The sequence below is a fragment of the Euleptes europaea genome, chromosome 18 (assembly GCF_029931775.1).
Source record: "Euleptes europaea isolate rEulEur1 chromosome 18, rEulEur1.hap1, whole genome shotgun sequence".
Classification (NCBI taxonomy): domain Eukaryota; kingdom Metazoa; phylum Chordata; class Lepidosauria; order Squamata; family Sphaerodactylidae; genus Euleptes; species Euleptes europaea.
Window position 1 is genome coordinate 26,478,985 of NC_079329.1, and position 70,718 is coordinate 26,549,702.

Below are 70,718 nucleotides of genomic sequence, written 5' to 3' on the forward strand. Positions count from 1 at the left end.
GAACGGTTCCCAGAAGCCAGAGAAGCAGGCCAAGCCAGGATTCGAGCGCGATGACCCAATTGTGTGGGGCAGAGAAGGGTGTGTTGAACCCACTTTCCAGCCTAAGTCTTCCTTTTCTTCCCCTCCAACTGGATGGCGAAACCCAATCTCCAGCGTTGTATACTCCAGCTGGTATTTTGGGTGTGTGGGTTTAACTGAAAACTCAGATTATATTTGTGACAGAATTCTTCAACCTTGCTTAGGAAAATTATCTTGAAATGTCCTAAAATCTCCTCGCAGTCTTTTAGCAGAGTGTCTGTTGCAAAGGAAACAAGGGGCTTTCTTGTTTTCCTTCTCCCCCTCCACCCCAACTAAATGTTCGATTCAAATAGCTTGCATTTTCTGGTCCCACCTTCGCACAATCATCAGTAAAGCCCCTGAGCAAATAACAAAGGCTGGATTTCCTCCAGCTGCAATGCAATAAAGTTAAAAGGAAGGAATTTAGGGGAGGAAATAAATATCACGCAATCAGGGTAAATATCAAGTAAGCAGGTTATACATCTTAGATTGAATTTTTAAAATCTAAAAAAAAACAAAAACCCTAGGTATCTGAGCACATGTGCGGGCTGACTGCCCAGTATCTTCAGCTTCCTTGAACAGCTTAACCAGGTTTCTAGCCCTCAGTAATGATCCACTTAGCTGCGGCTGCCTTGACAGAGTAGCACAGCTGCACCTTTCCTAAGTCTCCCTTCTGGCGAATGACAAGAAAAACCAGCTACAACAGTGCAATAATATGTCCCTCATCCAAGCGCTTAATTTCAAATGAGACATCCAGCCTGCCTGCCCTACCAACCCTTTTTTTTAATCCCAATGTATGTGAGGGCAGGTTGTGGTTTCTCAGGCACGCTGCATATGCTCAAGGGCTCTTTTCTGATCATAGGCTCATAGAGCTGGAAGGGACCACCAGGGTCATCTAGTCCAACCCTCTGCACAAGGCAGGAATTTCACAACTACCTCCCCCCACACCCCCAGTGACCCCTACTCCATGCCCATAAGATGGCCAAGATGCCCTCCCTCTCATGGTCTGCCTAAATTCATAGAATCAGCATTGCTGACAGATGGCCATCTAGCCTCTTCTTAAAAACCTCCAGGGAAGGAGCACTTACCACCTCCCGAGGAAGCCTGTTCCACTGAGGAACCGCTCTAACTGTTAGAAAATTCTTCCTAATGTCTAGATGGAAACTCTTTTGATGTAATTTCAACCCGTTGGTTCCAGTCCGACCTTCTGGAGCAACAGAAAACAACTCGGCACCATCCTCTATATGACAGCCCTTCAGGTACTTCAAGATGGTTATCATATCCCCTCTCAGTTCTCCTCTTCAGGCTAAACATACCCAGCTCCTTTCTAGGTTGGACCCTGTATTGAAAGCAGATTTGGGGGCTTAGCCTTGTTTGTACCCCAGGTGACACACACACCCCTGCCCTGCCAACCCAAATCCCACTTGCAGACTTGGCTTCATCACTTCACAGATTTTACCTCTCAGACCAAACACAGTACAAAAGTTCAGTGCTCTTTCCCCTGCTTGGCCATTTGGGAATGGAAGGAAAGAGAACAAATCTCTTTTCGGAGTCTGTGGGCCTCCGAAAATTTGCCCTCTGCTTCCTGCCTCTCACAGGTTACTCAGAGCACGATGTAAAGGTAAGTTGTCTGGACCGCCGTGCTGTTAAAAAAAAGACTGTTCTGTGACAAGAAAGTGCAGCCGTTGAAAAAAGATGCTTTGAAATGAGACAAAATGTGCTTGTTTTGAAATACGGCTCGTGTTATAGGATTTGCAGGATGCTCTGAGAAATAGCATATACCGGGGTCCCCAATATGGTGCCTGTGGGTGCCATGGTGCCTGCCGAAACCTTTTCTGGTGCCTGCCAAAAAAATTTAGAAAGTGGATAGGGCCAGGTAGGGCTTTTGCCCAGTAAGTCTTCTGATTGACTAGTGGTAGGGTTGCCAACCTTCAGGTACTAGCTGGAGATCTCCTGGTATTACAACTGATCTCCAGCTGATAGAGATCACTTCACCTGGAGAAAATGGTCGCTTTGGCAATTGGACTCCATGGCATTGAAGTCCCTCCCCTCCCCAAACCCCACCCTCCTCAGGCTCCGCCCCAAAAACCTCCCGCTGGTGGCCAAGAGGGACCTGGCAATCCTAAATAGAGGAGATTTGACTGGCTGTACAGATTTTTACTTTATTATAGGAACTAGGGGGGAGAGGTGGGGATGCGCTCATAGGAGAAGCCATGGAGGTATGAGTCGCAAGGGATGGCAACATAAGAATAAATCTTACCTTAGTTGCTTTCTGTTGGTCTCTAAGGCCTGAAGTAGACATTGCGTTGAACATGTGCCTGCTATGGGGACTTGAACTCAGACGGCAGCGGCAAGTTCCTCCTAGGAATTACATTCTCAGGCGCTGCAGGGGCCCCAGTCTGATCAGGACCATGGCGTGGAGGGAGGAGATGCTTCCCCCCTGCACCATTTTTAGGGTTGCCAGGTCCCTCTTTGCCACCGGTGGGAGGTTTTTGGGGCGGAGCCTGAGGAAGGAGGATTTGGGGAGGGGAGGGACTTCAATGCCATAGAGTCTAATTGCCAAAGCTGCCATTTTCTCCAGGTGAACCGATCTCTATCGGCTGGAGATCAGTTGTAACAGCAGGAGATCTCCAGCTAGTCAATGGAGGTTGGCAACCCTAACCATTTTCCTGACCCTAACAGTACCCTAACAGGGCAAATGACACCCCCAGGGCCATTTTGCATTGGGGGAAAAGGCATAAGGGGAAGGCTGAAGCCCTTTCTCCATGGTGCCACGGTCCTGATCCGAATTGGGCCTTTGTAGCGCTAGGGAATTGAGTTCCCATGGGAAGCTTGCAGGTGTTTTCTGACTACAAATCCACATAGAGCCCAACCTCCGAAGCAGCCATTTTCTCCAGGGGAACTGATCTCTGTAGTCTCAGATCTGATCTCAGTTGCAATTCTTGGAGATCTCCAGCCTGGAGGTTGGCAACTCTACCTTTAGGATCAATAGTGGAGCAGATTGTGTTGTAGGACACGATCCCATTCTTTCTCTGGCAGTCCTAAAGATTTAGAAAAGATGGAGTGTAATCAACTAGAAGATTTTTTTAAAAAAATCTTAGAAGTCATTTTTGAGGGTTTAGAGCATTTTTGAGTGAAACGGGATTCAGCTGTGTTACAGCGGTTGCCGTAACAACCACGAACTTCTCCCTGACCTCTTCCAGCCCTTCCTTTGGGAAGATGTCGTGATCTGATTTGGCGAGGAGGCAGCAGACAGCACGGAGGGAGGGGGGCTCAATACAAAAGTATGCAGCATCGGGTAATCAAGCTGTGCCATTAAGTTATAATTAGAGGATTTGTTTTAATGAGAGCTAGAAATTGCCTTTTAGGAAACACACACCTTGTAGCTTTTCTCTCCCGGGAGTCATAGCTCCGGGACGGTAGCCATGGCAACCACGAATTCCTCCCTGACCTCTTGTGTGTGTCTTGGTGCGACCCAGCTAGAAAGCAGGAAGGGGTCTTCATCAAAAGAACATCGCACAAATAAACTGTCCCTAGGCAAAGTTGGGGTCCTGTTCATTGGGAAAACATGAATAGGAGCTGCACAGCAGCTTCCTGTCCTGTTTACGGAGAGCAGGATCCTTGGTGCTAGTAACTGGGTCCAGGAGGTTTCCAGGTAGGGTTTCCAGGTCCCTCCTGGCCCCCAGCAGGGGATGGTGTAGAACCTCCTGGAGATTTGGGGAAGGAGCCTGGAGAGGACAGGGACCTCAGTGGGGTACAATGCCATAAGAGTCCACCCTCCAAAGCATCCATTTTCTCCAGGGGAAGTTATCTCTGTAGTCTGGAGATGAGCTGCAATTCCCGGAAATCCCCAGGTTCTACCTGGAGGCTGGCATCCCTAGTGAGGGGGTAACCGCGTGCCGTTCTGGGAACTGGGGACTGCTTTCTCAGGGCTTGGGGCTGTCCCCCAGGCATTCCTGCCTTGTCGAAGTGGATTCCGTCTGCTGCTGTTGGTAGGGTTGCCAACCTCCAGGTACTAGCTGGAGATCTCCTGCTATTACAACTGATCTCCAGCCGATAGAGATCAGTTCCCCTGGAGAAAATGGCCTCGTTGGCAATTGGACTCTATGGCAATTGAAGTCCCTGCCCAAACCCCGCCCTCCTCAGGCTCCGCCCCAAAAACCTCCCGCCAGTAGCGGGGAGAGACCTGGCAACCCTAGTTGTTGGGGACCCTATATAAAATCTGTCACATTTGTAAATGCATACCACTTTTTGCACTCTGCCCCACTTTAACAGATGCCCCAGGTTTCCTTTGGCACCTGTGTTACTACCAGTGCATTCCACTGCTGATGGTCTTTGCAGATGGTACCTTAACGTACCTAGGTTATGTCCGGAGGTGAAAGGAAGCAGGAATGTGGAAAGGAAGTGGCTGTACCGGTACCTCCCATCTTCTGCTGTGAGTCCCTTGAAAGAGACAACATCAGTGTGAAATTTAAGTTACTTTCCCCCTAGGTATGTCTGTCATTTAATAGAAACTCAGTACAGGAATAATGAGGGCAATGAGCCACAGGAGTGAGGGAGGTTTAGAAGACCTCGTCCCTCCCATGTATAGCTTGTAATTCAGCCATGGCTAGCTTTTGGCCTGTGTGTTCTGCAAATGTGGGTGGAGGCTGTAGGGGAGCCGTTTTCTTCTGTTCCCCCGCCCGCCCATCCATCTGAACCTGTTGGGCCTGATTTGTGGGACAGGTATTTTGGGAAGGGTTTTGCGGAGTTATTTTCCGGAAACAACTTTCTGGTTAGAGCAGTTCCAAAACCTTGCAGATCCCTCTGCTGAGGCTGGGGGAGGCTGGCCTGGCAGAGCAGAGAGGCAAAACACGCTCCATGCAAACAAAGAAGGCCAAGAGGAGCAAAGCTCACAGCCACAAGAACATAAGAAGATAGAGTTGCCAGGTCCCTCTTCGCCACCGGAGGGAGGTTTTTGGGGTAGAGCTAGGGTTGCCAACCTCTAGTTACTAGCTGGGGATCTCCTAGTATTACAACTGATCTCCAGCCGAGAGAGACCAGTTCACCTGGAGAAAATGGCCACTTTGGCAATTGGACTCTATGGCATTGAAGTCCCTCACCTCCCCAAACCTTGCCCTCCTCAGGCTCTACCCCAAAAACCTCCCTCCGGTGACAAAGAGGGACTTGGCAACCCTACGCGGCTGGAACCTAAGGAAGGTGGGGTCTGGGGTGGGTAGAGGAGGGACTGAAGCATCAGTAAGTGATAGAAAATTGGGAACATGAGTCTATAGGGTGGTTAATTACTTAGACTTTTATCCAATGCCTCTATATATGAGTGGAAAGGGTACCCATACAAATAAGACCTGGCATAGTGATCTGGGTGGCAGTGCTACTTAGTGGTTAGAGCAATAGAGTTGGAAACAGAGAGGTTGGCTGTTAGCTTATCTTGAGGCAGGATGAGGTGGCTGTCACAGGTGGCATTAAAATGGGCAAAGAGGTGTCTCCCATTCATTTCTATGAGGTTTGCGCATAAGAACTTCTTGGTGGATTGGGCCCCCTCTATGTTAGCAGGAAGGGAATTCCCCTTTGGAGTATCTGCCTCAGGCACCCAGATGTAGCTTGGCCCTGCCAAATACAATGTCTTTTCCCCTCTCCAAAAGCAACAGATAGAAGCAGAACTGAAATGAAACCCCATGCCTGTTCAGCAGCTTTTCTAAATTCAAAGTTTTATTTCTTGCATGGGGATTCCGGAGGTTCACAATGATGAGAATCAGAATGGAAATTTGGACCCTGTCCAGAATTATTTGAGAGAGTTCTGCCATTGTTCAGCAAGTCATCCCCTAAGGGGAAAGACTCACGATGTTACAAATTTGAAACGAGGCATGCTCCTCGAATGGTTTGCCATTTGAGGGCTGAGGGGGGGAAATTATAGTTGAGTTTCAAACCCCCCACTTCCTTTCGGTGCAATTGTGTGTGTGTGTGTGTTAAGTGCTGTCAAGTTGCTTCCGACTTATGGCAACCTTATGAATTAATGTCCTCCAGAACGTTCTATTGTTAACAGCCTTGCTCAGGTCTTGCAAACTGAGGGCCGTGGCTTCCTGTATTGAATCAATCCATCTCATGATGGGTCATCCTCTTTTCCACACTGCCTTCAACTTTTCCTGGCATTATTGTCTTTTCCAGTGACTCTTGCCTTCTCATAATGTTACCAAAGTACAATATGTGCATATGTAGGGTTGCCAGCTCTGGACTGGGAAATATCTGGAGATTTTGGGGGTAGAGCCTGAGGAGAGTGGGCTTTGGAGAGGGGAGGGACTTCAATGCCATAGAGTCCAATTGCCAAAGCGGCCATTTTCTCCAGGGGAACTGATCTCTATCGCCTGGAGATCAGTTGTAATAGCGGGAGATCTTCAGACAGCCACCACCTGGAGGTTAAACCAATAGAAACCAATTCCACTATACAAATATGAGCCTATTTTATATACATTCATTAATGTTAACTCCATTGCATATATAAGCTTTTATACAGGTACAGACCTTTGCGAGAGAGAGAAGTGTGGAGCCCAAAACAGCGTGGTCTGTCAGATTTAACTGAATATTTGTTTGAAGAATCAGTAAGACTTCAAAAGCAGATAAGATTCTCCTGTGAAATTTCAAGCAACAGACTTCTGAGGAAGCAAAAGTGAAGCAAGGAAAAAATTGCGAAACCTTGTCAAAAGCTTATGAATTTATGTTATAATATCTGCATAAAAGCTTATATATGTAATGGAGTTAACCATTAATGAGTGTATATAAAATAGGCTCATATTTGTATAGTGGTATTGTTTTATATTGGTTTATATTCAGGTACCACCTCCTGGAGGTTGGTAACCCTATGAATATGTGAGTGCTGGTATGTTTAAGACACACTCGTTGGACGGATACTGAGAGCAGTTTACAAAATGGTAACTAATTCAAGCATGGGCATTGCTAGTTGGGAGGCTGGTCATCTGAGGATTCATCAGATATAGGGTTGCCAGGTCCCTCTTTGCCACCGGCGGGAGATTTTTGGAGTAGTGGGTGGGGTTTGGAGAGGGGAGGGACTTCAGTGCCATAGAGTCCAGTTGCCCAAACGGCCATTTTCTCCAGGTGAACTGATCTCTATTGGCTGGAGATCAGTTGTAACAGCAGGAGATCTCCAGATACTACCTGGAGGTTGGCAACCTTAACCAGATAGATGGTGAGGAGACACCACACACTTAGGCAAGGGCCTCAGTAGGGCACAATGCCACGGAGTCCACCCTCCATCTCTGTAGTCTGGAAATCAGCTATAATTCCAGGGGATCCCCAGGTCCCACCTGGAGGCTGGCATCCCTACACATTCTTCACACCCAATCAGAAATCTGAACAGAAAGGGGAGGGATTTCCCAAGATGTCATGTGCTCACTGCAGTAACTTTTCCCACAGACTTTCTGAAAACTGACATTTATGTGCCTTCCTTCGGTAAAGTTCATCCATCTGATTTCCAAACTTTCAAACATGCATTTTTCCAAATCTGAGTTTCAATAACTAATATTGCAAAATAATGATCTGGAATAATGATGTGGGGACAATTTTTTCTGCTCAATTTGTTTCCGCTCTGAAGGATGGAGGACATCATGACCTCTCTGTCCATATTCTTGAGGTTTGATCCTTCAACATAGCAAAAAGCAGGTTTCCTGTCCTTAATGGTGAAAAGTGACTGGTTTTCGTATGGACGTCTCACAATTGTCTTGTGAGCATTGGATGCCCATTCGTAAAGCCCATAGTGATGGGATCCAATGGAAAACTTGAAGAGGGTTTTTTTTATTATTACCACTATTATTATTCTTTTAGACGTTGTCTGTGCCTAGTGGTACAAACGCACACTTTGTGTCAGCTGGAAAAACCATTTCCTTAAGAATAACCCAAATGTAACAAATCTCCTGTCCCCCTGATGGATTCCTGTATCCCCTTTCTGGCCTCCCCCCCCCCCACCGCACTCTTTCTTGTACATCCCAGTAGGGGTTATGCTGTGGGTTTTTTTATCTAGTTGTGAAGTAAAGCGGGGTGAAGACTTGTGGTTTTGCATTTTGTATCCTAATAAAACTGTGTTTTTCACACTGCTTCTGCTTATGTCTTTCTGATTTGGGACTAGGCTCAAGAAACATGAAAGTGTGGATACAGAGGATGAAGGAAAAGGGGGACTTAGTTTCTCGAGGACAATGTGCACTTTTCAAAACAAGCCTCAATATCATTTTATCAGGAATGGAATTGCCAGGGTTTGGGGGGGGGCTGTCCAGGGTTACTCAGGTCACATAGGGTTGCCAGGTGCCCAGTGGTGGTGGGCAAAGTCCCCCCAATCCAACCGGCTGCCCGCCAACCAGCTGGGGGTCGGCAGGCAACGCATGCAAGCGTGGCCGCACGCCACACCCACCTCACTTCTGGGATTACCCGGAATTGACGCGGACCCTCTAGCAACCTCCTCAGAAAACCATAGAGTTTTGGCGGAGATTGCTAGAGCATTCACGTTACTTCTGGGTAAACCCAGAAGTGACGTAGGCATGGCATGCGAAGCATGTGTGCCCCAGGCACGCCTCCCAAAAGCTCCCACCGGTGGAGCTAAGGGACCTGGCAACCCTACTCAGGTGTGAGGTATGGTTACCAGCTGTGGGTTAGGAATTACCTGCAGATTTTGGGGGTGGAGCCTGGAGAGGGTGGGGTTTGGGGAGAGGAGGGACTTCAATGCCATAGAGTCCAATTGCAAAAGCGGCCATTTTCTCCAGGTGAACTGACCTCTGCCGCCTGGCTATCAGTTGTAATAGCGGGAGATCTCCAGCCACCACTTGGAGCCTGAAGGGATACAATAATGTGCTGATAAAGGGGAGTAAGCAAAAAGAACAGCAACGTAGATCACAAAGTTCTAATATGCGTATTAGATGTTCAAATCAAAATATACATCAAATGAGAGAATCGCATGCAGAACAATTACATCAATAGAAAAAGACATACAGTGTTCCGCATAAATTATAATAAGTTCATGTAAAATCAAGTCTCATTGAAAAGGACCAAGTCTGGTTCTGTGGAAGTAAGCAGTTCAGTAGTAGACTGAAGCAAGACGACAAGACCGGAGGAAAACCTTGCGATTATAATGCAGCTGTGAAATAGGTTGAACAGTGGGAGCCAGCGAGGAACCTCGTGCCATCAGTCCAAGCAAGGAATAAATTTGCTAAGAATAGACAATAAGGCTGTGAGAGGCACATGGACTTCTGAAGCCGGCAGAGCTTCGCTGCCAAACCATGCAAGAAGGCTGGGGCCAGCAAGAGCTTCGCAGCAAAGTAAGGTATCAGCAGCAGCAAAAGCTTTGTAGCATCCTTCCAACAAGAAATTGACAAGAATCTGGTATATATCTTGTTTTGGCTATTCTTCTTCAGATATCCAGTATTTTAATAATACATTGGACCTTAATCTCACTGGTTCCTGGGTTAATGGACATATCAGTCTACTACTGCTTACTTCCATGGAACCAGACTTGGTCCTTTTCAATGAGATTTGATTTTACATGAACTTATTATAATTTATGTGGAACACTGTAAGTCTTTTTCTATTGACCACTTGGAGCTTGGCAACCTAAGGCCATTTTTGCATGGTCAATTTTGATGCTCGCTCAAAGCTCTTTTTTAAAATGCGGCTTTAAAAATGCCTATTCATGGTCTCAACGCAAAAGGGGAAATTTCACCTCCCCCACTTGCCTGCTCCTTTGTTCCTGTTTGCATAGCCATTAGCATTTGTATAGCTCACGCGCCTCTGTTGATTTGCATGGTTCCTTGAGGGGGATTCTTCGAGGCAAACACCAAAGGTTGAGTTAAATGGGCCCTTTAGTAATGCGAAGCAGGTATGCGCCGGCTTCGCAGTCACTTCCGGAATGACGGTTCAGCGTGCAAAATTTAAAAAAATATGCAAGGCAATTCAGCCTGGAACGCGCTAATTACCATGCAAAAATGGCCTTAGTGTGAGGGGAAAGGCAGAATGCACTCTTGTCCAGACAACAAATAATTTTCAATATCTGGAGCTGAGAGTAGCACAGAAACCAGAATGCAAGCCCAAATCCTGGTGGACACTGGCTCAAACTAGGCATCGTGCAGGACTGTAAGCTGGCTATTCAGTACCTCACACCGTCAGCAAAAATGCACCTCTATATGAAATGTAACATGTGAAGCCAATTTTTTTTTAAGCAACCCACTAAAATCCAGCATTCTCACAACCCCTCGAAAAAGCCCAAGGTCCCCATATTTCCTTCTTTAGGCGAGCAAACACACTGAGTCTGTTAATTGACAGGCAGAGGAGCTCCTGAAAGGTCTGCTTGGGACTTTGCAGCTGGGTGTTTACAATGCAGGGCCTTTAATTTATTTATTTTCATTCGTTTTATATCCCGCTCTTCCCTCATCAGAGTGGCTATGAACAAGCTAAACTATACATGATACATACAAATCAAATCAAATAAATAAATAAATACACAACTGAATGTAGAATAGTATAAAAAGTGGGGGAATTGATGGTTTTTTTCTTAGCTTCTTGGTACAGTCCTTTCATTTTCAGGGTAAATGTTTTGGGTGAAAAATATACATCATCTCTGGTCCATCCCCGCAAAGGCAGATTTAAACACAGTATAAATATCCATTTCTTAATCTTCAATGATCTCCAGCTCGTCATCCTCCTCTTCATCTGCTTGAAGTTTGCACTTTTTTGCTTGGAAATGGTGTTTTGAAGGAGACCCTTTGCGCCCCCCCTTCCTCTTTTTGGGGTGCAGTTTTCCATTTCTTCACATATCCCGATGGCTTAATTACCTCCTTTAATCAACCCCAATGAAGACACAACATTTTCTTGTATAATACAGTGGACAAAATGTAATTTGCAAAGGCTAATTACCAGGTACAGGGCAATAGTTGAGCAGGGCTTAATTCTGTAAAAAGAGAGTTGCCAGGCTTTGGAAGATACATCCTGAACCTTCTCACCAAATCCCAGATTTGGGAGGTAGGAAAAGGCCAGGAAAAGGAAATCGGCACAGGCTGAGAAGTACTCCTTGCTGAAATGGATTCAGCAGAAGAAGGGAAGGGGTCTCCTCCCAAAGTTTCTGGCAACGCCTCCTCTGCTGTCGAGATCCTGTTAGCTGCGGGGTATTCCAAAGCCTTCCGCCTGTATCCTGGTGCAAGAGCAGGCATGGCGGAACCGCTCCCAGCCATTTTCCCGTGGCCACCTTGCCTAATTTATCATCCACGTTGACAGGAGGAGAGAATCGCTCAGCAATGCCAAACTGGTCTGGTTTCATACCACCATGAAAGCGTGCATCAAGAAAGAGCTTCTGATGCATGTGATGCTCTGGGTTTTTTTTTTAAATTAAAAGCAAGAAAAACATAATTGATCCAGAAGAAAACTCCGTCGTAGCTGGGAGGAGAAGCAGTGCTGGGAAAACAGAATCTAGCGCAGAGCCCCAGGGGCTCAGGAGGATAAAATGAAGGTGTTATTTTTGTTTCCCCACCCCCCATTGAGAGTTTCCAGGGCTTTTAAATCTGCCACTGAAGTGGAAGCCTTTCTTTCTAATCTGTATGAGGGGAGGGGGCATGGGTACTCAAGGAAAGGCACTCTGTACATGGGTAGAGGTACATACCTAGAACCATAGAGTTGGAAGGGGCCATCCAGTCCAACCCCCTCTAAACCCCCTCTCAATCGCCCAGCTGCTGCTTGAAGACTGCCAGTGAGGGGGAGCTTACCACTTGCCTAGGCAGCCAATTCAATTGCTGAAATACTCTTACTATTAAAAAAAAAATTACTTAATATCCAGCCGGTACCTTTCTGCCCTGTGGCGCAGAGTGGTAATCTGCAGTACTGCAGTCCAAGCTCTGCTCACAACCTGAGTTCGATCCCGACGGAAGTTGGTTTCAGGTAGCCGGCTCAAGGTTGCCTCAGCCTTCCATCCTTCCGAGGTCGGTAAAATGAGGACCCAGCTTGCTGGGGGTAAAGGGAAGATGACTGGGGAAGGCACTGGCAAACCACCCTGCAAATAATAGTCTGCCTAGTAAACGTCGGGATGTGACATCACCCCATGGGTCAGGAATGACCAGGTGCTTGCACAGGGGACCTTTACCTTTTACCCAGGCAAAACCTCTGGTAGATAGTGTCCTCGCACCACCAGCCCCTTAATACCATCCAAAATCTGCCAGCCGAGGTGAGTGCCTTTGTCTATCTCAGATAGAACTACCTCTGCCACACAGAAAGGGTACCCGTAAGTTGTTTGGGGGGCTTTTATGCCTGGCTGTTTCCCTCGAGATCACCCCTCTGACAGCTTTGGGTCTTTGTTGTGATTGTGCATGCCCTTTCCAACCATCAGCGGTCGCTTCGCTCTCCCCCTGCGTTTCCCCGCATTTCGCCTGTGTGTTCTGGGACCTGATTTATCTCGAATTTGAAAACACAGGCAAAACATGGGGAAATGCAGGGGGAGAGCGAGGCGACCTCTGATGCATAATCACAACCAAGACCCCAAGTCATTGGAGGGGTGACCACGAGGGAAACAGCCATGCGTAAAAGGCCTGTGGTGCTTTTTTCCACTGACATCCCCAACTGCCCCTCAAGGTCCAAAATCAAGCTTTTCTTAACAAGGCTTGATAATTTTGTGCCCTTTTTCTGATGAGGTTAATCACCAGATACATACTATGTACTATACTACAACAGAATTCTAACCCTTATTTTGACAAGCATGCATTGTCAATGCAGGAATTAAACCAATCTCAGTTTTCTCTTTCAACCCAAGCATTCGTGGCAGAGTTAGCCCCAGACAAGCAGATATGTAGGTCTGTTGAGAAGATAGCCCAGCCCCAACGAACCATGGGGCCACCAGAAATTTGTACATGGTTGGGGCATATGATTATCATCCCTACTGGGTTAATGCATAGGATACTTGGACTTTTATCAGCTGTTGGTGTGATGGAAAATCCTTCCAGGTAATGACTAGTCCCAGGAAACCCATCAAGGCACCACCCCTAAGGATTTTTCATCACAACTGGTTTTCAAGCTTTTGTTCTTCTTCCAGCTGCAGGCCTTTGCATACCTGGCGCAGCAGGTATATTTTTGATTGCTGATAGCATCTATTTTTTTGGACCTTTTCCTAATTCTATTGCAAGCTTCTGTTTAAAATATATAGTGGAGGCGTGTACTTTTCCTCCTCTAAGGTATGTATCTTGTTAACATTTTTAAAAAAATCTTTCCTTGCTCCAAAGTGCTCAGGGCAACATACAATATATTCCTACCCCCCCTTTTTTTGTCCTCAAAACAACCCTTTGAGGTAGGTTATGTTGAAAGACAGTAACTGGCTCAAGATTACCTACTGAGCCCCACTCCTAGAATGGCACTTTAACCACTACACAACACTTCCTTTTTATGCCCCTTAATATTGGGATTTATCCATATGATGCTATAAATAGGGCTGCCAGGTCCGTCTTCGCCACCAGCGGGAGGTTTTTGGGGTGGAGCCTGAGGAGGGCGGGGTTTGGGGATGGGAGGGACTTCAATGCCATAGAGTCCAATTGCCAAAGCGGCCATTTTCTCCAGGCAAACTGATCTCTCTCGGCTGGAGATCAGTTGTAATACTAGGAGATCCCCAGCTAGTAACTGGAGGTTGGCAACCCTAGCTATAAAGAAAACCATAGTTGCATTTTGCCTTGAGCAGGGCTTTGTAATATTCTCTCCTGTCCCCATGAAACAGAGTCTTAGGGGTGCGACTGGAAGGGTTTCTTAAGTGTGCCAATTCCACTTGTATTGTTAAAATGGCAAGGAGACTGACAATATTTTAAAAAGAAGTCCTCTATAAAATATATGTTAGAGATGTATAATGCATGCAGGACTAGCTGTAGGATGAGACCATGTTTGTGTCGGCAGCCTCAGGATCTTCACAAGCCAGACATGAAGGTCGTAGCCTGCCCCCGTTTTGCCCCGCACTAAACAAAACTGCCTTGCAGTTTTCTTAAGGTGGGCAAGCTCCTACCAGCTTCTAGAAGGCTATTCCAGAGGGACTGTAGCTGATAAATCCTGAAAATAAATGTCTTCCAGCTCCATGAGATGGCACAGCAGGAAAGAGTCACCGTGAAGAATTTAGCTGCCTCACAGGTTCATACAGGGAGAGATGGGCCTTTGGGTTCGGGGGTCCCATGTTATGAAGGGCTTTTAAAAAAAGAGCCAGCAATTTCCATTGAGCCCAGAAAAAAAAAACTGGCAGCCAAGGAAGATGTTTTGAAACAGGTGTAATATGTTCATCTCCACTCCCTGGAACAAAAAAGCAATTAGCACATTTTGCCCTAATTGAAGTTCTGTCTTGTCTTCTGGGGCAGCCTGCACAGAGTCATATTACAGTAGTCTAGCCCCAAGGTTAGCATGGATCAGCATAGCCAGCTGAGTAGAAAGGAGGACCATTTCTGCACCATATGTAGCTTGTAAAAAAACACTCTCGGCAACCACACCAACTAGGGTTGCCAGGTCCCCCCCTGGCCACCAGTGGGGGTTGGGGGGTAGGGAAATTCCAGGAGATTTGGGGGTGGAGCCTGGGGAGGACAGGGACCTCAGTGGGGAACCTTGCCATGAAGTCTACCCTTCAAAGCATCCGTTTTCTCCAGGGAGACTGATCTCTGTAGTCTGGAGATAAGCTATAATTCTGGGGATCCCCAGGTCCCACCTGGAGGCCGGCATCCCTAGGACCTTCCCATTTAAATCTCTGGGTCCCATTCCTAACACCAACCTGCTTCTCTAACAGCAAAGCTGTCCCAAATTCTTCCCAAGTAAGCAAGGGGACAGACTAATCCCAGCCAGGGTAAGCGATGCAGTCCTCTGTGGAGCATCACCCTTTCCAAAAAGAATCACCTCTGTCAGGCCATGGCTCATCTGCTTGGCATGCAGAAGGTCCCAGGTTCAATCCCCGGCATCTCCAGTTAAAGGGACTAGGCAAGTAGGTGATGTGAAAGACCCCTGCCTGAGACCCTGGAGAGCTGCTGCTGGTCAGAGTAGACAATACTGACTTTGATGGACCCAGGGTCTGATTCAGCAGAAGGCAGCTTTATGTGTTCATGTGTCTAGATTCAGTTTTAGCTTGTTCTCTTTTAAGCCTTCCATCCTTAAAAATCTAAAAATTTAAAAAGGAAGAGAAGGCTCTTGATACATTGGGTTGTCAGAGGAGGGAAGAAACAGCATCATTTGGGTAAGTGCCTTATTTGTTTGCTAGGTAGATGAGCACCTGGGAGTGCGTGTCAGAGGTAGGACGTGTGTTCCCTTTCGCTGATGATAACACAGTGACTGGCCAATAAGGGCTTGCCACGCAAACCACATTAATTGATCCTTATCAGGATTGCAATTCGTATGCATTCTCTTGAGTGGGCAAGAGCGGGCATCGCATTTTCCCAACAACTCGATGCTGCTGTTTATAGTAGGGGAAATGCAATCTCCCGACAAACAGGGAAGACCTCTGCGATACCGATAGTGTGGCAAGAACATCTCTGAGTTTGGGAATCCTCCACCAACTCCCTTATCCTGAGCTCTGCGCAACACCATTCAAAGAGTAGCTGGAGATAGAATCTCTATTGCCCAACATATTTGTGGAAGATATTCCCCCCCCTCTAGCTTATTATTTCAAAACTTAAGTGGGGTGGGATGGGAGTAACTCCCTTGAACAGCCGGTCGGGCAGGACTCAAAGCATTTCCGACCAGAACCCATGCTGTTCTGTTGGGCTGCATTCTTCCTCTTTCTGTAGCCTTCTAGGGGGTGGGGGAAGGGACGCACATGTATTGGTTCTAAATTTAAACTGCAAGGATCTCCCATCCCCACCCCAAATTCTTCTCCTTTCCCCTCCCAAATCAAATTTCTCCCTCAGAAAAAAAATTTTTGATGCAGTTTTGCAAACTTAAAATTGGAAAAGGACTTTGGACCGCATGTAAAATGTGGGATCGTATATGCACTATTCCTTGGTTTGTGTGTGTATGTGTTCATAGTTCACGGCTCATGAGTGTTCTCCAGTTTGAATTATTGATCTGAAGGGGAGACTTTGAGCTTACAATTTTAATGTCTGTGAACAATTTGTGTAATATGCATTTTTATGCTTTCAAAATTCAATTCCTTTTTTCCACATTGCTCATCATTGTAGTAAATTAAATCAGAAAAATGTAAGTCCAGTTAAAAGAATAACATGAAGAAAAATGCTAAGCAAAAAAAACATCTATTTATTTAGAAAAGTATTCATTGATCTAGGAAATGTCTAAGCCGCCCCTCCAGAGAAACTGCTTACAAAATAAAACACAATTAAAACATTAAACGGCATAAAAAAACATTCAAGATTAACAAGCTATTAACAACCCAGAAGTAAAAACCCAACCAGGGCATAAAAAGAGCACAAAACATCTTGCAGCTTAAATTTAGTCTATTCAAATTATCCTCAGGCTAGAAGCAGACTGTAAAACAATTTTAAAAGACTAACCGCTTAATTAAAAGCCATGTTAAAAGGGATGGTTTGGCCTGGCGCCTAAAAGACAGTAGAGTAGGTACCAGGTAAGCCTCAAGTGGAAGAGCATCCCACAGGCAAAGTGCCCCACCTGGTTCCCATGCCAGCACATTTTATTTAGTTATTACATTTTTATTCCCCAGAGCCCAAAGCACAGTGCTGCCCTCTGCCATTCTGTCCTCACAACAACCTTGTGAGGTAGATTGGACTAAGCGTGAGTAACTGACCCAAGGTCAACCCATGAGCTGCAAGGCAGACCAGGGATTTAAATTTGGGTTTCCTAGGTCCTTTCGTTAACAAATATAGTCCGTTTTTGCATGGTAATTAGCAGCGCGTTCCAGGCTGAATTGCCCCGCATATTTTTTTAAAAAAGTTGCACGCTGAACCGTCATTTTGGAAGTGACTGCGAAGCCAGCGCAGACCTGCTTCGCATTACAAAAGAGCCCATTTAACGCGACCTTTTGTCTTTGCTCCACCACTGCTGCGAAGAATAACCAGAGGGAACCATACAAAACAACAGCAGAGCGTTAGCTATGCACATGCTAATGGCCATGCAAACGAACGAAGGAGCAGGAGAGTGGGGTGGTGGTGGTGGGATTTCTCCTTTTGCGTCGGGACCGTGAATAGGCATTTTTAAAATCGCATTTTTAAAAAGAGCTTTGAGCGAGCATCAAAACTGACCATGCATAAATGGCCATAGATTCAGAGGGTAGCCATGTTGTTCCGCAGTAGAACAGTTAGGTTTGAGTCTAGTAGCACCGTAGACACAGCAAGAGTTGCAGGGTAAAAGCTTTCGAGAGTCAAAGCCCTGCTGTGACTCTCGAAAGCTTACACACCCTGCATCTCTTGTGGTCTCTAAGATACTGCTGGACTCAGATCTAACCGTCTTAACAAATGGGCTTTCACAATGTAGTGGCTAAGAAACAGAGATATTAAGTTAATTTTGCTTCTGCCACAAATTCACTAGGTGGCCTTAACTGCTCCGTCTCTTATACCAGTGGTTCTCAACCTTTTTCCGACTGTGGCCCCCTTCCGACCTTGTTTCCTTCGTGTCGCCCCCCCCCCCCGTTCTACCTGTAGAAAGGTAGCCATTTAAATGTTTTCTTTGTAAATAGCCAAGGAACAAAGAAGCATAAACAGCCGCACAAAATGCACACATGCAGGTCTTATTGGGAAACTGAAATTTACAAAAAATACCCCACAAAAAGGGAATACAACATACTAATAAACAACAATGTTCACATACAAGGGAGAACAAAGCCTCTACCACCATTGCACAAGATTACCGCGATACAAACATCCACAGTTGCAAACGATGCATAGAAGTGCAATGAAGAAAGTCATGGGTTAGGTTTTCACTTGTCTCTGTTTTCTTCACTTCTCACTTCCCTCTGTGGCCCCCTAGTCTCATGCCGCGGCCCCCCATTTACACAATTTTCACCTGTTGCCCCCTTGGAATATCCTGCCCCCCCCCCCGGGGCCATATGGCCCCAGGTTGAGAACCACTGTCTTATACCACCTTGCAATATGGGGAGGTGGAGGGAATAATACCAAACCACCCTCCAAGGTTGTGGCAATATTACAACCAGGGGTGGACTGGGAAATAAAACCCCTTCATCACATCCTACTTGTGTTTATGGTTGCCAGCGGCAACTTGGCTGGCAGACTCCCAGGAGCTTTGGGAGTGGAGTCACAGGAAATTGGCATTGAGCAATGCCACAGCATCACATCTGGGTACATTAGGGTTGCCAGCTCTGGGTTGGGAAATACCTGGAGATTTTTTTTTTTGGGGGGGGGGCTGAGGAGAGGGGAGTTTGGAGAGGGGAGGGGCTTCAAATGGGGTATAATGCCACAGAGTTCACCTTCCAAAGCAGCCATTTTCTCCAGGTGAGCTGAACTGTCACCTGGAGATCAGTTGCAATAGAGGGAAATCTTCAGCCACCACCTGGAAGTTGGCAACAGGGTGGAATTACAGGTGCTTTCACACTTGCTGAATAATGCGCTTTCAATCCGCTTTCAATGCACTTTGCAGATGGATTTTACTGTGTGAAACGGCAAAATCCACTTGCAAACAGTCGTTGAAGTGCATTGAAAGTTGTAATAGCAGGAGATCTCCAGCTGGTGCCTGGAGGCTGGCAACCCTATCTATGGCACTGTAGTCCCTCCCCTCACCAAACCCAACCCTCCTCAGGCTCCGCCCCAAAACTCTCCAGGTATTTCCCAACCCAGAGCTGGCAACCCTAGCTGTAGTATCGTTTCTCCCAACCAAGACCTGAAAAGACTAGTGTCAGGATTGTAACAACTCGCAAGAGTAGGGGAAGGCCCTTCCAAAGCCTTAGACATCATGGAATTCAACACGAGGGACAGAACTTTCTCAAAGGGTGTGGCTTCATCTCCCAGAGGAGCATGAGGCGCGGTTTCCGGAGCATGTCCCAGAAAGCTTCAGCTGTCATGAGTATGTGCCTGAACCAACCGGTTAGAGAGGAGGGAAACCTATGGGTGAAGCAACAGGGTGTAGCAGCACCCATATAAATAATGCCTTGGGTACAAACCGGAGGGAGGACATTACTGCACCAGCAACTCCAACTCTGTAGGGAGTGTTCCTTTCTGCATTTGACTTTCTCCACCCTCGTCCTCTATTTTTTTTTTTTTAATCAAGTGGGCACTTTCTCTCGTTCCTCAGGACTTGTTCTGGCCTGATTCAAGCGGGCGCAGTCCTCTGTCCGGTCTCCAAGGCAAGGCAAAGGGTGTCAATTACAGGCCAGTTGGGAAATGGGTGTGTGCCGAGCAGGAGAATCGCACCCACCTGGCAGGGCTCAGTGGGCGTGAGGCATGAACATCCAGCAGGGAGGCCGGCCTCAGAACTACAAACCTGTTTGCTCCTGTTATCCCGAAGTGACAAATCCTTGATGCGCAGGGAGAGAGTGCTTCCTCACTAGATGATTAATCAGGAATGATCATCATTGGTCATTTACTCAGTTCGAACAGAGAAACCAGATGATGTCATGAGCGACCCGTTTCATTCCAGTGTTTTCCTCGTTGTCTTCTCAGCTTTTTGTCAGACCTGATCTGTGGCGATTTTTGTAACTGAATCACAGTACAAGGTTGTCCAAGGTGGGAAGTCAAAGTGCTACTGAGGGTATTTCCCCCCATAGTTATTGGCCCTTTAGCTTTATCTCCTTTCCTTCTACTTCCATTAGTTACTCTTTGTTCTCCTCGCTACCCATGAATGAATTCTTATTTATCAATTCTTGGGGGGAGGTTTGGGGGGGAGTGCCAAGCACTGCTTTTCACATTGCATTTTTCACATTCTACTCTCATTTTTAAAAATGTGTTCATGCAATTCCATTATGAAATTACAGCAATAAAAATAATAATAACGGGCAGTTGCTTTGCCTACAAAGTGAAAAGCAGTATTTAATTTGCCCGTCCCCTAGTAATAAGTAGTAGTTGAATGACAAATGAGAATAAAAAGTAATTGATTAGTTTGCAAAACAAAGGAGGAGGAGAAGGATTTTTCTTCTGCGCAAAAAGTGAGATCCTGCCCGGTTAGAGAGGAGGGAAATCTATGGATTTTCTCTTGCTGGGTTTTTACTTGACTCTATGAGTAAGGCTGTTAACGATAGGACATTTTGGAGGATGTTAATTCATAGGGTCACCTAAGTTGGAAGCGACCTGACGGCTCTTAGTACACACAAAGTGCTGTACAAATGGAAGACCTGTGTGGACTCCCATACGAGGGAAAATATCCTTTCCCAAAATGCCCCACATTTCCTCCCCTCTAGAGCCCCTTTCACTTCCTTTCCTGTTCCCCCCAGTTTTCCCCAACTCACTTACTTGCTTGGTCCCCCCCCCCCCCAGAAAGGGTGTAATATAGGGTTGCCAGGTCCCTCTTCACTACCAGCGGGAGGTTTTACTTTACAATTGGGTGGTTATCCTTTTTTGTGGGGATGATCCTTAAGATTGCCAGGTCCCTCTTCGCCACTGGTAGGAGGTTTTTGAGGGCGGAGCCTGAGGAGGGTGAGGTTTGGGGAGGGGAGGGACTTCAATGCCATACAGTCCAATAGCCAAGGCGGCCATTTTCTCCAGGTAAACTGATCTCTGTTGGCATCCATTGTACTACATGAGATTAGTCTGTGGAAGAACAATTTGTACCCTGCTTTTGGGACATTTAAAAATATGAATGTCTATGAATGACTTTTTGTAGGTCTTTTTGTGTACATAATGTCTCATATTGTATGTAATTGCACGTAGCTATTTATAAATCTGTCATATTTTGGTCACGTCATGAGACGACAAGAGTCACTGGAAAAGACAGTCATGCTAGGAAAAGTGGAGGGCAGCAGGAAAAGAGGAAGACCCAATAAGAGATGGATGGACTCTACAAAGGAAGCCACAGCCTTCAATTTGCAGGATCTGAGCAGGGCTGTCAAAGATAGGACATTTTGGAGGACTTTCATTCATAGGGTCGCCATGAGTCGGAAGTGACTTGACGTCACTTAACACACACACACATTTATAAATCTATTTTGCACTTTGTTTAAGTAGTGTTTCGCTCCTGTACTAAGTACCTGGAAGGATGCCAACCCTAACGTAATATTCATTTATTACAACATTTGTAGCCCATGTTTCCTCTTGGTTCAAGGCAGTAATAGATTGGTATTTTGGTTCTTGTAGGTTATCCGGGCTGTGTAACCGTGGTCTTGGTATTTTCTTTCCTGACGTTTCGCCAGCAGCTGTGGCAGGCATCTTCAGAGGAGTAACACTGAAGGACAGTGTCTCTCAGCGTCAAGTGTGTAGGAAGAGTAATATATAGTCAGAAAGGGGTTGGGTGTGAGCTGAACCATCGTCCTGCAAAAAGTAACAAAGGTAATGTGCGAACCATTGGTATTTGATTGGTATTTTTGGTATTTGATCATGTTGCCCACCCCATTTTGTTTAACCAATGAGGTTTCCCTGCAAATTGGAGGTTTCCTTGGGTGGGTGGGGGAGAATAACTGCCCCCCCTAGGGAATTCTTAACCAGGGAATTTCCCATCGCTTCCTACTGGGGGGAAGGCTTCTGCGGACGGTCCGAGGGCGCCCTCTAGTGCTCGTCTCCGCGAATGTCGTCTTCTTTTTTTGCACCCTCCGGTCACGGGGCGCCGCAGCACCAATCCGGATTTTCGCTGTGCAAAATCGGCTCGATTGCCCAGGCTTCAGCCGACCCGGAAAGTGCGGGGAAGAGATCTTGGAGCGCCCCTCTCTTTCCAGCATTGGAGGTCTGTGCACGGGAAGGGCGTGGGAACAGTTGCAAAGAGCGTGCAAGAGGAGGCTACAGTTGCAAAACTGCATTGTGGGAGGGTGTGTGCCTGTGCATGCGTTGGAAGGGGGGGTTACAAAAAAAAAGAGTTTAACGTGGCAAAGCACGCTATGGGATCCGGGAGCCCCCCCCCCCTTGTTGGGTCTTAGGTAGCGAGTTTCATTGTATTTCAGACAGTCAAGGGTTCAATTGTTTGTAACCAAGCTGACCAGATCAAGGGGGAAGTAACCTACAGTATGTGTCAACCAGCTGTTGGTTAAACAGGACAGTTGTAAAAGTGTTTGCATATTAGGAGCTTCTTTGTTTTAGCAAGAAGAAGCCACCGCCATTGAATTGTAGATCTTGCCATGTGAAGATGTGGCTACACGTAATATCAAATCAGCCACGTGCTTCTTAAGCTGTAGTAACGCCCAGATGAATCTGGGAAGTGATCAGAAATTTAGGATGTAGTAAGGAATTTGTTGTTTTAAATCCAAGTTACCTTTCCCTGATGTTAGTTAAGTAAAGTTGATTTTTGCTAAGAGAACAGACTGCGAGTCTTTATTGTGTGCGTGCAGCATTAATTAGCTTCTACCGCCAATACCATTAATATTCAACGATCCATTTCCTCTGACAAGGGTTTTTAATTCCCATCAACCCAAACCCAGAGAGCCCGGGTATTGCAGAAGACAGTGAAATAAGGGGGTTGGTGAAGTAGGGGAGCGGGATGTATACAAAATATACAATCCATGTTTGATGCAGTCTATAAGTAGTGCAACCTTCTAAATATATATTTGTAGGAAAAGTCATTAGAAAAGTCCATAAGTTGCATGTATAGATGATCACAAAGTCTTCATTAAGCAAGGGTAGATGGGGGACGGCCATTTCAAGGATATTTCTTCAGCCCCAATTCCAATCAAGTTTCCAATTAAATCTTGTACACCATAAAGTCAATTCACCAGTTCCCGTAGGATACTCCAAAGTGAAGCCAGCAGCTAAGCTTGTTCAAGCTTAGCAGCTAAGCTTGTATGGCATTAAAGTCCCTCCCCAAATAGGGCTGCCAGGTCCCTCTTTGCTATCCTGGGAAGTTTTGGGGGCAGAGCCTGAGGAGGGCGGGGTTTGGGGAGGGGAGGGACTTCAGTGCCATCGAGTCCAATGGCCAAAGCGGCCATTCTCCAGCGGAACTGATCTCTGTGGGCTGGAGATCAGTTGTAATAGCAGGAGGTCTCTAGCTAGTACCTGGAGGCTGGCAACCCTATCCCCAAACCCCGCCCTCCTCAGGCTCCGCCCCCAAAACCTCCTGCCGATGGCGAAGAGGGACGTGGCAACCCCAGCGGGACCAGGATAACTGATCTCCATGCTGCAGAGGTCAGTTTCCCTGGAGAAAATGGCAGCTTTTGAGATCAGACACTATGCTGTACAATAAGGTCGAAGAGAAAGAAGTTCTAGATGCCGCATCCCTGCTGAGCTCACTCCCCTCTTCAAAGTCCAACCTTCCTAGGCACCACCCTTAAATCTCCTGGAATTTCCCAAGCTAGAGTTGGCAACCCCTACCTACACCCTTGTCCGTAACTCAAAACTGCTGCCCTGTATTGGAAACCAGTGTGCAAATGCGACTGGCTTGGATTTCCCTCCAGGCCAGATTGGCCAGGGATCCTGGAGGTTTTTTGCCTTCCTCTGGGCATAGAGCAGGGGTCACTGGGGGAGTGGAAGGTGGCTGTTAATTTCCTGTGTTGTGCTGGGGGTTGGACTAGATGACCCTTGAGGTGCCTTCCAGCTCTATATTTCAATGAATTTGGGAGCCTAAGAGCACAACCCCCCCACCCCCCGCCCCCCCGTAACAAAGCAGAGATCCTTCCTCGGGGCTTGGAAGGAAGCGAAGATCTCAACCTTCACGTATCTTCTTGTTCTACCTCTAGGTAGCATGGGTGACCCTTGCCCCTTGGCACCCTCCTCCTGCGACTGCTTTGTTTCCCTCCCCCCAGCCTCTGCTGCCAGAGAGGTCATCTTCGGCAAGAATTCCGACCGGCCGAAGGACGAAGTCCAGGAAGTGGTCTATTTCCCAGCTGCCACTCACGCCAAGGGGGCCAAAGTCCAGGTGAGCCAAATACCAGCAGAGAGGAAAGGAGGATTGGGCAGATGTGGGTGGAGAAGGACAGTATTACAAGGGGGTCCAGAAGAATCCAGAAATCCCGAATGCAGTAGAATGCTGTGGGTCCCAAAACCACCGCCACCTCACCTTTGGATACACAGTCTGCCAAATCAGCCACAAGTACCATTTTTGGTGCTGTACCTGACCAGAGAGCCAGCATGGTGTAGTGGTTAAGCTGTCGGACTATAATCTGGGAAACCCAGGTTCAAACCCAGGTTTTCTCTGCCTTTTAAGGAGTCTCAAAGTGGCTCACAATCATCTTCCTCTCCCCACAACAGACACCTTGCGAGGTAGGTGGGGATGAGAGAGTTCAAAGAGAACTGTGACTAGCCCAAGGTCACCCAGCTGGCTTCATGTGTAGGAGTGGGGAAACCAACCCGGTTCACCCGATTAGAGGCTGCCGCTCATGTGGAGGAGTGGAGAATCAATACCAGTTTTCCAGATTAGAGTCCACCGCTCCAAACCACTACACCACGCTGGCTGTCTAGGATATTTGTAACCTCCCAAATGTTTCACTGTTGGGGGTGGTCAAGAATTCAAGGCTAACAAGCCTGTGCCTCTTCCGACCCATTATGTTTTCCCTAGGGGTGGAGAGACCTGTTCTGAAGCTGCGGAAATGTGGTTTGTACATCTCACCAGTACATCTGCAGCCCCGCAAAAGAGATGTAGCAGCTCCCCAAGAATGACCCCAAGTCAGATAGTGTTCTGAACTTCCATGGTTTCTGGGCCTGATTCAGGCTGGAGAACCAGCATGGTGTAGTGGTTAAGAGTGGTGGTTTGGAGCAGTGGACTCTGATCTGGAGAACCAGGTGTGATTCCCCGCTCCTCCACATGAGTGGCAGAGGCTAATCTGGTGAACTGGATTTGTTCCCTCACTCCTACACTTGAAGCCAGCTGGGTGACCTTGGGCTAGTCACACACTCTCAGCCCCACCTACCTCACAGGGTGTCTGTTGAGAGGGAGGGAAGGTGATGGTAAGCTGCTTTGATCCTTCCTTAAGTGGTAGAGAAAGTCAGCATATAAAAACCAACTCTTCTTCAGGTTGGGACCACACAGCGTGCAGAAAGGAGGGACTTCTACCTTCTCCCTGCACCGTGTGCCTGAATTGAAACAGCGCTTTAAAATTATCTGTAGTTTGGCTCTTTTCCTAACCCATCTCCAAGTGTTCAAGGCAACACATCCCACGTTTGTAAAAGATGGATTTTCATTCCAGTGCACGTACATCGAAGTAGATCAGATAGAGAAGACCCACGCTGTCGTCCTGAGCCGACCAGCCTGGCTATGGGGAGCGGAGATGGGCGCCAACGAACACGGCGTCTGCGTCGGCAACGAAGGAGTGTGGACTAAGGAGCCGGTGGGGGAGGAGGAAGCATTGCTAGGCATGGATCTGGTCCGGTAAATGCCAGTCTGATGGGTGACACAAATGCATGCATCCACATCCAACCCATTTTTTTCTTCTGCCTCTGTGTCAATAATCTGCAGTGAGGCTGTGGAATTGTGTATGCCTCAGGCTTCAATCCATGTAAATAACAGTTGGAAGAGTTGAGGAGAGGGACTGTGGCTCAGTGGTATAGCATCTGCTTGGCATGCAGAAGGTCCCAGGTTCAATCCCCAGCATCTCCAGTTAAAGGGGTGATGTGAAAGACCCCTGCCTGAGACCCTGGAGAGCCGCTGCCGGTCTGAGTAGACAATACTGACTTTGATGGACCAAGGGTCTGGTTCAGTATAAGGCAGCTTCATGTGTTCATGTGTTCAAGATAGTTCCATTGACTAAAGGGAACCTCCATATCCAGAGGCAGTAAGCCTCTGAAACCCAGTGCTGGGAGGTGACTTCAGGGGAAGGGCTTGGCCTCTCTGCCCTGTTTGTTGGCCCTTCAGGATAACTGGTTGGCCACTGTCTGAGACAGGAAGCTGGACTAGATGGACCACTGGTCTGATACCCCGTACCTTTTAAAAAACATCCAGCCTCCGAAAACCTGCACGATTAATCAATGATGTAATAAACAACAGCACACACCCCTATGTACTGTGTACTATAGTCACAAATATAAATCACTTGCATCAGCCCAAAGCATGAAATAATGTACACAATCGTGATTCAAAAATGCAAACGTATAAATATAATACCTACACAAGCGTTAACAATACAAGCGATCAAATACACATCTCACATACGATGAATCCACAACGTATCACTTATTTCCACATTCTGTCAGCTCAGTTCCAACTGTAGTGACTAGATTAAAACCAAAGCTAGTCCTACGCAAAAAAAACTCAGTTCCCAGTGAACGCACAGTTCCAAGCAAAACCGTTCCAAGCGAAAAACGGCCCTCTAGAGACAATATAGCCGTTTCGTAGTTGTACTTCGTCAGTTTCCTTTCCCTTCTGACAGTTTCTTCTGCCTTCTGACAAGTATATATTCACTCCTATCGCAATGTACCCCGCAGCTTACGTAGCGAGAATAATGTGTTACCACGTTCCAACCGGATACCAATGAAGCAGCTGGAAAAGTAGCTGTGCCATCTTGACCACAGTTTAAACGGTGTGTTTTCAGGCTGGGCTTGGAAAGGGGCAGCAACGCGCATGAAGCGCTTCGGGTCATAACCGCTCTCCTGGAACGTTATGGGCAAGGGGGCCCGTGCAAGGAGGAGCCAGCCCCGTTTGTTTACCATAACACCTTCCTCCTGGCGGACCGTACCGAAGCCTGGGTGTTGGAGACGGCTGGAAGGTTTTGGGCCGCTCAAAGGATTCGAGGTGAGCGTTTGCAAGAAGGAGGCTCAGTGCAGTGTTAGCAGAGACTTATTTATTTATTTCTCGAATTTATTTCCTCCCCAGCAAGCCGGCTCGGGGCGGGTAAGTAGGTAAAGGTAGTCCCCCTTTGCAAGCACCGGGTCATTCCTGACCCATGGGGTGACGTCACATCCCGACGTTTACTAGGCAGACTTTGTTTACAGTGTGGTTTGCCATGGCCTTCCCCAGTCGTCTACCCTTTACCCCCAGTAAGCTGGGTACTCATTTGACCGACCTCGGAAGGATGGAAGGCTGAGCCAACCTTGAGGTGGCTCCCTGAAACCGACTTCCGTCGGGATCGAACTCAGGTCGTGAACAGAGCTTTTGACTGCAGTACTGCAGCTTACTACTCTGCGCCACGGGCGGGTAGCATCATTTAAAATAATACAATAATATTTGGTACAATAAAATACCTAAAAAAAAAAACCAAACAACCAGATGGCGCTCAAAATACAATTATACTATGAGAGCCATAGAAGAGGTTCTAGTGACATTGGGCCAATCACACAAAATCAGCCTAACCTACCTCACAGGGCAGTAGTTGTGAGGATAAAATGGAGGAGGGGGAACAATGCTGTAAGCCACTTAGTGTCCCTATTGGGGAGGAAAGTGGCATGAAAGCATCTTAAATACATAAAAATCACCCAATGTGCCAATAAAGCCCTTTCTTTTGTCTGTCCTGTGTGTCAATTTCATTGGGTGACTCTGAATTCTAGTATTTTGGGAGAACGATTCTAGTATTTTGGCCGCCCATGTCCTCCCCATTCTCTCCTGGTTTCCCATTGGTTTAACAGGAGACATTATATTTCCCTCCCTCCACAGAAGGTGCCCGGAACATCTCCAACCAGTTGAGCATTGATACAGACATTACCGCCGAACACCCGGATTTAAGGCCACATGCCCGGAGACAGGGATGGTGGGACGGCGAAGAGGAGTTCAGCTTCGCAAAAGCGTTCTCGCTCGTTCATCAGCCGGTCCGCATGGAGGCAGCCAAAGCGCGGTATTGCGCTGGCCGGCAGCTGCTACACCAGCATTCAGGTACATTTTCAGAAACCGCACAGCAAAGGGCGTTGCCGGCAGGAACGGAATGGTATCTGGGGAAATGGGCCTAAAAATAGGCCTCTCTTGGACCCACCTGCCCTGACCTGGATGGTCTAGGCTAGCCTGATCTCATCAGATCTCAGAAGCTAAGTAGGGTCAGCCATGGTTAGTATTTGGACGGCAGACCAGGAAGGAATGCCAGGGTTGTTGTGCAGAGGAAGGCACTGGCAAACCTTCTCTGTAAGGCTCTTGCCTTGAAAACCCTACGGGGTCGCCATAAGTCGGCTGTGACTGACAGCACTTTACACACACACTTGGATCCACCTGGGATGATTTGGATATTCAGAATTGCTCTGCGGGGTGTGCTTCAGCTGGTCAGGATTACACAGAAGCAATTGTGGCATTTGAATAGTGCTGCCCAGGAACTTAGCAAGTGCTGCTCAAGAGGGAATAGTGTTGCATAGTGGTTAGCGTGCTGGACGAGGAACTGTGAGACCCAGGTTCAGATCCTTACTCCACCGTGGAAACTCGCTGGGTGACCTTGGCTCAAGCACTGTCTTGCAGCCCCAATATATCACAGAGTTGGAGTGAGGAAAAAATAGGGAATTTGCATAGGGCCCCAAACTTCTTGGACGCAGGGCAAGGTAAAAATGTGCTGGGTAGAAAGAAAACATGGGCTCTGTTTATACATGTGCTAGTGGCTGAACGGATGGAAAGCGGTGGGGGAAGCTCTTGCGTAGAAAGTGCTCTAGGCTAGCCACATCATAAACAAATCCATACGTGACTAGTGCAAACAGCTTTGGCTGGCAACCCCACCACACAAAGGTCACCCATCAATTTGATCACAAATTCGACAAATGCTGATCTCTGCCATACATAGAACTGATCTCTGTAACCTTTACAACAGGGGTGTCAAACATAAGGCCCGTGGGCTGTCTCCAGCTCCTTGGAAACTCTTATCTGGCTCACGAGGCAGCCACCCCAGCCCAACCAAGTGACATTTATGTCACATCTGGCCCTCATAACAGTTGAGCTCAACACCCCTGCTTTATAAAGTTATCAGGTAGTAGGTGATATGAAAAACCTCTGACAGAGGAGACCATTAGAACTGCTGTCGGTCAGCTTAGACAATACTGGCCTTGATAAACCAAGGGGCTGGCTCTGTGTTTCCCCTGAGCGCGTAGAAGAAGAGTTGGTTTTTATATGCTGACTTTCTCTACCACTTAAGGGAGACTCAAACTGGCTTACAATCATCTTCCCCTCCCCACAACAGACACCCTGTGAGGTAGGTGGGGCTGAGAGAGCTCTTAACAGAGCTGTAACTTGCCCAAGGTCTCCCAGCTGGCTTCGTGTGTAGGAGGAAACAAATCCAGTTCACCAGATTAGCCTCCGCCACTCACGTGGAGGAGAGGGGAATCAAATCTGGTTCTCCCGATCAGAGTCCACTGCTCCAAACCACCACTCTTAACCACTACGCCACGCTGGCGTACAAAGTATTTCTTTTCATTCATCACCATGGGTAGGACCTCTGCCTTTGGGATTAGGCAGAGAAAATGTCAGAAGTCATGGCTTTCAGGGATGCAGTAGCTGGCCCAACATGGTGTGGAAATCCTCAAAAGGGTCATTCCTGTCTGCTAAATCCAGGGGAACGTATATGGGTCCCTCTCTGCCATCCTCAGCTGTTCTCAGGAGCGGTCGCTTTGCCTCCTTGCGGAGTCTCCTTTCAGAAGTCCATCACCGTTTTCGGTATTTAATCAGACAAACGTCGCCAGTCGGTGGGGGCCTCCAGCGGCTGTCCCTTCTGGTCTTCACGCCTCCTTCCTTGTGGCTGCAGGGCAGATCTCCGCGGGCACCATCATGGCCATCTTGAGAGACAAAGCCAGTGGGATCTGCGTGGATTCGGCAGGGTTCGCCACTACAGGAAGCATGGTGTCTGTCCTTCCACAGGACGCCCACCTGCCGTGCATTCATTTCTTCACGGCCACCCCAGACCCTTCCAGGTGAGCCGTCACCCCCTGCTTATTTAAAAATGTCAAGCACACCCCATGAAGCCTCCTTCCACCAGCTGCTACCAGCCTCAGGTTTAGTGTCAGGTCTACAGAAATTTCACTGTGGCGGTGGGGGGGGCAGGGGGAGAGGGAGGTGACCTCTGACTTGGAAAATGCATGCATAATAAAAAAAAAGCCATAGTAGTCCCGGGGTGGGGGCAGTGACAGCAAGGGAAATAGCCACACATAAAGGTCTTTGACTCTGGGAGGGAAGGCGGCATCGTATTTCCTGATTTCCTCAGATCTCGAAAGTTAAGCAGGGTCAGTACTTGGACAGGAGACCACCAAGGAAGGCTCTACAGGGGAAGGCAATAGCCAGCCACCCCTGCTTCCTCAGATCTCGAAAGCTAAGCAGGGTCAGTACTTGGACAGGAGACCACCAAGGAAGGCTCTACAGGGGAAGGCAATGGCCAGCCACCCCTGCTTCCTCAGATCTCGAAAGCTAAGCAGGGTCAGTACTTGGACAGGAGACCACCAAGGAAGGCTCTACAGGGGAAGGCAATGGCCAGCCACCCCTGCTTCCTCAGATCTCGAAAGCTAAGCAGGGTCAGTACTTGGACAGGAGACCACCAAGGAAGGCTCTACAGGGGAAGGCAATGGCCAGCCACCCCTGCTTCTCACTTGCTTTGAAAGCTGAGGTTGTGACTCGACAGCTGTGTTTCGACGGCACTTTACACACATTTGATTCCGATTGACTTATCCCATTGTCCCGTTTGCCGTTTTGTCTCTTTTCCCCCGCCCAGCTGCCATTTAGAAATGGAGCAAGTGAGAATCTCTTTTCAGATGGCCAGGCTGCGGGCGAAACTACCCGCCTGACCCGCTGTCTCTTTGGCTTGGCAGGTCTGTCTTTAAACCCTTCGTCTTTGTTCCTGGCATCACTCCCTTCCACCAAGTGGAGGCGCCAAGGTTTGGCGACAAAGACCCCATCAGGGAGAGCCCTCGGTTTCAGAGCCGGGTTGACCGGCGACACGAACTCTACAGGAGGCATCAGCTAACCCTGGAAACTGTGGATTCTCATCAGGTGACCCCTTGCGTTTGTGTGTGACTCTTCTGAGTTTTTTGTATTTAAAGTTTTGAGCTAACTGGGTACACTGTCGTGGCTGCCATGCATGGCTGTCATAGAGAGGATGGTGCTGAGTTATTTTCTGTTGCTCCAGAAGGTCGGACCAGAACCAACGGGTTGAAATTAAAAGAGTTTACATCTAGACATCAGGAGGAATTTTCTAACAGAGCGGTTCCTCAGTGGAACAGGCTTCATCGGGAGGTGGTGAGCTCTCCTTCCCTGGAGGTTTTTAAGAAGAGGCTAGATGGCCATCTGTCAGCAATGCTGATTCTATGACCTTAGGCAGATCATGAGAGGCAGGGCGTCTTGGCCATCTTGTGGGCATGGAGTATGGGTCACTGGGGGTGTGGGGGGGAGGTAGTTTGGAATTTCCTGCATTGCGCAGGGGGTTAGACTAGATCAGTGGTTCCCAAAGTGGGCAGTACCACCTCCTGGGGGGAAGTGGGATTACCTAGGGGGGGCACTAATATGCAAGGGGGCAGCAGGGGGGCACTAGAGGTGGGCCCCTTCAACTGTGTTGTTGGATAGGGTAGGGGGCGCTGGGTTTGAGTTTGTGGAACCAAGCGGGGGGTGGCCTGAAAGTTTGGGAACCACAGGACTAGATGATCCTAGTGGTCCCTTCCAACTCTATGAATCTATGATGGAATGTTAGAATTGTAACGACGCAAGTGTGTTGAGACTCGTTAGGATATTCATAGCTCTTGCCTTGAAGAAGTACAGTTTCCTAGTTCCCCAACGCAGAAGCCATAATACTTAAATGACCCTTTTTAGTTTTGTATTAGAGTGATGGCCTTCTGCTTGGACCACCGTTGCAGCGTGTTCTTTGCCAAGCTTTTGCATGAAGATTTTTGGTTATCCTGCATGGACTCTGCCCATTTTTATACCCTTTCTCCATAGTCTGTAGTAGCATGTGAGCCGCTAAACACTGGCAAAGTAGACTCTAGTCCACAAAAGCTGCTACAGGTTGAGTATCCCTTATCCGGACATCTGATATCCAGACTGATCCGAAAACCGGACCTTTTGAGCTGGCATGCAGGCATTACTCGCTGGCCCTCAGCAGTGCCACTGATGGTTCAGTGTACACAAAATTATTGAAAATATTGTTTAAATATGTGTGTAAAGTATGTGCGTAAAGTATATATATAAAACTAGGTGTCTAAAAGTATATATAACAGTGTATAAAGTATTTATAAAACATAAATGAATTTCATGTTTAGACTTGGGTCCCATCCCCAAGATGATGTATTAAAAAGGTAAAGGTCCCCTGTGCCCAGGCTAGCCTGATCTCGTCAGATCTCAGAAGCTAAGCAGGGTCAGCCCTGGTTAGTATTTGGATGGGAGACCACCAAGGAATACCAGGGTTGCTGCGCAGAGGAAGGCACTGGCAAACCACCTCTGTTAGTCTCTTGCCATGAAAACCCCATAAGGGGTCGCCATAGGTCGGCTGCGACTTGAAGGCACTTTACACACACACACCCCTGTGCAAGCACCGGGTCATTCCTGACCCATGAGGTGACGTCACATGCTGACGTTTACTAGGCAGACTTTTGTTTACGGGGTGGTTTGCCAGTGCCTTCCCCAGTCATCTTCCCTTTACCCCCAGCAAGCTGGGTACTCATTTGACCGACCTCAGGAGGATGGAAGGCTGAGTCAACCTTGAGCCGGCTGCCTGAAACCAACTTCCGTCAGGATCGAACTCAGGTTGTGAGCAGAGCTTGGACTGCAGTACTGCAGCTTAATACTCTGCGCCATGGGACTCCTAGATTATGTATATGCAAAAATTCCAGAATATTCCAAAATACAGAAAGATCTGACATACGGACCATTTCTGGTCCCAAGCAGTCTGGATAAGGAATACTCAACCTGTATTGGAATAAATACTTGTTGGTCTTTAAGCTGCCTCTAGGAATCCTTTTTTTTTTTTTCCCACGGCTACCTCCCTTCTGAATCTTGAGAGTAAGACACAACCTTACGGCCAAAATTATCTCAGCGCAGGAGAGCGGCATTGGGCCTCTCGTGAGTCCGCAACAGCGTCTCATCCTTCCTTTCCAACTTCCAGGGTGAGCGTCAGAAAATGCAGGAATGTCTGCAAGGACTTGAACAGCGGGCCCTCAAGGCGATGCAGAACTTGCTAGCGGGCTCCTTCGCGCCGAGACCCCAGGAGCTGGCTGACCTGTTCTTTGACTGTGTGAATGCAGAGCTCCAGTTCTATCAATGAAGGATCCCCCTCTGTTGTTCTTGCCTGCTGACGGCAGGTGGGTTAAAGAGCCCTCTTAGTATTGCTGAGAGTTTCATGTGTGAACCTTACCATCCGTGATGATGATAGCGTTGTAGTTTGAGGGGGGGGATTAATAGAATCTCAGAGTTATCATATGTAGCCTCTGGAACTCATTGTCACTGGGCGTCTTCTTTACATTGGAATAGGTTGTGGCTTTGAAGAAAGAGTGGGTAAACGCACGAAGCCTAGGACTTATTGGTGGTTGTCAGGTGTGATACGCTAACAGTGGAACCTCCCTATTTCAAGGTCTGGAGATAGATAAGAAGGAGGAAGTGACTCTTCCCTATTTGGGGCTTCTCTAGGATCTTTAGTGGCCAATGTTGGAGCAAGAAGTGAGCTATATGAATCTCTGGTCAGAATCTAGCATGGGAGTCATATTGAGGTCCATTACAGAGATAACTAAGGGTCTCACCAGACACAGCATTTTGCACATGTACATTTCCCCCCACAAAAAGACAACCCTCTGCCAATGCGTTTGGCGGCTGCCAATATGTTCCAGCTGCTACCATCCCAACTTCCTACCTCACGCCCACCCTGCTGCCAGGATGATTTGGAACGAAAGTGCCTTTTAAACAGAGGCGTGAAATCCTGTCCAGTACCTTTTGGCGCCTTAAAGCTGAGAATCATCAGTTCTTTTTCCTTTCCCCATATGAAAACTTTTGCCTGCACGCACACTCATGGGGCCTTGCTCAGAAAACACAAATTGCTGCCTCTCTTCATGAGCCACTACCTGCACTGTCCTAAGGATATATAGAAGCGACCATTTGCAGACTGGCTTTAACTATGGCCTTTTATGCAGGGATGTTTTCCCGCTGTCACTCCCGCTGACTTCTTCGTGGCTTCCTTTTGATTATGTATGCCTTTTCTGCCCGTCAGAGGTCACCTTGCTCTCCCCGCGCGTTTTGCCCATGTTTTCCAGATGCTCTTTTAGCCAGAATTTGGAAAATGCAGGCAAAATGCGCGGGGAGAGCGAGGCGACCTCTGACAGGCAGAAGAGGCATGCGTAATCAAAAGGAAGCCCCGAAGCAGTTGGCGGGGGAAACGTTCCTGCTTAAAAGGCCTATCATACCTCCTTTAACTGTGATACTTCTGGCAGGACCTTTACAATTCTCCAACAAACATATCTGTCCCATATATTTCCCAGTGTGCTTGGAGGTGGGGGGGGGGAAGCAATGACAGGTAAGCCAGCTTTGCTCCAGTTTATATTTGTAGCGCAGACGTATCCCAATTTTAGTTGGCACAGCAAACCACGAGGGTTGACAGTTCACTAGAAGGAAGCAACTGCAACCCTAGTGAGGCTAGTAACTCGGCTGTCGGTTTTGACGTCCCCCACCCTTTTCTGAGTGGCTTGCAGTTACAACGCAGGTCATCTGCTAGGCTTCTATTTCAGACCGTCAGGTTTCCTTCCTTCCCTCCCCCTCCACTGGCAGCCCTTGGTAAATAAATATGGACAGTACCCTATCTGCTTGTCAAAAATGCTGCGTGTACCCCACTGACTGACTGAATAAAGACAGTTTATGAGGGTTGAGTGGTGTTTTTTTCATGGCGCAAAGGTCATTTAGTTGCTTTTCTCACACATTTAGCTGTACCAGATACCTCTCCTTTTGAAGTTTTCACCTGGATCTGGCTTCTGACTTTGGCCTTCCCCTTTGGCGTACTCAGTCCATCGTGAAATGTGGAACTTGCTGTTTTTAAAGATGGGCCAGGTACACTGCGGTGCTCAGTTTGGAATGAAGGCAGCTCCGGGGTTGGGGCATTGGGGTCTGGTGGACTTGGGGCCCGGGGGCTTGTATTAAGCAGCAGGTGTCTCAAATTCTGGCGCTCCTTCAGCTCCTCTAGACGGGCTTCATGCTCACTGACGGCCTCCCTTCTTCTCCTTTCTGAGCGACTGGTAAGTTCATTATGGAGATCAACAAAGAAGTCTACCAAAGAGAGAGGGAAAGAGAGCAATGGAAATAAGAGGTATGATGGCTACAAGAGAGCCAGGGTAATGTAGTGGTTAAGGTGGTGGACTGGGATCTGGGAAACCCAAGTTCAAATCCTCACTGTGCCATGGAAACTTGCTGGGTGACCTTGGGCCAGTCATACACTCTCAGCCCTGACCCTGGCTAGTATTTGGATGGGAGACCTCCAAGGAATACCAGCGGAGGCAGGAAATGGCAAACCACCTCTGAAGGTCTCTTGCCTTGAAAACCCTATGAGGGGTCACCCTACGTTGGCTACAACTTGATGGGACTTTCCACCACTACAAGATGCAGTTATGTAAAATTACATGCAGTTATGTAAAATTCAGCCCTAATTAGGAAACATGAGCGCCAGCATGATGTAGCGGTTAAGGACCTGTGTCGGACTAGGACCTGGGAAATCCAGGTTCGGCTCCCCGTTCTGCCGTGGAAGCTTGCTGGGTGACCTTGGGCCAGTCACACGCTCTCAGCCTCAACCCTGGCAAGTATTTGGGAGACCTCCAAGGAACACTTGGGGTGTGATGCAATGGCAAACCACCTCTGAACATCTTTTGCCTTGAAAACCCGATGGGGTCGCCATAAGTCAGCTGTGACTTTCTGGCAAAAATAAATAAATTAGGAAACAAAGACTCTTAACTTGTAATGCTAAGAATGTCTAGGTCAGGATCACATTACTGGCTGCACTTTTCTGCATATTTGCAAATTCCTGATACAATCATTGAAGGGAGGGGTCTGAGCAGGGCTTCTAGGAGTATGCGGGAAGGGTTTCAGTGCCCTGTATAGCTCTTCGCCCCTACTTAAGCCTAGCAGGAACAAAAATGCACAATAAGGAAAGCATTCTGTTGGCAAATTGGTGCTGGCCAATGGCCGTAACAATAAAATGTAATGGTGTGTGTGTGTGTGACGGGAAATGTTAGGAAGAGCAGAGGATTGCCTCAACCGGCCTCTATCAGCATTCAAGCTGCAGTACTGCAGTCAAAAGCTCTGCTCACAACCTGAATTCAATGCCAATGGAAGTTGGTTTCAGGTAGCCGGCTCAAAGTTGACTCAGCCTTCCATCCTTCCGAGGTCGGGAAAATGAGTACCCAGCTCGTGGGAGTAAATCGTAGACAACTGGGGAAGGCAATGACAATACCACTCCCCCCACCCCCATAAACACAGCCTAGTAAGCATCAGGACGTGATGTCACCCCATGGGTCAGTAATGACCTTTGGTGCTTGCACAGAGGACTACCTTTACCTTTAGAAGCAGCTATAGAACCTGCAGACCTTTTCTCGTCTTTCTGACACGCAAAATGTGCCTGCCAGCGAGCCCTTTGGGTACCTTTTTCCGTGCTCAGAGGCTGAGTGAGCTCTGGGATGTCCTCATCGCTGTCTTCTGAACTTTCTTCTGCTTTTTCCCTGTCTCGGACAGAGGTCTTTCGGTTGGGGACACGCTGGGCGTCCAGTTCTACCAGTTGAGGCAGGGCTGCCAAAATAGATTCCCTTGGAAGGACGAGAAAAATGCAAAAACAATGAACGGGTCCGCATGGGGCAGTGGGAGGGGGTTGAGCAGGATGCAGCCTCCATTCAGCCGCACAGGTATAATTTCTTTTTTAAAAAGGTGTTGAACTTTTTCATGGTGTTTGCATCATCAGCTTCGCACTCATCCCAGTGTAATGTCCAATTTACGGACAACAGGCAGGGCCCGGGTGTGCCCTGAAGCAGGGTGGGCAGGGGCTCTCAAGAATCCCTCCCCCGGCCATATAGGTCCTACAACGGTACAGCCACATGACAAGGTTGGAAGAGGGGAGAAGGGGTAGAAGAAGAAGAGTTGGTTTTTATATGCTGACTTTCTCTCCAATTTAAGAAACAATCCAGCTTACAGTCACCTTCCCCTCCCCATAACAGGCACTCTGTGAGGTAGGAGAGGCTGAGAGAGCTCTAAGAGAACTGTGACTAGCCCAAGGTCATCCAGCTGGCTTCATGTGGAGGAGTGGGGAAACAAACCCGGTTCACCAGATTAGCTTCTGCCACACATGTGGAGGCATGGGGAACCCAACATGGTTCTCCAGATCAGAGTCCACCGCTCTTAACCACTACACCACGCTGGCTCTGGTAAGGGAGAGTGGGGTCTCTTCCTGGCCTTACCTGTAGCTGTTCTGATTGGTGCACTTATTTCCTGTCAAATCAAGAACCAGGAGGCTCTGGGGCAACTCATCTGCACGGATTAGAAGGCAGAAAGAAAATGAGGAAAGAAGTCGAGAAGTGGAAATAAAACTTGCTGAGACTTGAGGGGGAAGGGGTGTATTCCTGGTACTCTGGCATTTGACGTGAACAGACTGGACAAGCGCTCATTACCCCGCCCCCCAACTGACGGGTGCGTGTGCGTATTTTGGGACAAAATGGGAGAAAGACCTAAGCTATGAGGCACAACTCATCAGGAAGTTTGCCTGTTGTGAGCTCCTTTGGAAATGAATGGGGGCTGTACGAATAATGACAAACTCACCCATTCCGTTCATTGAGGCTCGCGTAGGAGAAAATACTGCTGGGTACCTACTTAATTTGTCATCTTTGTCAAAAGTCAGAAATGAACAGGAATAAAATAGCTAAAAATAACCACAACTCATACTAAATTTGGCACAGAAAGAACTAGTGTGGGAGGCAGCAAAGGTCACATCTGTCTGTCTCCCTCCTGAGTATTCCTAATGGCAAGATCTTGAACAGTGCTAAACAGTAGAAAGGAGCAAGAGTCCAGTAGCCCCTTAAGACTAACAAAATTTCATGCAGGGTATGAGCTTTCGTGAGCCACAGCTTGCTTCTTCAGATACAGCTAGAACGTGATTCCATCTATCCTTAAGTAGAGACACAATGGCAGTGTAAATGTCAAATGCAAGTAAATGACATTAGCAGGCGTGATTGGATTAGGTGTGATAAGCAGAGGGGTAGTAGGGGTGGAGAAATTAGCATTGATAATGAGACAGGAATCCCAGATCTCTATTAAGTCCCAGAGAACTCATAGTCTTGAGCTTTATTATTAGTTGTAATTCAGCAGTCTCTCTTTCTAATCTCCCATTGAAATCCCATTGAAATCCCTTTGTAAGATTTAAGCTACTCTTAAATCAGCAACTGAACGTCCTGGAAGGTTAAAATGTTCCCCCACTGGTTTCTGAATGTTGTGGTTTCTGATGTCAGACTTACGTCCATTCAATCTTTGTCACAGGGGCTGGCCCGTTTGTCCAATGTAGAGGGTAGAAAGGCATTGCTGGCATGTGATGTTATAAATCACGTTAGAAGATGAACAGGAGTATGAACCTGAGACAGTATGGTTGACATTGCTGGGCCCAGTGATGGTGCTAAACAGTCTGAGACCCCAAAAGGTGGCATGAAAAGCTTGTAAGTAAATATAAATCAAGTAGGCCCTGGAATTCACATCTAGCCCCTACCTGCGTCCAGAGACTCAATGTGGTTGTATGAAAGGTCCAGAAACTGCAGCTTCAGGAGGGCCTGGAGATTCTCCACTCTGGTGATGAGGTTCCCAGCTAGGGAGAGGAATCTATGATAGTGCGGCAAGACCAAAGGAGGACACTGTGAGATCCAGGAGACCAAAGAAGGTGCTGACTCCCAGGGGTAGGGATGAGCTTGTATTTAAACCAGGGCCACCCTGGCAAATAGTTGGGTGGGTGACCTCACAATCTCTCTGTTTTAAGGCATTAGGCAGAACTGTGATCCAGCTCTCAAAGCCAGGCGCTCAGTTCATCTGCTGACAGTCAGATTTAGGGTTGCCAGATCCCCCCTGGCCACTGGCCGGGGGGTGGGGTTACGGTTGACAGATCTAGGTTGGGATACTCTTAGAGATTTGGGAATGGAGCCTGGGGAGGACAGGGACCTCAGTGGGGTACATTGGCATAGAGTTCACCCTCCAAAGCATCCATTTTCTCCAGGGGAACTGATCTCTGTGGCCTGGAGATGAGCTGTAATGCTGGGGGGATCCCGATGTCCCAACTGGAGGCTGGCATCCTCAGTCAGAGCCTTTCCCCTTCCTTCCTTCTTTATTCCATGCATTGCCTGGAAATGAGATACTGATTCCCTGTCCTTTCTTAAAGCTATCCTGTCCTCTGTCCCTGACAACAGCTTGGTTGTCCTCACTACATGGGGACAGAAACCGATGATGTGGCTGCAAAAACGTAGCTGAGGGGTACCATCAAATGGGTGTTTAATGTTCCCCCCTTGAATTTTTTTAAAATGCCTCCTCGCTGGGAGATTTTTTCTTAATGCAAAAGAGAATTCCAAACTGGAACCAACCATCTGCAGTCCTATCTGCCACTACATCATTCTTCCTGTTCAAGTGAGAATCAAGCCTGAGAATTACCTTTTTCTTTTTAAAAAACAAACATGAATTTGTGTTATAGGGGAGGGGGACAAATAAACAAGAAATACCACTTACTTCAAGTTGGGAAAGCAGCTCAGGTTTTCAATTTTTCCTATTTGGTTCTGAAAATGAAATTAACATTAGAATCAGTGGCTCATTTCAGACAGAGACAAAAAGCAACGATTGGTGCAAGGGAATAAAATTTAATAAAGTACCCCCTACTCGTTTTGCACAAGCTTCCTCAGGGGGATCTATTCTCTGCTCAAGCGTCCCATGCAAGCAGAGACTAGATCTCCCTGAGGACGCTTGTGCGAAACATGTAGGGGTACTTTATTTATTAAATTGTATTCCCTTGCACCAATCGTTGCTTTTTGTCTAACCGTTTTGTTTTGGCGCGGCCCCCTTTCTTTTGGCTCAGTTCAGACACCAGGTGATAACATGGTTTAACTGAAGTACGGTTAGTGTGAGTGTCTGAACGCAGGCCACTCCATTATGTTTTGTTAGAGGCCGTCAAACTAGGATCTGAATCCAGGTTTGAAGCTGATTTATTGTCATAATTGGGCTGCTTCGCATGGGGACAAGTCCGTTTTGCTCAAAAAGACATTTACAGCCGACACGGGGCTTCCATATGAGGCGATTCCCTGCTTTTCCCCCTTGCGGCAGCTGTTTTCCCCTGCTTGCCTCTGGTGGGCTTTTTGTCAGTTTTTTTTTTAATTGGTGGTAGGGATATGTGAATAAATAGGTTACCTGTTGCAGGTAGATGCTGTGGATCTGTTCCAAACCTTGTAGGTTTGGGATACAACTTATTCTCTCCCTGTCTAGTCGGAGGATCAAAAGAGATGTCAAGGCTTGGGATCTGAAGGGAGAGATGTTTCATTCAGCTTTGTAACGTATCTTGCTCCACTGCTCAGTATTATCCCCGCCTGCCAAAATCTCAACACCCCACAACCCTTGGATACTCACATGCCCTCTGGGGTCTCTTTCTCCACTGGAGCAAACAGGTTCCTCTGTACAATGAGGGATTTTGTTAAGTTCCCCCCTTCTTGGGAGGAACTGTGTATATTCTCTGGAAACAGGAACATGGGAATTCTTATTTTTCTGGATCTCAAAGTCAGATGATGATGATGATGATGATTTATTTTTGGACTTTTAAACCACCCTCTATCCCGGCCAAAGCCGGTCTCAGAATGGTTAATATCAGGTAAAAACAATAAATACGATAAAATATACAGGGAAAAGTTCAATCCTAATTAAAACCACTAATTCCAAAAACTAGAACTGTAGGCTCTCAGCTATCTGTTATTTATTTAGCACATTTGCAGTGCAATCTTAGGCAGAGTTACTTCGGTCTAAGCCCATTCATTTCAGTTGTCTTAGATTAGAGTTACTCTGCGTAGGATTGCACTTCTGTCTTTTCCTCTTAGGAGCATATGGTGGCATTCATGGTTCTCTATGTTATTCTCACAACAATCCTGTGAGGTAGGCTAGGCTGAGAGAATGCCCAAGGACACCCAGTAAGTTTCACGGCAACAGATGATTTGCATCAAGGTCTTCCTGGTACTAGCCCAACGCTCTAACCACTACCCCACACTGGCTCTCAGTTTAGCTAACAAAACCCTTGGGGGGGAGATTAGACATAGGATAATAATTAAAAGATTTATATCACATGTTTTCTAAGACTTATAGCATGTTCATAGACATTCTGTAAAGTGGCCAAAAAAAATCTCATTTCACTGGTGGCCCAGTGGTCAATTTCTGGTTAAGAACCAAAAGTGAGCAGGAGAATAAAGCAATAGCAATGCATAAAAATATATTTTAACCTGTATTGCATGTCGTATTGCTGTACTTTTCAGTGTCCCACATCACTTCCCAATTTTGTGCAATAAGGTTTTATGTTTTCGAGACACGTTCTGAGCACTCTTAAGCAAGTCTACTGAGAATCCTACTCAAGGTTACTCAGTGGGACTGGACTTACTCCCAGGAAAGCGGCCGAAGGATTGCACTGTAAATCACATCACGCTATCGCAACCATCCAAACTCTCTTGAAGCTGCATGCTTCCTGCTGAGCTCACCTGGCCACAATAAGGGATGCTAATGAATAAACTTCCAAATTGTAGTGTGTGTTTTTACTGTGGTGTCTGCCTTTTGCAGGCCGCTTTTGAGAGCACAGGGGTGCCCAAAGGCCGCATAGACTTATGCAAATAAACCCTTATATTTACCACGAGCAAGCACACCCCTCCACCGAGGGCTTGCTACCCCTTAATACAAGATCACTCACCTCCAGGCATGGCTGACAGAGCAAGTCACCAGCAGGGTAGACTTCTCCTGACTATGGAAGATCCACTGATTTAGTAATTTGCAATAATCTCTTTTCCTTTCTGTAAAATGTATTGAAATGTATTAGGACAGCCAGGGAATAGCTTGTTGATGGGCAGAATATCTCCGTGTGCTAAGGAATTGGGGCAAGAGTCATGGAGGGTTACAGTAAACCATAACAAGAACTGGGTGAACCTGTTACTATACTGCTGCCTCCATGTCTGGAGTGCTATCAGCTTTACCCTGAATGTTGATGGGTTGTCATATCTTGAATTTGGATAAATATCCCTTCCTCAGTACAATCGGGGCTCAGAGATTTTTACTCGGTAGAGTGCTCTGGGTAGCAGCTGCTCCGAATAAATAACTGTTTTCTTGCAAACAACGGTCTTGGGTCTCCTCCTCCTCCACGAACCATTTTACCACATCAGTGGGTTCCCTATCGTCCCGGGCCCCGCGAACGCCCAGCAAAGCCAAAGATGCGTGTCTGTGTATGGATGTGGGGATCCCTAGCTCGCCTGGGGGTGTTGCAGTAGTTACAATTTGGGAATCCCCTGAGCAGCAGTTTGGGGCGAGGTCCCCCCTCCCAATGCCCCCTGGCGTGTCTGTATGCGTGTGGGGAGGGGGTATCCTGCTTGTCTTTGGTTGAGGGACTCTTAGCAATTGGGGGGGGTAGGTTCCCTACAAGCAGCTTGGGAAGCGGCCCCTCCAAAGAAGAGCGATGATTAGGTTATATGACAATGGGTATATAATGGACATTAGGAATAAATAGAAAATTATAAATAATTATATACTAGTCTAGTAAGAATAGATAATATTCAATATAAAGGAGGGACTAGATTATGAATAGGTTAGAGCACTGGTTCCCAACCGGGGGTCCGTGGACCCCCAGGGGTCCGCGAGAACTAAATTAAGGTCCGCGAAACAAGGTTATAAACCCATAATAAATTAATATTTTCAATTAAAAGTTCTCTATTATAAAAATGCCCTGACCTGGACGGCCCAGGCTAGCCTGATCTCGTCAGATCTCCGAAGCTAAGCAGGGTCAGCCAGAGTTAGTATTTGGATGAGAGACCACCAAGGAAGTCCAGGGCTGCTGTGCAGAGGAAGGCACTGGCAAACCACCTCTGTTAGTCTCTTGCCATGAAAACCCCAAAAAGGGGTCGCCATAAGTCGGCTGCGACTTGATGGCACTTTACACACACACACACACACACACACACACACATTATAAAAATATATATTCAAATATTATTCTAAGTTTAACGTTTAACTGACAGTTATGATTAAAGTTTATTTTCAAATTCTCGAGATTTTTATTTTGAACCTTGGGGTCCCTGCTCCGAACAAAAAAGTCCTAGTGGCCCCTGGTCAAAAAAAAAAAAAACTGCTCGAAACCAGCACTCTTAACCACTACACCACGCTGGCACCCTTGTGGAACAGGAAGCACCTTTCCCTTTCTATTTCTAATCTTTCATATTGTTATTGGAACATGTTGCAATCCTTTTGGGTTGGATCCAAGGTGGCTTTTGTGCTGGAAAAAAAGGAAGAATGGGTTCTAACCACTGGGTTAGAGGAAGCTGGGGGGTGGGGGGAGTCCAAACTATTAGATGTATTTAACATTGAAGGTATACATTAAGCTATATATTGCTACTTACTAACATATGGAATGATAAATGTTATGAAATAGCGAGTAAGATGGATAGTGTTATTATGGAAAAAATAATAAGTAATTAAAAACAAAACAAAGAAAGCGATGGGTGGGCGTCTCACCTAAGGACTGGCGTGTGTGTGTGGGGGGTCTCTCTTGATTTTTTTTTAAAATTTTAATTGCTTTTTATAAGTAAACAACAAAAACAAAACAAAAACAAAATCATAATACAATAAAATACCAAAAAAAAATACAAATACATACAAAGAGCGCTATTACATCCATCGCTAATACATAATAAACTATTTTAATAAACTATAAACTATATATAAAATATATAGCGCCCAAACCTCCGGGGGGGGGGTCTCTCTTGCACTAGCTCGTGTAGGACTCCCGTGCACGGCGGGGCATTTTAGGCAATACCTTCGAGAGGAATGCAGCCTGGAAAGCAGCAGGGATGTGGGGCGGGGGGGGGAGAGGGAGGGAGTGCGTGCTGGTTGCTAGGAAACAAGATACTTCCAGTAAAAAAGGGGGGGGGGAGTTGCAATAGAATTCGATGCAGACCAACTCCTATTTCAGCCGGCGGGAACCAATGGGATTTGCAGCTCCATCTCCTGCAGAGGCCGTTGATGCACGGGAGGTTTCGCCCGGGGTTTGCAGCTCTCTAGATGCACCTTTTCCCCCACCCAGATTCTCAAAACTCCACGGCCAATTATGCACGGGGAGTTTTGCCTGGGGCTTGCTGCTCTCTAGATGCACGTTTTCCCCCCCATACACCCAATTTCTCGACACTCAACAGCAAGCCCCCGTGCAGAGTTTTGAGCATTTGGATGGGGGGAGGGGGGATATGTGCACCTAGAGAGCGGCAGATCCAGAGCCCAACCTCCCCGTGCATCAACGCTGGCCGTGTCTCCAGCAAATCGATGGAGGGTCAGCCTGGAAAGGGAGACTGCAGCCAAGAAATCAGAAGGAGATTGAGACTGGGAAGGGCAGCCATGAAGGAGCTAGAAAAGATTTTGAAGTGTAAGGATGTGACTCTGGCCACCAAGACTAGATTAATTCATGCCATCGTATTCCCTATTACTGTGTATGGGTGTGAAAGCTGGACAGTGAAGAAAGCGGATAGGAAGGAAATAGATTCTTTTGAAATGTGGTGTTGGAGGAGAGGGTTACGGATTCCGTGGACTGCCAAAAAAATCAAATCAGTGGGTTATAGATCAAATCAAGCCTGAACTGACCCTAGAAGCTAAAATGACTAAACTGAGGCTATCCTATTTTGGTCACATTATGAGAAGACAAGAGTCACTGGAAAAGACAGTCATGCTAGGAAAAGTGGAGGGCAGCAGGAAAAGAGGAAGACCCAACAAGAGAGGGACGGACTCAATAAAGGAAACCACAGCCTTCAATTTGCAAGATCTGAGCAGGGCTGTCAAAGACAGGACATTTTGGAGGACTTTCATTCATAGGGTCGCCATGAGTCGGAAGCGACTTGACGGCACTTAGCACACACAAGCCTGGAATGATGCTGCCCGGGTTGGTGAAGGGCTCCTTTGCCTTTAAAATCTCTCCCCTCCCATAAAGAAGGAGGACCTTGGCTTCCATCCCATAATGCTCGTCTGCCACGCTTCAAGATGGCTGCGGTGGGCTGTTGCAGGAGGTTTTGTAGGGCTGGTAAGAGGGAGCGTTTCCCCCCTTTCCCCCGCCTGCTGCGTTTCTCCTCCAGCCTCGCTGGGGTTTCGGGCCCTGCCTCGCTTTATTGCGGTCCGGGCTCTTAATACCGCGCGCGTAGCGTTGGCTGGGGTTAATCTGGTGTATGATGGGCTGCCTGTAGGGACTCTGGGCGCCAGTCGAAAGTCAGACTCCGGTTTCTCCAAAGTTTGGGTCTCTTCCCGTGTTTTGCTGTTGCCCCTTGGTTTTTTTTTTTTTTCCTTCTTAGGAGAAGGGATAGGGGCGAACTGCCCGGAATGGCTTGCGCATAGTCCAAGCATGAATTGCCTGCAAAACATCCACAGTGGGTAGCCGTGTCAGTCTGTCTGCAGTAGTAGAAAAGAGCAAGAGTCCAGTAGCACCTTAAAGACTAACAAAAACATTTTCTGGCAGGGTAGGAGCTTTCGTTTTTTTTTTTTTAATATATATTTTTATTATTTTTCAATAATAACTTACCTATCATTTGACCATACATCCTCTGAATCAATAAAATAATAATAGTTAAAGTTATTAGGTGTACGTCTTCATTATTTGTATACGATTATGAATAATTGACTTCCCCTCCGTCTTCCTCCCTCTCTAAAATATCTAAAATCCCCTTTGCATTCTTACATTCTAATTCATTATAAGTCATCATATTCATATTATACTTTCCTCTTATCTGGTGTCTTTCAATAAACAAGAAGGAAAGAGAAATAAAAACATTTTAAAAACAATGCGATACAAATCTCATTTAACATAATTCCATGGGTATGAGCTTTCGTGAGCCACAGCTGAAGAAGTATCTGAAGAAGTGAGCTGTGGCTCACGAAAGCTCCTACCCTGCTAGAAAATATTTTTGTTAGTCTTTAAGGTGCTACTGGACTCTTGCTCTTTTCTACTACTGCAAAACATTGTGCATGGTAAACCCTGCACTTTCTTTGCCTGGTTCCAGCAGCCCATCAATAGGGTTGTCAACTTCCAGGTACTAGCTGGAGATCTCCTGCTATTACAATTGATCTCCAGCCGATAGAGATCAGTTCACCTGGAGAAAATGGCCGCTTTGGCCATTGGTCTCTATGGCATTGAAGTCCCTCCCCTCTTTGAACCCCACCCTCCTCAGGCTCCACCCCAAAAACCTGTCGGTAGCAAAGAGGGGCCTGGCAACCCTATCTAGCAAATTTGTTGTTCGATATTGCAAATGCTGACACCACCTCATTGGGATCAGGGCTTGATTCCCTTGAATTGACCATGAATGTTTAGCACTCCAGTATGCGTCTGACCTGGACGGGCCAGGCTAGCCAGATCTTGTAAGCTAAGCAGAGTTGGCCCTGGGAGACCTCCAAGGAAGTTTTTCCTCCTAGTAACCCCCCCCCCCCAGTACTTCGGGGCTTTGCTTTGAATATGCTTGCATTTTTTGACTGTGAGAGGTCCCCTCGCTCTCCCCGCACGTTTCCCCCGTGTTTTCTGACTCCTGGCTAAACATGAATCCACACAACACGGGGGAGCGGAAACACTTGGGGAGGGAGAACTGACCTCCGATAGTAGGAAAATGCAAGCGTAATCAAAGCAAAACCCTGAAGTAGTTGGCGGGGTGACCAGGAGGAAACAGCCATGGATAAATGGCCCAAGATCATGCTGCAGAGGCAGGCAATGGCTGACCACCTCCCAATGCCTCTTGCCTTAAAAACCCTACGGGGTCACCATAAGTTGGCTGTGACTCGAGGGCACTTTTCTCCACCACCGCTGTCCCGCTCCATGCTTAAGGTTGGTGTTAAATGCTGCCTGCCCTGAGAGCTTAGGTTGGTTCTGTCCCCTACTTCCTCCACATATGGAAATGCTAGATTTAGAGAGGGTTGGAGGAGAGATGACTACACAAATTGGGGGAAGGGGGAATCTGAAGTGTGAATGCATTTTATTTTTCTAGCGTGGTGCGGCAGTAAGTCTGCCAGCTTGCAGATGGGGCAGTTAGGGATCGAACTCAGGTCATGAGGAGAGCTTTTGACTGCAGGACTGCAGCTTACCACTCTGCGCCATGGGGCTCTTCATATAGTAAGGGGGGGGGACCCTAAAACACCTTATTGTCGGCATCTGAAAAACCTTTTGGGGTTTTAACAGGACCTGGAGCGTGTTAATGTTTTCTCTCTCCTTGTTTTGATTGCTGCAGGCTGGCAGCCCACCCTTCAGTTTATCCGCCATGGCTCCAAATCCGTCACGCGTCACTGGAAGCCGATGCACTTTTTGAGGCAGAAACTGATGGCGGTGACCGAGTACATCCCACCGAAACCTCCCATCCCGTTGGAGTGCATGCCCCAGGTCAAACCTGTCGCGAAGGTAACGAACGTCCCCCGTGATTTTGTATAGACCTATTTGTAGGTTAAAACCTTGAGGAGGCTCGTTCCGTCTTTGTCCTCTGAGGTGTCGTCCGTTGTCGTGCAGTGTGTATGGTTTCTCAATGCTGTGTAACCAGTTTATCCTCAGGGGATTGCTCCCCGAGAAAATAAGCACAGGAGTTTGTTGCTTTTCAGACCCTTCCAGGTGCAATTTGCTGTGCGGCTTTTTGACTTACAAAGCTCTGAACCAATCTGATTGATTGATTAAGTTTGTACCATGCCCTCAATTCCTGGCTGAAACCGGGCTCAGGGCGGCTAACAACATATAAAAACATACAAATTCATTAAAACAATACAACGTTCTCCATAAAATATACACATTCAGAAAATTTTGTGATCAAACCAGAAAGATCCAAACACAGATGGCTAAAATCATAAGGCAGTGATGGCGAACCTTTTAGAGACCGAGTGCCCAAACTGCAACCGAAAACCCACTTATTTATCGCCGAGTGCCAGTGCGGCAATTTAACCTGAATACCACCCCCAGAGGGGGCCCAGAGGGAGAGGCTAGGGTTGCCAATTTCCTCTTTGCCATGAGTGGGAGGTTTTTGGGGTGGCGCCTGAGGAGGGCAGGGTTTGGGGAAGGACTTCAGTGCCATAGAGTCCAATTGCCAAAGTGGCAATTTTTTCCAGGGAAACTGATCTCTATTGATTGGAGATCACCCGGGGTGGGGCAGAGCCGGAAAGGCCAGCAGCTTGGAGGAACCGCGCGTGCCGGCAGAGAGGGCTACGCGTGCCGGAAGTGGCACGCGTGCCATAGGTTCGCCAACACGGTCATAAGGTGATAAAAAACAGAATTCGTGCCAAGCAAGCTAAGCAAAAAAATGAACAGCATGGTGGCTAAACGACAGTAAATATTCCAATATACTATATTATGGAAACAATAGGACCCAAGCAAAAGTACAGTTACAAATTAACATATAGCATACAACTATAGCCAAAGATGCATAGGAGCGCGTGAACGCTAAACAAGTGTGTTACAAATACAAAAGCAAGTTGTGAGTCCAATAATGACTGTGGTGCTAATTATTCCTGAGCATACAATGATTTCTCATGATCAATTTCAGCACGTAAACAAATGCGAAAGGGGATTCCGGTTGCTAATCCCTTTCGGAATTCTTCATCAGTCGCACGTAATTGCGTGCAGAGTTGAAATTGACCAATATGACTCTCAGCGTTCCTCTGTTCCTTCAAAGCGATCTTGTGCAGTTATTTTGGCACTCAATGCCTAGAACATGCTAACGGGAGACTCTACCTAGCAGTCTTCCTCCAGTAACATAAGGTAGCTGCAGCACTCAGGCAACCAAAACCCCGGTTCTATTGATGCCAATTATAAAATAAAGAAGAGGGGGAGAGGGGAAGGGAGGCCAGCTAAGAACTAACCCGTAGCTCTCCTGAACCATAGCCCTGGTAGAACAACTCTGTCTTGCTGGCCCTGCAGAATTGTTTAAGGTTCCCCAGGGCCCTGATCTCACTTTGGGAGGGCGTTCCACCAGGCCGGGGCCAGGGCCGAAAAAGCCCTGGCGCTGGTCGAGGACAGCCAGACACACTTTGGGCCAAGAACCACCAGATTAGCATTTGTTGATCGTAACGCTCTCTGAGGGGCCTACCAGTTCCTTACGTGCCTTAGGATTGGCGTCTTTGCTTTTTAAAAAAACCTATTTTAAATTTATTATACCTTTCTACAAAAAAGTGTAAAATGTAAACCCATAGAAAGTTTATACTAGCAATGACAGGTTTACATTATGACACTGCTAAGGTGTTAGCCGGTACATTAGTTGTTTTAAGTCTCAGGAATACATGCACAACATAAAATAAACTGCTAAAGCGTTTAAATTTAATTTCTAACAAGGTTGCCCCACCAAACCATTCGATGTACAACAGCAAGATTAGAAGGGCATGGCAGAAACAAAAAGTAAAAAAATTAATAAATATCTGTTACTTGGTTGTTAAACTTGAAAAGGCCTCTGGTGTCTCATTTCTACTGAGGTAAAATAAGCAAAGGGGACTAAGGAGAAAAATTAAAACTCCAAATAAACATTCTGGCAAGCAGTCTCTCTCACCCCCTCAGTATGCACCGGCAAGGGGGCGGGGATCATGATACCATAAAAACATAAGAAAAGCCCTGCTGGTTCAGACCAAGGCCCATCAAGACCAGCAATCTGTTCACACAGTGGCCAACCAGGGGCCTCTAGGAAGCCATAAACAAGACAGCTGCAGCAGCACCATCCTGCCTGTGTTCCACAGCACCCAAGATAATAGGCATGCTCCTCTGATACTGGAGAGAATAGGCATGCATCATAACTAGTATCTATTTTAACTAGGAGCCATGAATACCCCTTTCCTCCATTAACATCTCCACTCCCCTCTTAAAGCCTTCCAAGTTGGCAGCCATCAGCGCATTTTGGGGCAGGGATACCAGGTCTCTCCAGTCCTATATCAGCCACTGCAAAACCTTTATCTCCGATTCCTAATGGCTACAAACAAGTCTCTTCCCTCTCCTCACCCCACCTTGCAGGAAGACGGCTTTGTGAAGCTTTTGCATCGGCAAGTGGAGGAAACTTTTCGTGAGAACAATATGATTGCAATCTGCCAGTACAACTATGCTCCTGGGTACGACATCATACTCATGAGGCACCGACTGCGGAAGTACAACATCCACGCCAAATTCTTCCCCAGCGAGGTAAGTTAGGAAACGAGGTGCACCCATTTGGGGAGGGTCTGTGGCTCAGTGGCAGAGCATCTGCTGGCACGCAGAAGGTCCCAGGTTCAATCCACGGCATCTCCAGTTAAAGGGACCAGGCAAGTAGGTGATGTGAAAGACCTCAGCCTGAGACCCTGGAGGGCCAGTACTGACTTTGATGGACCAAGGGTCTGATTCAGTATAAGGCAGCTTCATGTTTTCATATGTTCAGACTGGCAACAGCTCTCCAGTGTCTGAGGCTGAGATCTTTCAGATCACCTACTGCCTGATCCTTTTACCTCGAGATGCTGGGGGTTGAACCTGGGACCTCGTGCCTCCCAAGCCGATGCTCTACCCCTGAGCCACGGCCCCTCCCACATTTCTGCTAAAGACAGAGTGGTTTTCATATGGTTCCCAGGTGGTATTCCACCCAGAGGAGGCTCACCAGTTAAAGGGACTAGGCAAGTAGGTGATGTGAAAGACCTCTACCCGAGACCCTGGAGAGCCGTTGCCGGTCTGAGTAGATAGTGCTGACTTTGATGGACCGAGGGTCTGATTCAGTAGAAGGCAGCTTCATGTGTCCATGTGAGGGTTGCGAAATAGAACTCTGATGTGAACAGTTCTGGGTACACCAGAGGCAATGTGCAGCAAAAGTAGGTGTTTACGTGTAGATCTGCTGAATTTGGTGCACATAAGGCTAAATGAGGAGGGGGAAATCACACCCATTATCTTGTTGGTGTCTCCAGGTTCTCTGTATCGGGGGGGGGGGGTCGGGGCAAAGGGGAACAGCTGTTTTATACAGCCTGCTGCTGCTTTGGCATTACTTTGGGAAAGAGGCAAGTGTTCAAACTGCCACTAAATGTCGCCCAAAGTGGGGCAGGTTTGGAACCTGCTGCTCAGAAGAAACATCTGACCTTAGCACCTTGTTCATAGGCCCCTGCACTGCACAGCATGGTGTAGTGATTAAGAACGGTGGTTTGGAGCAATGGACCATAATCTGGAGAACCAGGTTTGGTTCCCTGCTCCTCCACATGAGCGGCGGGCTCTTAATCTGGTGAACTGGGTTGGTTTCCCCACTCCTACACATGAAGCCGGCTGGGTGACCTTGGGCTAGTCACAGCTCTCTTAGATCGCTCTCAGCCCCACCTACCTCACAGGGTGTCTGTTGTGGGGAGGGGAAGGGAAGGTGATTGTAAGCTGGTTTGATTCTTCCTTAAGTGATAGAGAAAGTGGGCATATCAAAACCAACTCTTCTGCTTCTTCTCCTCCAGAAAGAGGGTGTGCATTTCCTTTTGCCATCACCACATAGACCTTCACGTTCATAGGCAGCCAACCTCTGAATCCCAGCGCAAAGAGGGTGACATCTGGGAGCGGGTTGTGGCCTCTGTGCCCCGTGCATTGGCCCTCCAGGGCAACTGGTCAGCCACTGTATGAAACAAGGATGCTGGACTGACCCCTGGTCTCATCTGGCAGGGCAGCTCTTACGTCATCTTTACCTTTCCAGGTTGTTAGAACTTTTCTCATGGAATCCAAATACAAGAATCTCCTCCCTCTCTTTGTGGGACGCAACGTTCTGCTGGTGAGCCCGGAGACCAGGGCTCAGGAGATGCTGCGGGTCTTGAAACGCATTCCACAGATCAATCTCCTGGGTAAGTGTCGGGAGAGTGATGACAGGGCCGTTGTAGGCTGGGGCTCAGCGGTACAGCATCTGCTTGGCATGCGGAAGGTTCCCTGTTCAATCCCCCGCATCTCCAGTTAAAGGGACTAGGCAAATAGGTGATGCAAAAGACCTCTTCCTGAGACCTTGGAGAGCCGCTGCCAATCTGAGTAGACAATACTGACTTTGATGGACCAAGGATCTGATCAGTATAAGGCAGCTTCATGTGTTCATGCGTATGGGGATGCCACAGCTTGCTTCAACGAGGGCTTAAAATCCAAACAAATGAACGAGACAGAGTTGGGCAGAAGTTAGTTAGTGCATTTATTGGTTTTCTCACCCATGGAAAACCCGATTGGCTCATCACGTTCTCTCCTTATCCATTTTACTTGGGGGGTTGACAGCAGGAGAGGTGGAGCAGCGAAATGGGGTGTTGTGGTGAAGGTGCAGATTTTGGGGAGGCTAGAGAATCTCGGGAACCGACCTGAATAGCCCCAGGCTAGCCCGATCTTGTCACATCTCGGAAGCTAAGCAGGGTCAACCCTGGCAAGTACTTGGATGGGAGGCCTCCAAGGAATACCAGGGTCGTGACACGGAGGCAGGCAATGGCAAACATCCTTCCTCCAGACTGTCTTTACCAAAAAGCCTCCTCTGAGATTCTCTCTTTTTTCGCTGTCAAGTCACATCTGACTTATGGCAACCCCTGGTGGAGTTTTCAAGGCAAGAGACTTGACGGCACTTTACACACACACACACAGGAGAATTACACAACTTTAAGGTTGATAATGAGGAAACTGAAATTGTTCAAGACTTTCTATTCCTTGGCTCCATCATCACCCTAAAGGGAGACTGCAGCCAAGAAATCAAAAGGAGATTGAGACTGGGAAGGGCAGCCATGAAGGAGCTAGAAAAGATTCTGAAGAGTAAGGATGTGTCACTGGCCACCAAGATCAGGTTAATTCATGCCATCGTATTCCCTATTACTATGTATGGGTGTGAAAGCTGGACCAGGAAGAAAGCTGACAGGAAGAAAGTAGACTCCTTTGAAATGTGGTGTTGGAGGAGAGTGTTACGGATACCATGAACTGCCAAAAAAAACCAATCAGTGGGTTATAGATCAAATCAAGCCTGAACTGACCCTAGAAGTTAAAATGACTAAACTGAGGCTATCGTATTTTTGTCACATTGTGAGAAGACAAGAGTCACTAGAAAAGACAGTCATGCTTGGAAAAGTTGAGGGCAGCAGGAAAAGAGGAAGGCCTAACAAGAGATGGATGGACAATGAAGGAAGCCACAGCCCTCAATTTGCAAGACCTGAGCAAGGCTGTCAAAGATAGGACATTGATTCATAGGGACGCCATGAGTCGGAAGCGACTTGATGGCACTTAACACACACATACCCCGCCAGCATTCAGTTTTTGCAGTTCAGCATCCTGCACATGTGTACATTGTTAGGGACAAAGTATCAACAACCAACTGTGTAATGGACACAACGAAGTAAATTGCCAAACAGAGGATGATGAAATGTGTTATGGTAAATACATCAAAGGTACGTATCTCGAATCTTCAGGGCAAGTTACATAAATAACAGGTCTCCCAAGATAGAGAAACCTACACAAGTAGACGAATTGTTATAACAAATCAAACTAAAGCCAGAAGATACAACGTTATAATAAACATGAGGGCTTTAATCTGAGGTTTTTAGCTAATTTATTTATCTATTTAAGAATTATATATCCCATAGTTTTAGATGTTGTGTCTTTTAATTCTATTTTGTAATTGATATGGGTGTTTTGTTGGCTTCGCCGTATTCCTAAATCGGATTAGCAGTCATATATAAAGTCTGCTGCTTAAAGTTGAGTCATGGCAACTAGATTATTTTTTTAAAAAATTCTTTTAGTATTTAGTGAATTTTAGTTTCTTAAATATTAGTCAAGAATTTTAGCCAGGTACTGTCTTTTTAAAATCTATGTAATCTTTTATGTCATGTATAGATGATACAAATGTTTTACTGGCATATGCTGTACTAGTAAATCTGATACTGATAAACATGAGCGCTTCTAAAGTTGAATGGGAAAGACAATAAAAGGCGCTGTCTTAGCATTTAACGTGTCGTCAAGTCTCATACAAATCATTTCACAAACATCACTATTATAAAGGTATAAACAGGAATTACCACCTGTACACCCAATCTTGATATTTACAAACTTAATTCTGATTAAAATATTGTGGTATGTTAAAATGGAATACAATGGATACAATGGATATCAGGATACAATGGTTCCATTTTAACATACCACACCCTCATTAGCACATTATCTTGATACTTACAGGACAATGATTAGCACATTACCTTTGATACTTTTTGCAGGACAATGATTCAGCTCAACCCCACCCCTTTCTGACTATATATTACTCTTCCTACACACTTGACACTGAGAGACACTGTCCTTCAGTGTTACTCCTCTGAAGATGCCTGCCACAGCTGCTGGCGAAACGTCAGGAAAGAAAATACCAAGACCACGGTTACACAGCCCGGATAACCTACAAGAACCAATTAATTCTGATTGTCATCCAAGTCTGGCTTACCCCCAATTCACATGAAGGAAAAACTTAGAACAGCCATCTAAAGTATATCTTAATAAGTTAAACCTGACACTCGCACTGAAGATTTGAGATATGTACCTTTGATTTATTTATGTTGATAAAGATACAGTAACATTTTATCATCCTCTGTTTTGGCAGATTACTTCGTTGTGCCCATTACACGGTTGTTGATACTTTGTTCCTAACGTTTGTCACTGTGTAACTCTTTTTTTTGGGGGGGGGGTTGATTTTGTCTCCCGTGTGTAAATTGTGCCGAGCGTAAATTCTGCAGCCTCTCCCCAAGTTAGCTTTCATACTTTGGGTGGTGGCAGCTCACCGTTTTGTCGCCTGTTTCCAGGAGCCTGCGTGGACAACACCATCATGAGCAAGGAAGGCTTCACCAACTACGCCAAGCTGCCCTCTGTGGAGGCCACCCAAGGGGAAGTGGTGGGGGCTCTCTCTCTCCTGCCCTCCCAGACCAGCGCACTCCTCCAGCGCGGCCCCGTTCACTTGATATCCTTGCTGGACCAGTATGTTAAACAGCAGAACGGCAAAGGGGCAGAGGGGAAGGAGGGGGGCGACTGCTGAGAAGGTCGGAAACCCTTCAGCGAATTCCCTGCAGCTCTTCTTTATTTCCTCGGACGTCTTGTTGGTGGTGCGGTCATTGCTTGGGTTGGGTGGGCTTAGTCGATGGAACTGACGAAATCCTCTGATTAGAGTGGACTAAGGGGAAATAGGGGGATAGATTGTGAACAAGAGAGCCGTTGGAATATAATTTCCCTCTGGGTGTTAGGACGATATTTGATTTATATAACTGGCGTGATACCAACCCATCAAATCAAGTAACCCGAGTTCATTAGTATTACCACAATTGCAGAAGGATTAACAAGCTTGAGAATTGGAGGTGCCAGCCATTCAGCACCGCGCAGTGCTCAGCTTTGTGATCCAGCATCTGAAAGAATAATGCCAGGTGATTATAGTTGCTAACCTTAACATTAGATTAAAAAAAAGAGATCCTATTGTTTATATTATGTTGGGCGATAAGTGAGGCAGAACCCTGGAGCTCTTGTGACCCAAATGTGAATTCTGCTATCTAAATAAATGTACAATTTTTTGCAATATTGGCACTTGTTTCTGTGGTCTGTGTTGAGAAGAACCATCACATCTTCATCTGGCTTTGCTGGGCTCCCAAAAAGCTGAAAATTCAAGAGAAGAAAAATAGGAAAAGATAACTTCTTTCTTCTGATTTCTCTCCCTTTTCTTTCCTATCTAGACAGGAAAGGGAGAGTCAGAGAGGAGCTGTACGGGAAAACTGCACAAAATCAGAGACTTTGGGGGGGGGGAGTACCGGAGAGACAGCTACAGAAGAATAGAAAAGCAAGTCATGCAAATATATTATCAGCCTCCGTAAGAACTTGCTTAAGCTCCTTGCTAAAAATTCTTTTTTCAAAAAATGCATTAATTTTACAAATAATGCACATTCAGGTTTATACCACAGTGCTGTAAGTATCCCCGATTGGAGAGATACAGGATGCCTTTAGAATTTCAAAGTCCAGCTCGCAACCCTCGGTTCCTAATGTGTTTAGATATTCTTGGTGCAGCTAGTAGTTGCTGTTAAGAGGATCCACAATGGACAGAAAATGCAGAGTAGTTAAAAACCGAATCTATCATCATCCATGTGTATAAAAGCAGCCCATTTCTGGGTGCTAGCAAGCGTGACCATGAAAAGGTACACTGCCTTGCGGCTCTGGAGGATGACTTTGTTCTCAACACGCAACACAGCTCTGCGGAAGATTTCGTTTGGAACACAGTTCCAGGAGACAAAAAGCATTGTTCAGTGCCCTAGACAATGGTGCCACCAGGGACAGGGCTAGCCCCCCACCCCAGTTGCCCAATGCATTCCTTTATCCCAGGGGTGGGGAACCTTTTTTCCACCAAGGGCCATTTGGATATTTATAACATCATTTGCGGGCCATACAAAATTATCAACTTAAAAATTAGCCGACCAAGCCCCCAGCAGGCAGCTGCCCCAGATGACCCCCCCCCCCGGGTGCGGGCAAGCAGGCAGGCATCCAACCAGTGGCACACTCTCCCACCTGGTGGCACAGGATGCTCTGTTGTAACAGCCGGGCGTAGCCGTCCAGCCACACTCTGGAGTTGCTCCAGCTCCGCATGGTCGGCACCGGATTTTACAGCTGGCTCCTGCTACCTCCGCCTGCAGGGGTAAAATGAGGACACACTGGCTAAGAACTTGCCCCACCCACGTGCATTCTGGCCCTGCCCCCTTTAACCCCTCCATTGTCGCCACTTCCACCCCCAGCCCTCTTGTACAGAGGGAATATGTTTCTCCACTGTCCGGGTGGGAAAGGGTTAACACAGTTTCTTGGGTGGTCCTAGTTCCATAGCTAATGACTCTTCTGCAAGGGGGAAAAAAGGTTCCCATTCTCGGCAAAACAAACTCACATCCACCTTAAATAGAGGCTACTCCTGCCCGTGGGAGGGGGCGGATCGCCAGTCTTAGATCCTTCTGAGCTAGAGATCTGCCAGCACCCACGAAGGGCCAGAACAAATGATTTCGCGGGCCTTAAGCGGCCCCTGGGCCTGACATTCCCCACCCTTGCTTTATCCTTACCAAGAGAATAGCTATGGGGCTGTGGCTCAGTGGCAGAGCATCTGCTTGGCATGCAGAAGGTCCCAGGTTCAATCCCCAGTTAAAGGCACTAGGCAAGTGGGTGATGTGATAAGACCTCTCTACCTGAGACCCTGGAGAGCCGCTGCCAGTCTGAGTAGACAATACTGACTTTGATGGGCCAAAGGTCTGATTCAGTGTAAGGCAGCTTCATGTGTTCATGTGAGCTAGATACAAGTCCAGTAGCACCTTAGAGACCAACAAGATTTTGGGGGGTATTGTGAGCCAAAGTTCCCTTCATTAGAACAGCTGCCACTCTGCCTTTGCCTGGAGTACATGGCATTTGAAAGCAACGTTGCGGCAATCTGCCCACTTTGCTGTGGTGGAGGAGCCTGGTGTTCACCAACAAGACCCTTGGTGGGGTTGCAAAGGGTTGTGTACAACCAATGTACAAGCAAGTTCAATGGGGCTTTGTTATGGGGTAGCCAAATCTTGCTCTCGCTAAGAAGGGGAGTCCATTAGAATTCAAAGAGATGTTTCCCTAGTCCCTAAATATATCCTGGCTTTTTTCCCTTAAGGAATTTCTATAGGTTGCAATGTGTTTCTATTGAAAGCTGGCATGGTGTTGTGGATAGGAGCGGTGGACTGTAATCTGGTGGACTGTAATCTGGAGAGCCAGGTTTGATTCCCCGCCCCTCCACATGAGCGGCGGACTCTAATCTGGTGAACCGGATTGGTTTCCCCACTCCTACACATGAAGCCAGCTGAGTGACCTTGGGCTAGTCACAGTTCTCTTAGATTGCTCTCAGCCCCACCTACCTCACAGGGTGTCTGTTGTGGGGAGGGGAAGGGAAGGTGATTGTAAACCAGTTACAGCGTGGTGTAGTGATTGAGAACGGTGGTTTGGAGCAATGGACCATAATCTGGAGAACCGGGTTTGGTTCCCTGCTCCTCCACATGAGCGGTGGAGGCTAATCTGCTGAACTGGATTGGTTTCCTTAAGTGGTAGAGAAAGTTGGCATATAAAAACCAACTCTTCTTCTTAAGAGCGGCAGGACTATAATCTGGAGACAACTGGGTTCGATTCCCCATTCCTCCACATGAATCTTGCTGGGTGACCTTGAGCCAGTCCCAATTCTCAGAATTCTCTTATCCTCACATACCTCACATGGTGTTTGTTGCGGGGAGGGGAAGGGAAGGTTTGAGACTCCTTAAAGGTAGAGAAAAAGTGGGGTATGAAAACCAGCTCTTCTTCTATGTCCCACCTCAGGGCTGCTTGTGATATAGAAAACTCCTCTCCACCTCCCTTCTTTCCTGCCCATCAAGAATCTATAAATTTTGTCTCTTCTGCTAATGCCCTTCCTGTTTATGTGCTGTTGGTTGTTTTTAATTGATTATATATAAGTTTGTTTTAATGTTTTTGATTGTTCATCGCCTCGGGGGCACTGAGTTGTCTGGAAAGGCAGATTAAAAATGTTTAAAACAAAAATGGTAAATAGCACCTTTCCCTAAAGCAAGAGGCTCTGCCGTTAAAAAACAGCGTTGCCATTTGCAGAATGGATCAGCAGGATCTAACCCAATGGCTACTAAAGAATAAAAGTTCTGTAATTGTACTTACTTTAATCATACTGTTCATATGGCCAATTGGGCCCTGAACAATGTCACACGGAAATCAAAAAGTTCTGTAACTGTAAGCATCTTATCATTGCCCCCGAATAGTTATATTAGAGTATTTATGACAATGATAAAAGCAATAGAGCCACTAGGTATAGACAAGCAAAATTATGATTAACGTCACCAGTAATTCAACTTCTGGAGCTTACTCTGGCCAAGCAGAAGATCTGCTACCACAAGCTACTTTTTATATTGGCGGCTCAGCAATTTCCTAGCTATGAGACAACTCTAAAGAATGGGTTGGATCCAACCAGCTTTTCTCCTGGTGGAGAAGGGGAAAGACCCCCTTCCGTTGCCAAAAAGGCTATTTTGGGTATCAAGGAACCTACACAGACAAAAACCATATGAAATGGGGGCTACAGTAAGGAGAGGAATCGGGCAAGATTGGGTGAAAAATCTGGCCGGATCCAATCGTAAGAACATAAGAAAGGCCCTCCTGGATCAGACCAAGGCCCACCAAGTCCAGCAGTCTGTTCACTCAGTGGCCATCCTGGTGTTTCTAGGAAGCACACAGCAAGATGACTGCACAGCCCCTAATATAATAGACGTGCTTTTCTGACACTGGAGAGAATACGATAGATATGTATCATGACTAGTATTCATTTTGACTTGTAGCCATGGATAGCCCTATCCTCCATGGACATGTCCACCCCCCTCTTAAAGCCTTCCAAGTTGGCGACCATCACCACATCATGGGGCAGGGAGTTCCACAATTCAACAATGCGTTGTATAAAGAAATACAACCCATTAATGAGATTTTGTATTGTGCATAACAGAACTCCTGGCATATTATTTTCTCTAGGTTTTGCTTTGGCTTGTTTGGAATGGCATCTGGAGCGGATTTGTGTTCATTGTTCTTTGTTTTTGTACCCACACGTAGTTGTGATGTTCTGTACGTGGCTGATAATTTTAAAAGGTGGTTGATAATTTTTTTTAAATGCGTTAAAAATAAAGTGACTGGGCACGATCCTGCGAGTTCTCCTGTGTTGATCCCCCCTGCACACTGAAATGCACATGATTTCCTCAAGAGCACCAGTAATTTCAGTAGGGGCTTGTATAAGAAGTTTCCACTGGATCATGTCAATAATTATTACCCTTCTCGGTAGTTTCAGTATTTGTTTTGATTTCCCAACCCTCTCTCTTTTAGAAGGCATTTATAAAGGAGTTTCCCATTTTGTATATATAGTAAATAAGGAGAATGACTCCCCCGCCTTTTTTGCATTCTATTTAACAGGGATAATGACATATATGCTGGGCACAGTCCAGCTAAGTATAAGCCCTTTTAGGATCATCAATTTTCTTGGAAGTAAGTTGCAGTGCAAACCTATGTAACGTTACTCAAGTCTAAGCCCCTTGATTTCCATAGGCTTAAATGGGAGAAACGCTGTGAAAGGATTGCAGGGTTAAGTGTGTCCCTAAAGCTCTTCCCCCTGAAATGAATGAGATTTAAAAGTGCTTAATTTTAGTTGGAGCATGCTCATTCTTTTAAAAGCTTGGTTCAGGCTATTTGGGATGACTCCTGTAGCTAATACCAAGAGTGGGGATTATATGTCTTTCTACTCACACTTTACTCCTCAAAGACTGTTTTAGTATTCATTTCCCCCCCACTGTTTTCTGTGAGATGAATTGCAATTATACATGGGAAGAGAAAATTGCATGTAAATCTGTGCCAAAATCAGTTTTGCTTGTTTTGAGGATCACTTGATAGGCATTTTCTGCAGCGGTGCCGCATAAGATGGGATGCAAATGTGTTTTTCATATTGAAACGAAGCTGAAGTATCTATGTATGTTCTCCAATGTATATAGCTAGCTGTATTGTACCACGTGATCTGCAGTGGCAAAACGGAACTGCAACATTTATTGCAATAGCAAAGATCATTTAAAATATGCAAATAAATATGTCCAGTCTTTAGAAGAAGAAAAAGAAGAGTTGGTTTTTATATGCCGACTTTCTCTACCACTTAAGGAAGAATAAAATCGGCTTACAATCACCTTCCCTTCCCCTCCCCACAACAGACACCCTGTGAGGTAGGTGGGGCTGAGAAAGCTGTGACTAGCCCAAGGTCACCCAGCAGGTTTCATGTGGAGGAGCAGGGAATCAAACTCAGTTCTCCAGATTAGAGTCCACTGCTCCAAACCATCACTCTTAAACCACTACACCACACTGGCTGTCAAGGTGTCACCTGAGCTGTTGTACTTACTATTATACAGATGACGATGGTGCAACTCAGTGGATGGCTTGGGTTGAGGTAGGTCTTTCATCTGGACCAGTGATTCATCCCACCTATTCTTTTTTTTTTTTTAACGGGATTTTAAATTAAAGACTGTTTTTAAAATAGGAACTTTTTTTTTGTAAGTGGCAGCTGGTGCGCTCCAAAAGGGTTAACGCTCCAAATTTCAACCAAGATTCCTTCTGCTTCAGGGTTACATTTTCAAGATCATGTTTAAACGATGTGTGAAAGCTGGACCATGAAGAAAGCTGACAGGAAGAAAGACTCCTTCAAAATGTGGTGTTGGAGGAGAGTGTTATGGGTAGCGTGGACAGCCAAAAAAACAAATCAGTGGGTTATAGATCAAATCAAGCCTGAACTGACCCTAGAAGCTAAAATGACTAAACTGATGCTGTCGTATTTTGGTCACATTATGAGAAGACAAGAGTCACTAGAAAAGACAGTCCTGCTAGGAAAAGTTAAGGGCAGCAGGAAAAGAGGAAGACCCAGCAAGAGATGGATGGACAATAAAGGAAGCCACAGCCTTCAGTTTGCAAGATCTGAGCAAGGCTGTCAAAGATAGGACATTTTGGAGGACTTTCATTCATAGGGTCACCATGAGTCGGAAGCGACTTGACGGCACTTAACACACACACACATATGTCAACTGTTGCTGGTCTTTGACCGTAAATAAACTTGATCTGATTTGAATAAAATTTGTAGTGAAACTATTGGACCGTTGCTGGAAAGGTTTCCTGGAAGATCCAACGAAATTAGGCTTGAATATCTTCTCTCAGACAAGAATCATCAAACAACACGACCGGTTGCCCGGTTTTGCACCCAGGTCTGCAATCATAGAAAAACTGAGAAAGGCCAGGTGAACGTCAAAGTGTTAAAATTGCTGACAGATATGTGCAGTTTTAGCTGGTGTCTATTAGGACTATCCTGTTTTCTATCAAGATAATTCACAGTGGGTAGCCGTGTTTGTCTGCAGTAGTAGAAAAGGGCAAGAGTCCAGTGGCACCTTAAAGACTAACAAAAATATTTTCTGGCAGGGTATGAGCTTTCAGATACCAATCTGAAGAAGTGAGCTGTGGCTCACGAAAGCTCCTACCCTACCAGAAAATATTTTTGGTAGTCTTTAAGGTGCCACTGGACTCTTGCCCTTTTCTACTTCTATCAAGATAGTTTGTATATAAATTTTATTCTTTCTGTATTTAATGTCTCCTTTATGTACCTACTGGTCGTGGACTGTAATATTAAAGAACTGAATCTAAAATATTATAGATACTTTCATACATTCACCATGAAGACTCTATTCTTACCAAAATGGGTAAGATGATTGTAATAAGAATGTAATGATAGTATTTCGAATCTCTCTCTTTTTAACCTTTTTATAGATACATCATTCTTATGTTGTAGTTCTCTATATCGTTATACTTTTTCCTTTTGTATTTGTTGTCGTTTGTATTGTTTTTTTCTTTTTGTTTAAAAAGTTAATAATTTTTTTTTAGAAAAAAGACCCTATTAAAGGGACAGGGCCTCCCCTCCCCCCCCCACATCCAGGCCAGTTGGCCACCTTAGCCTTATACGGACGCAAAGCAGGTGCTCTCCCATGCCAAAGAAGGATTATTGGGATCCACTGAGATCTTTCTGCCGGTGATCGGGAGACCGCTCCCTCCCCCACTCCCATCCAGTCTGAAGACCCCTTTGGGAACAGTGCAGCCCCCACACCCCCATCTAGCTGAGGAGTGGTTCTCAACCTTTTTTGACCAGGGACCACTAGGACTTTTTTGTTCGGTGCAGGGACCCCAAGGTTCAAAACAAAAATTCCGAGAATTTGAAAATAAAAATTCCGAGAATTTGAAAAAAAAATTCCGAGAATTCGAAAATAAAAATTCCGAGAATTCGAAAATAAAAATTCTGAGAATTCGAAAATAAAAATTCCAAGAATTCGAAAATAAACTTTAATCATAACTGTTAGTTAAACAAAAAGGGCAAGAGTCCAGTAGCACCTTAAAGACTAACAAAAATATTTTCTGGTAGGGTATGAGCCTTCGTGAGCCACAGCTCACTTCTTCAGATACAGCTAGAATGTCAAATTGTTAGTTAAACATTAAACTTAGAATAATATTTGAATATATATATTTTATAATAGAGAACTTTTAATTGAGAATATTGATTTATTATGGGTTGATAACTTTGTTTCGCGGACCTTAATTTAGTTCTCGCGGACCCCTGGGGGTCCGCGGACCCCAGCTGGTCCTGATGCCGGGGCGCGCGTGTAGGCTGTGCGGGGCTGAGAGCTGCCCGGCCTCCAGGGCTCCCCGGGCAGGAGGGCGGCCCGCTGACCATTGCGCAGCAGTCCTCCGAGAGGCAGGGGGGCATCGGAGAGCCGGGCACCGGCAGGCTGCCTAAGGTGGCACAGAGAGGGAGAGGCTTTGGCTGGCTGGCTGGCTTTGCCTGGCTGCTTTGGGCTCCGCTCGGCAGCTGCTTCCTAGTTCCGGTTTGCAGCAGCAGCAGCAGCAGCAGCAGTTCATGGTGCAGGAATTGCAAAGAAAGCAAGCCCAAAAAAAAATCCACAGCAGCCCGGGAGTTGCGAGGGAGGCAGCCGCTCTTGCAGCTTGCGAGCAGGTAGGAGGGGGTTGCATGAGAAATATAAGATGGGATTGCTCCCCCCACCCCACCCCAGTCTTCTGGTTTTCCTCCCAGGGGCTGTGGATGCGTTGGGAAGGCATCTCTGCAGCTCATCCCGGAGAGGGGTGCGTGTGTTTCTTTTTGGACTTTGTCCCACGGGAGAGGCCGGGCAGATGTTTGGGAGGGGACAGATGCTGGGGACCAGAGGTCCAGGAGGGTGGAAAGGGGAGGGCAGAGAGGGATCCCCCCCCCACCCCGGTTTTCAGACCCGTTTGATTTTTCATTGGTGGCAGGGAGAGCTCTGGGAGGGGTAGGATACCTCGGAGAAGTTTGATGGGGAGGGGGGGATATGGTCATATGGTGCTTTTCTAGCACCATATGGTGCTTTTCTAGCACAAGTAGGAAGAGGTTGGTGTGGGGACTTTCCCACCTAGAACTGGAGTGCACATGTTTGGTTTCTGGCCCAGAGAGTTGGTTGTTAGCCCGTGGTGGAGATAGATGAGCATGTTGTGTTTAGGGGCATGTTTCTCTCTGGTTTGCCCCCTTCCCAAGGCAGTTGGGGGCAAAGTAAGGCTGGTTTTGACTAATGACAGGCAAGGATGGATGGTCGGGGGTTGAATTTTGACTTTCAGCCCGCCCAGACAGAGCATTTGAACACTGGGGCAATTTTGAACTCTGGCGAAGAGAGCTGGGGCTGTGTTGGGGGACTTGGCTTCCTTGTAAAGACATGTGAGCCCTTGAGGTTTTAAACCAGGGATGTCAGAAATTTGGCCCAGCGGTGGCTGGCGATTTTGCCCTGTTGCAGAGAAACGGAGTGGGACGGGGAGGGGAGAGGATGTTGGCAGAGGGTAGAAAGAGGAAGGAGTTGGGTAAATCTTGCCCCATGGGGTAGACAGAGAGATGGGCCACAGCATAGACAGAAATGTGGAGCAGGAAGACGAGATGAAGGGTTCATTCAATGCCGCTTCGTAGAGGTTAGTCTAGGGAGCCCTATACACCTGATTATACCTGGAGCTGTTTCAGACACACATCCATCACAGATTCCTTGCATCTGTGAATGGACCTTCACAGACCAACAGATAGAACTCATCATCCCATACGGGATGCTTCTTCCACAAAACGCATTCGCGCATTTGCAGCGTCCGATCCTGCGGCAAGAAATGTAGAGAAATCCCACGGCATACCTGAGCCGAGCAGGTCTCTGGAGAGAGATGGCATATAAATTTTCTAAATAAAGAAATGTGTGAACCAGCTGTTGACATCCTCAGAAAGCATTGAGCTGACATCAGGGAATGAAAGTGATATCTGTGGCGTCAGATCTATTTTGGCTTCTTTGCACGTGCAGGGTCATCCCAACTAGTCTTTCATGTTTGCTGATTCTTCTGAATGTTTATCCTGAATCTGTCTCCTGGTAGCTTAAATCCATTTTATCTCATCTCCTTAATGATGTTCTTGCAGAGTTGTTTACATATAGCTTTAGGCTATTACAAACATGTCAACGATATCACAAATACATAATGAAAGGAAAATACTAGGTTAATAAAATGCTAGATTGATAAAAAATATATACATAATAAAACTATGCTAAATTGATGCATAGGTAAAGGTCCCCTTTGCAAGCACTGGGTCATTTCTGATCCATGGGGTGATGTCACATCCCAACGTTTACTAGGCAGACTTTGTTTATGGGGTGGTTTGCCATTGCCTTCTCCAGTCGTCTACACTTTACCCCCAGAAAGCTGGATACTCATTTTACCGACCTCGGAAGGATTGAAGGCTGAATCAACCTTGAGCCGGCTACCTGAAACTGACTTCCGTCGGGATCGAACTCAGGTTGTGAGCAGAGCTTTTGACTGCAGTACTGCAGCTTACCACTCTGCATACAGAGCAGTAATAACTAAAAATTGTGGCGGTGTCCCGATCGGCCAATGAGACCCAGCAACCATTAAAATCAACTCAAAGGATCAGCTCTTGTAACAACCGTATTGGACCTCTGCTCTGGTTGGCCCTCACCTGGAGTACTGTGTTCAGTTTTGGGCACCGCAATTTAAGAAAGATGTAGACAAGCTGGAACGTGTCCAGAGGAGGGCAACAAAGATCGTGAGGGGGTCTGGAGACCAAGTCCTATGAGGAAAGGTTGAAGGAGCTGGGTATGTTTAGCCTGAAGAGGAGAAGACTGAGAGGGGATATGATAACCATCTTCAAGAAGTTGAAGGGCTGTCATATAGAGGAGGGTGCCGAGTTGATTTCTGTTGCCCCAGAAGGTTGGACCAGAACCAACGGATTGAAATTAAATCAAAAGAGTTTCCGTCTAGACATTAGGAATAATTTTCTAACAGTTAGAGCGGTTCCTCAGTGGAACAGGCTTCCTCAGGAGGTGATAAGCTCTCCTTCCCTGGAGGTTTTTAAGAAGAGGTTAGATGGCCATCTGTCAGCAACGCTGATTCTATGACCTTAAGCAGATGATGAGAGGGCAGGCATCTTGGCCATCTTCTGGGCATGGAGTAGGGGTCACTGGAGGTGTGGTGGGGGAGGTAGTTGTGAATTTCCTGCATTGTGCAGGGGGTTGGACTAGATAAGCCTGGTGGTCCCTTCCAATTCTATGATTCTATGACCTTATTTCCTTGCCGCCAGAGCACACAGGGAGGTCCTATAAGATACAAACCCATTGGAGTCTTTTAACAAAAATACTAATTTCTCAGTACTAGGACAAGTGTTTAGGCCAGAAACCAACCCAGCAAGAAATTTAGCCCTGGGTTCCACATATAGAAGGCAGAGGTCTTTTAGATTAAACCATCAAAGTACCATCTTTTCTTTTCTTTTTTAAACTACTCTCTAATAAACTGTTCCCTAGGCTAAATAAGCTCCCTACTTTCTCCCTATCCTTTTGCAATTTGCCTTTTTTAATAGCAAATCTCCCTTGTAGTCCTCTGAATTCCCCCCTCCCTCGGTGCTGTCAATGGTTGTCTTGAGCAGCGGGGCTCAGAACTGAACGTGTTGTTATTCCAGATGGAGTCTTGCCAGTACTAGGAACTCCCCAAGACTTCAGATTAATGTTTTTGTTGGATGCATCAGAAAACATTAGTCATTTTTTTGCGGTACAAAAAACAGAGTTCAGGGGCCTGTTGCTTCCCAACTCCTGGGAACCGTTCACAGCTCCAAAATCAAATTGCAGGGGTTTAGTGTCTGAATCTTGGAATAAGAACATGAATTTGAGTATTAGTAGGGACCCTGAAAGCAAGAGTAGCCCCCCCCCCCGTTCTCCTTTCTCTGATGCTAGCATGGTGTAGTGGTTAAGAGCGGTGGTTTGGAGCGGTGGACTCTGATCTGGGGAACCGGGTTGGTTTCCCCGCTCCTCCACAGGACGCCAGCTGGATGACCTTGGGCTAGTCACAGTTCTCAGAGCTCTCTCAGCCTCACCTGCCTCACAGGGTGTCTGTTGTGGGGAGGGGAAGGGAAGGTGATTGTAAGCCAGTTTGATTCTGTCTTAAGTGGTAGAGAAAGTGGGCATATAAAAACTAACTCTCCTTCTCCTCCACCTCCACCAATTTATTGTGGAGCCTCAGAAAAGTCACTTATTTAACTATGACAAAAGGTGATACAGGGTTAAGTCAAACCATTTCAGTTATGTGAGTATTATAGGGATCATCCTTGCCCCAGCTGACGCAACAGTTGCTGGAGATCTCCAAGGATGGGTGTTGGCCCAATTATCCATGATTCACTCTCCTTTTCGGATCCTCCTCTGGCGCCTTCAGCTTGTTAAAATTCTGGAATGTCATCTTAATGGGCTCTCTTAAGGCGCTCCTCACCAGTGGCTGCTGTCTTTCCCAATGGAAAAGTTCGTGCAGACCAAATATTAATGAAGGATAGAGCTATCAATGACTCATAAGTCTTAAAAGCTAAAAATGGAACCTCCATGGTAAGAGGCAGGCTACCTTTAATTATAAAATGCAGCGGACAAAGCAATCGTATTGCGCTTGTGAGTTTCCGGAGCCTTTTGGCGGTTCTGGGGTCCTTTGTCTTAGAAATGTATTGCTTTGTCATATCCCCACACAACCATATGCAACTTTTTTTTTAAAAAAATGAAAAGTCACCATATACTAAGCTCGAGCCTATTTTTAACACCCAAGGCAGGTGACTCAGTGTGAGTGGTTGTGTTTGACAGATGATAGGGAGGCTGGAATTCTGAACAGCGGCTGCCTTCCAAACAGGGCTTTCCCACTGCAGGTGTTTTGTTGGGTTCCTATACTTTTTGTTGTGACGTGAGTTTAAAAACCCGAGCGTAGTGGCTCATATTTCAGAGATTCTCTGCTTTTAGCAAGAACGTTAAAGAAACACAAAGACGTAACCCCAAGAGAAGTGCGCCTCTGAAAACCCCTTTGAATTGAGTCAGTATTTGCCGGTATCGCCAATGTGGGTATCATTAATTACAAAAGTTTTGTACTAACACCAGCGAGGCATAGCAGATCAGGGTTGCGGGAGACCGGTTTAAATCCCCACTCGGCCATGGACGCTTGCTCAGTGATTTTAGGCCCGTTGTACACACTCTCAGCCTACCCTAGAAGAAGAGTTGGTTTTTATAGGCCAGCTTTCTCTGCCACTTAAGGAAGAATTAAACCGGCTTACAGTCACCTTCCCTTCCCCACAACAGACACCCTGTGAGGTAGGTGGGGCTGAGAGAGCTGTGACTGGCCCAAGGTCACCCAGCTGGCTTCATGGGTAGGAGTGGAGAAACCAACCCAGTTCACCAGATTAGCCTCCGCCGCTCATGTGGAGGAGTGGGGAATCAAACCCGGTTCTCCAGATCAGAGTCCTCCGCTCCAAACCACCGCTCTTAACCACTACACCTTGCTGGCTCTCCCTACCTCGCAGGTTGGTTGGTGTGAGAAAAATGGAGGAGAGGAGAACGATGTAAACTGCTTTGGGTCTCCGCTGAGGAGAAAAGCAGGGTATAAAGAAATATAAATATGACTTGGGAAGCTGCCATTTGTTTAACTGGAGCTTGTGCCGGAGAACTTCCTTCTAGATTGGGCGTTAAACGCTCAGTTTTGATGGAGACACCAAGGAAGAATTCAAGTCTGATGTCTGGGGAAAAACTCAAGGCCTCTAAGCCAAATTTCCTCTCTAGGTAAATGAGTTGTACTAATAGTGCAATACTTAAAAAGAGTTACACGCTTCTGAATCCATCGGCTTAGAAGGGTGGGTCTTTGTTTAGGACTGCCCTGTTAAGAAGCCCTTCTAGTTGGCTCACAAACTAGAATTCAGCCGAATTCAGCCGAAGCTCACAAACCATAATTCAGCCGAAGCTCACAAACCATAAAATTCAGCCGAAGCTCACAAACCATAAAAGGACAGTGTGAGAACTATGCTAAGGTTGCCAACCTCCAGATGGCACCTGGAGATCTCCCGCTATCACAGTTAGGGATGCCAGGTCCCTCTTTGTCACCAGCGGGAGATTTTTGGGGAGGGTTACCAACTTTTAAACTGGTCCCTCTAGCAGTCCCTTTAATATCAGTTTGATCTGCAGTGAATAGCAGATTATGATCTTTATCTTGATGTAGGGTTGCCAGCTCCAGATTGGGAAACCCCTGGAGATTTGAGGGTAGAGCCTGGGGAGGACAGGGACCTCAGTGAGGTACGATGCCCTAGAGTCCACTCTTCAAAGCATCCATTTTCTCCAGAGGAAATGATCTCTGTAGTCTGGAGATGAGCTGTAATTCTGGGGCATCCTCAGGTCCCACCTGGAGGCTGGCATCTCTATCTCCATGCCATGAAAAAACTTGAGCTGCCCATTTCCACACACTAAGCCTCTATTGATGGGCCATGATGTCTTCCCACTTCTGGTTTTCTGTAGCACAGGTAGCCGTACTTTCTATGGTTAGCAGAAGCATGTATGCAGGGGGGAGGAAGGAGGGTCTTATTCTCTCACATCAGTGCAATGAGAAGAGGTACTATTTATTAGAAATCAATTTTGCAAAATTTGTATGCTGCCTTTCTGCCCAATGAGGGCCACCGAGATGGCTAACAGTTGAAACATCTATCATATCATATATCTGTAATGATGTTGTGACCGCTCTGAGCCTGGCTTGCCGGGAATGAGAGCGGGATATAAATGCAAATAATAAATATCATGTCATTTCATCTCAAAACAAAACCCAAAAACATATTAGAAACACATAAAACATTTACTAAAATGTAAGGCAGGGAGGAGAGATAATTGGGGGAATTCCAGGTGAAATTAAAAAGTCTCCCTCTGTTAAGGATGCCAGCCTCCAGGTGCGACCTGGGGATCCCCCAGAATTACAGCTCATCTCCAGGCTACAGAGATCAGTTCCCCTGGAGAAAATGGCTGCTTTGGAGGGTGGACTCTATGCCATTGTACCCCACTGAGGTCCCTGTCTTCCCCAGGCTCCATCCCCAAATCTCCAGGAGTTTCCCAACCTGGATCTGGCAACCCTACCCCCTGCTGATAGAAGATAGTGACAGAAGGGGACAGACAAATATCCCTGGGGAAAGAGTTCCGCAGTTTTGGTGCCACTGCTAAAAAAGGCCCTCTCTCTCTGGTTGCCATCTGCTTAATCTTACAAAGCAGGGCCTTGGCAGATGAAGTGGGCAAGATCAAATGGGAAAAGTGGTAAGCCTATTAAAATTCACAACAGATGTATGGTTTTACTACAGATACATACAATGGGTTGGATCCAGCTAGATTTTTCTCTCATTCTCACCAAGTTCGTGTTAGCCCCTTTATCGTGTTAGCCCCTTTATCTGGCATACTAGCCGCAAATAAAATTTATTTATTTATTCATGTTATCCCCAGCGCAGTCTTTTGGGGAGGGGTTGTTTTAGGGGCGACCCCTTAACATTTTGCAGCAGCAGAAAAACCAATTGGATACAGGTCATTGAAACACATGGTCTAGGTTTTTGCATTTTCGAAAAATGTTGAATTTGGCTTTCTTTTAAAATGTTTCATTTTAATTCTTTGCAAAGGCAGTTTAGAAAATCCAACCACAACTTTTACTTTTGCAAGAGCAGTGAAGTACGTATTTGTGAATTGCAGATTGA

At 46.7% G+C, this 70,718-nt stretch overlaps 3 protein-coding genes across 3 annotated transcripts; 2 read left to right on the plus strand and 1 right to left on the minus strand.

The window, feature by feature from the left end:
• The first annotated feature begins 23,775 nt into the window (after nt 1-23,775).
• SCRN2 (secernin 2) lies at nt 23,776-33,163 on the plus strand. Its single transcript, XM_056863439.1, has 7 exons — nt 23,776-23,949; nt 25,217-25,398; nt 26,558-26,757; nt 27,616-27,831; nt 29,669-29,834; nt 30,723-30,903; nt 33,005-33,163. Exons 1-7 carry the CDS (start codon nt 23,776-23,778, stop codon nt 33,161-33,163), a joined length of 1,278 nt encoding a protein of 425 aa, XP_056719417.1.
• Nucleotides 33,164-34,777: 1,614 nt separating this feature from the next.
• Nucleotides 34,778-41,825, minus strand: LRRC46 (leucine rich repeat containing 46). The gene is made up of 8 exons (XM_056863915.1): nt 41,816-41,825; nt 40,501-40,603; nt 40,285-40,393; nt 39,613-39,659; nt 38,612-38,721; nt 37,317-37,386; nt 36,511-36,671; nt 34,778-35,145 (listed from the first exon to the last, which is right to left on the minus strand). Exons 1-8 carry the CDS (start codon nt 41,823-41,825, stop codon nt 34,778-34,780), a joined length of 978 nt encoding a protein of 325 aa, XP_056719893.1.
• Nucleotides 41,826-45,132: 3,307 nt separating this feature from the next.
• On the plus strand, nt 45,133-55,094 carry MRPL10 (mitochondrial ribosomal protein L10). The gene is made up of 5 exons (XM_056864631.1): nt 45,133-45,172; nt 47,355-47,521; nt 50,099-50,263; nt 51,768-51,912; nt 54,865-55,094. Exons 1-5 carry the CDS (start codon nt 45,133-45,135, stop codon nt 55,092-55,094), a joined length of 747 nt encoding a protein of 248 aa, XP_056720609.1.
• The last annotated feature ends 15,624 nt before the right edge of the window (nt 55,095-70,718 follow it).

Coding starts and splice junctions, on each gene's coding strand:
- MRPL10 (XM_056864631.1), top strand. CDS start 45,133: ATGGCTGCGGTGGGCTGTTGCAGGAGGTTTTGTAGGGCTG. Junction 50,264..51,767: donor CCAAATTCTTCCCCAGCGAG/GTAAGTTAGGAA, acceptor TTACCTTTCCAG/GTTGTTAGAACTTTTCTCAT. Junction 51,913..54,864: donor TCCACAGATCAATCTCCTGG/GTAAGTGTCGGG, acceptor GCCTGTTTCCAG/GAGCCTGCGTGGACAACACC.
- SCRN2 (XM_056863439.1), top strand. CDS start 23,776: ATGGGTGACCCTTGCCCCTTGGCACCCTCCTCCTGCGACTGCTTTGTT. Junction 26,758..27,615: donor GGCCGCTCAAAGGATTCGAG/GTGAGCGTTTGC, acceptor CTCCCTCCACAG/AAGGTGCCCGGAACATCTCC. Junction 27,832..29,668: donor GCTGCTACACCAGCATTCAG/GTACATTTTCAG, acceptor TTGTGGCTGCAG/GGCAGATCTCCGCGGGCACC.
- LRRC46 (XM_056863915.1), bottom strand. Junction 39,660..40,284: donor ACAGCATCTACCTGCAACAG/GTAACCTATTTA, acceptor TTTCATTTTCAG/AACCAAATAGGAAAAATTGA. Junction 35,146..36,510: donor GCCTCTGAGCACGGAAAAAG/GTACCCAAAGGG, acceptor TCTCTTTGGTAG/ACTTCTTTGTTGATCTCCAT.